At 38.2% G+C, this 72,089-nt stretch overlaps 1 protein-coding gene across 2 annotated transcripts; it reads right to left on the bottom strand.

Moving 5' to 3' along the window:
- Positions 1 to 31,289: 31,289 nt before the first annotated feature.
- On the bottom strand, positions 31,290 to 69,755 carry LOC149186280 (ATP-dependent RNA helicase-like protein DB10). Of its 2 annotated transcripts, none has more exons than XM_089410953.1 (7): positions 68,871 to 69,755; positions 35,063 to 35,284; positions 34,544 to 34,612; positions 33,477 to 33,746; positions 33,028 to 33,378; positions 32,577 to 32,854; positions 31,290 to 32,463 (listed from the first exon to the last, which is right to left on the bottom strand). In XM_089410953.1, exons 1-7 carry the CDS (start codon positions 69,306 to 69,308, stop codon positions 31,509 to 31,511), a joined length of 2,583 nt encoding a protein of 860 aa, XP_089267079.1. In that variant the 5' UTR covers positions 69,309 to 69,755; the 3' UTR covers positions 31,290 to 31,508. The 2 variants fall into 2 exon arrangements, with proteins under 2 accessions (XP_089267079.1, XP_089267080.1); XM_089410954.1 differs by lacking the exon at positions 68,871 to 69,755 and adding an exon at positions 68,617 to 68,671.
- Positions 69,756 to 72,089: the final 2,334 nt, after the last annotated feature.

Below are 72,089 nucleotides of genomic sequence, written 5' to 3'. Positions count from 1 at the left end.
TATAATGAATTTTCCTCTTCATCCACGAAAAGTAAACTCTCGTACAGTGGTCCTTGCAAATACTATGGGGATCATACAGATTAAAGTCCTTACTATCGAATTCAAATTTCACTATCTCCTCAACCTCGACATCTGCAACTTTCAAGTTCTTTATCTCATATAATCTGATCTGCAAAGAAGATTGCGCCATGATTATTTCTTATTTATGTTCATACGAATTAAAGTCCTTACTGCCAAATTTGAATTTCACTATCTCCTCAGCCTCGGTATCTGCAACTTTCAAGTTATTTATCTCATATAATCTGATCTGCAAAGGAATATTGGGTCATGTTTCTTTCTTCTTCCTGTGCAGTGTTGCTGAAAACCCTATAGCGAGGTCATATGATACTTCTTGCATGATTAGATTATCAGTGGCATACCTTGGTAAGACATGTGGAGGCTTCTCTCCGCCAAACACTTTGATGAAGGTGCCACCTGGTGAGGCATACCAATCTGAAATGTCTATTATCACCTCCATTTCTTTTCGGGACATGCAAGGTGGATCTTGTTCAAATATGAGCTTGTATAGTAGGATGATAAAATGGTCAGTTAGTCATTCCATTACCCCTCAATAACTGCATTTTGAAAGCAACTTGCAATAGATGTTCACAACAATCTCTCGTGGTGTTCATGTCCAATTCATACTAGGGAACTGTTGTTGCACACAGATTTCATCCACTAAGTATGTGGACATATAGAACCTTGCTCGCTCATCCTTAGGCGAATTCTAAACTTGTGCTAGATAGGCCTTCAATTTTTTATCCAACAGATCTGACCAGTTGAATGGCCTCCCATCATTCACCAACTGATCCAATAAGATTTCCCACCCTTCAAGAAAGGTTTATGTTCTCTTTTGACCATGGATTTTGCAAGTGAAGATAATAAAGAGCTGGAAAGCCTTCCTAAGGGACTTTTTCTCGTACACATCAGTGGGTGTCTGTCAAAACTTCGATGGTTGTTTCACCCAGCATTTGACAATGTCTCTTTTGTTCATGTAGTTGTGGGTGGCATATAAGAGTGATTCCATGCTCTTTACTGGCTTGAGAAATTGATACATCTATTGAAAGTCTTATGCCCTAAAGGTGGAATCTTCTTCCCATTGGAACTGCTCAATGTCATAGTATGTTCATCCATACGTGAGACAATCTAGTTGATGATGTTCGCACATGGGAAGAAGGCATACATGCAAGCAACCTTGTATAGCCCTGACTATCAGATGCTAAGATAAACCTGTCAGTCCTCTAAATCTACCTCAAATTCCTTTGCAAAAGTGTCTTTGATATGTTTCCATGTCAGTATTGTTCCCTTCTCTATAAACAGTTGAGTATCTACATACACTGGTAAATCAACTGATGTCTACTCAATTTCTTCTCCAGTACTGCTCTCGGTGGTTTCCTTTGATGTAGCTCGCTTAGATCCCATGGTAATAGTGATTGCTGGAGAGGTTCTCAACAATTGTTATGCTTGTGGGAAAGAGAAGGCACTCATGGCAAGCAAATGTCAATTTAAAGAAAAACAACTTACAAGGAAAGTTCAAGCAACAAATCAGGCACTAGATGGGAAGGATTGTGCAATTTTTCCTGATAGGCGGGATTAGCTGCTTGTGGGAACTGTGCACTGCACAGTCCCAACTGCCAAGGTGGAAGCCTACTCGTTGAAACTGTGCAATGCACAGTTCAAGCTGGACAAAGGCGTGGGAGAGGTTGTGCATTGCATAGTCTCAGTGGACAAGCTGGGAGGATGGCTCTTGGAACTGCACAGTGCACAGTTGGAGCAAACTTGAACTATGCACTGCATAATTCCAGAGGCCAAGCTTGTGGCTTGAGCTTCCAAATTGTGCAGTGCTAGCTATGCAAAGTGAGATCCAGCCAAGGTAAACCTATATCTACCCAAGGGAAGTGTGAAAAACAAGCAGATCTGAGAGATAGTGTGAATTTGAGTGCAGATTTGACTAAGTTTAGATGAATGTGTGTGAGTCAAGTGTAGCAATTGATCAAACAGAAGGAAAACAAAGTAGATGAGGAGAATCGTCGCAATAGTGACCATTGGTGCAAAAACAGGAAAACTTATGTGACACTTGGGAAAGGTAATCTATAACTTGAAATAAAACTTCTACAAGTTAAAGTGAGTTAAAATCCCAACAACCATGAAGAGAAACAAGTGAAACAACATTCACACAAGCCAATAGGCAAAAAGCGACAGAAAAAGCGGTAAAAGATGACAAAAGAAAAACTCACCCAGAAAAGTGACGGCGATCACACCGAAGGCTCCTTGATATCCTTGGGAATGCTAGAGCTCCAAGATAGAATGTACAAATGATATTTAGCCACGTCGATTAAATATATTTAGACAAATTAGGGTCTATGATGCGCATGCCTAAAATCAAGGAAAAAGCAGCACTTGGCAAAAATTTTTAAAAATTTTGCAAGTGCCTCCTTTGGGATACTAAAAATAGATCCATATTTCTAGGGATGTTTTTTTTCTTTTTCTTGGGAAACTTTCCATGCACACCGTCGAGAAAGACTACGCAGTTCCGGGGAACTGGGTAACTTTTCGGCTCAGTGCACTACACTGTTTCTAAGCTTAGTGAGGGTTGTGCAATTTTTGGGCTCAGTGCTTGGCTACTTCCTCATGATTGTGAATTTTCTAAGCTTGAGATTCACTAGTATTGAATATTGCGCAATTCCCATCATCAAGGTTGGTTTCCCTCAATAATTGTGTAGTTTCTGGGGGCAAGCCCAGAACTGTTGTGGGAACAAGTTAGGATATTAGCTTGTGAGTTAGAAAATCAACTAAAAAAGCAAACACAAGGCCAAAATAAAAATATGAGTCTCAATATAAGCAAAAATACCTAGGTAAGTGCAAGATGAGTTGTTGTGGTTAATAAGGAAGGCTCTAGAATCAAAGCATAGGAAACATTTTGGAGGGTGGTTGTAGACACTACAACATAACCGTGAAAGAATAGCCATCAAAGCCACATAATAACAAGTACAAAGGCTCATAGAGTACAATAGAAAAATAGCTCTTATTAACATATGCAAAATGCAATCAAGTCAAGGACTTCCATGTACCACCTAACCATAGATTGAGTTGAACCAAATCTTTCTTTCATACAATCACCCTTGTTACATATTCCATGCATGAATGTGGTATCTCATGGGATAAACCAAGACATAAACAACCAAGGTAATCCATAGGTTAAACCACATCCACCCTCAAACTACCGTGATATCGCCAAAACTGGTCAAGAGATCACAAAACAAAACCAAACTTGGATGCCTTAGAATTCCTTCACTATACCTTGAGGAATTTTCCTGTCTCCACCCACCTGTCGAGAGCTTCCAGGAGAAAACAATCTCCACGACAAACCCTTGGGAATTTTCCTAAGACCACCTCACTCAGTTCCAAAACCTTCTGGCAATCCAAAGCTCAACCGGAAATGAATCCCATCACACCATGGCTATCCAAGAAATGGAAAAGCAAGGCTTAAACCACTATCAAACCCAGAAAAACCCATGCCAATGACAGTAAATGAACCAAATGAATAAATGCATGTACCATGCATTCACACTTGGTCTAGGAAATCACAGATGCAACCTGTTACATGAAAAATCCTCCTGTTGAAGTTGTTGATTCAGCCTTCTCCTTGTTTTCCTTGCTTGTCATTTCCTTCCTTTTCTTCCTTGCTTACTTTCTCCTCTTGGTGCTCTCTCTCTCTTTCTCACTTGACCCAAGATAAAACTGACAAAATGTGAAATGGTTCTCTGATGCCTTTTTATTATTGATTTCTCTATTTCTTCATTTTTCCTCTAATTTCCCTAGCATGCAAATTTGTGTCTCATCACCTTCCTTTTCTCCTATTTTCTTTTATTTCATAAATAAAATGCCAATTAATGTCTCCTTTCCTTTGCCAATTTCCATAGCCATTATTAAACCAAAAGTGATGCCCACTATAGTGTTTTTCCCAACATTTAGCTTGGAATACGTGTCTCGTGACCTTAGCCTTATTTTTCCTTTATTAACCTTTATTACATGAACTTTTAACCTTGGGTTGTTACACCAAGTACCTTATTAAAGGCCCAAAACCTATTTAATCCCATTGTTTCAAAGATAACCTTTGTGACTTCTTTTTATTTAATTAAGAGAATGTTGTCAAATCCACTGAAATGCCTTTAGCTCTTTCTTTGATGGTGCCTAGCCTGTTTTTCACCATAGGACCAGATGTTGTGACCTCCAGGCACTAAACCTTTTGTTTGGCCTGTAGGGGCCTAATTCTCCTTATAACCTTTTATGATCCCTAGGTCTTCCACTACATTTATCCCCATGTTGGTGCTTAGGTCGTAGCTCTCTATCTCGGGGCTTTAAGCATTCCTCAAAATAAATCTTCTAGGCTCCCCTTAGCAGACTTAGTTGTCTTGTGGGGTCCTCCCATTCTAATGAGAGCCAATAGCAATGCACCCAAGCTTAGTCAGCTATGACGCTGCCATGTCTGCCCAATGCCCATTCTTCCTGTCTCTTCCTTATTACCTTGCTCTTAACCTTCTAGGCTCCAACCAGCGGGATGACATCAAGTTGACGTCGTGCTACATGGCACCTATAGAGTGGTGAAAAATGTTGCCTGGATTTGGCCCAATAAGCCACCCAAAAATGATGAATATGTAGGCCACATGTCCCTTTGTACCGACATCATCTTGATGTCACCTTGGCCATTCCAATGCCACCATATGCCTACTTCGAAGAGAGAGAAAATGGGTCCCAAGCCTTGTGTTTTGCGTTGATTTTCCTTTATAAAATTTTAAAGGTCTCGTCCAAATTTTTAACCCTGCACTCTTCCCTTGCTGCGTTGCTGCCACATTGCCCCGGCACTTCCATCCTGGGATTCCTCCTATGCATCCCTTTAACACCTTTCGAGATACTCATCCCGTGGAAGCCTCCACTGGGATGAGCTATAACGGGATCCACTATCGACCAATCGTTTTGCTTCTTATTGTTTTCATCATCTCGGACTTGGTCCCTGGGTGTTTTCACATGTGCGCTTCCACTAACCTCCGGGGAAGGTCCTCCTGAGATGATGTCATCCCAGGCATTCCATTTGTGCATTCCTTTGTTCTTTCCCATGATAAACTCTGTTGGGATTGCATGTAAACAAAAAGGGGTCCACCGCTAGCTAATGAAAACGCTCCTTGTTGCTACTCTGTCTAGCCACATCAGCCAAGTCCATTACTTAGCCGCTTTGCTAAAGGCTACGCCTCTTTGGAAAAATGCCAAACTAACGTGCTCCAAGGGGCCCTCCAACCATTTTAACACTATACCTTTGAATTTGGGCAATCTTAAAATTTGGCTGATGATAAATTGTGATCGAGGAGGCCATCTGCGAACTTCAATATATCGTTGAAAATATTTTTCTGAGCACAATCCAACTATGTCATTTCCAAGAGAGTCTGAGATAAACTCCAGAGACAGAAATGTCTTCAAAACATGGGACTCCCCAACCATCATAGTCATCTTATTATGGCTTATCCACTAAGCCTGCTACTATGATGATTCTCTATAAGAGACTACAGCAACCATGGGACTCCTCGTAAGCTTGACATCGGTGCTAGCTTGGTTGATATCAATTCCAACGCACAAGATGTCACCAGCCAATTAGACAATGCCACCTGCCCAACAATATATACAGAAAGAGAGATTATTTGTATCCCATAGATATATGTTTTTAAATTCCTCATATGAGGGAAACTAGTATTTAAAAATATAATAAATCAAAAATACATTTTAATATGTAAAATTTGGGCCATAAATAAAATATTCAAATGGCCATATTGATATTATATAAAGCAAATGAAAAAAAAAAATGGTATGATTAAACCATTTTATTAGAGCAATTTATTTTGTGCTAAGCAATGAGTTCAGACATGGTGTGTGTGTGTGCACGTGACATGGTGTGTGTGTGTGTGTCACCTATGTTAACCCTGAATTCATCAAGTCCCAAGAGATCAAATCTCTCAAGGTGCAAATATTTATGCAGTTTTACACTCTTAAAAAGGTTTACACATCAAAAGACATGATCCCTCTTTCCTTTAATAGATCAAAGGTTAACATAGATCTTTTTAGTTTATTTTCTATATATATATATATATATATAAAGTTGATATAAAAATATTTTACATTTTATTTTATTATATGATTCCTCTTTCCTTTAATATAAGGTTAACATAGATATTTTTAGTTTATTTTATATATATATATATATATATATATATAATTGATATAAAAATATTTTACGTTTTATATTTATTATATTTTATTAGAAAAATAATTACAATTTTTTCTATTGGTTTTTACAATATATTGAATATTGTTTCGAGATAAACATAAACAATAAAAGAAAATGTAAGAGAAATAATTCAAAGATAATATATAAACCTATTGCTAGATTAGACTTGTGAGGAGCTGAGCATGCAAAAAGAGGGAATACATATGAAATTGTATCCTGTAAAATAATCTTGAAATATAAATATAGATTATTATCTTGTTGTTTAATTAATGTAGAATTTTTTTAAATGATTTCAATGTGATGATATAATAGGTTTATAAAGAGAAATTTGAGAAGGTTCTCATAAAAGAAATAATAAAAGTTAAAATAAAAATAAAAGTTATGAATTATTAAAAGAAAAGAAAGAAAAATTATTTTTTAATTATATTATTTAAGTTTATCTTTATATAATTACTCAGATTTCAAGTATATGTACCTGTTGGATGTGTAACGAATACCTACCCTGCATATTTTTGATATACCCATAATGAACTAGAATAGTTTTTTTAAAGTACATGTAAAAACATGTTTTTTGAAAGAAACATATATTTTCATCTATTTCTAGTTTATCTCATTGGCTTTTATCGAAATCAAAGAGTGATTACTCATTGGGTATGTGCACTTGAAATTTGAGCAACACTTTAAGGAGATAAGCTGAAAAATACAATTTCAAAAGTTGTTTTCTTTCTCTTCTAAAAGTATTTACCATTATAGTTGACATCATCATCTTAAATTTTATTGATTCTTTTCAAATTGATTTTGGTAATATTTTTTTTATTTTGAAATCTTTTTTTACCTCAAAATTATCCTAATTAAAACTTTTGATCAAATGAATTTTAATACGAAAATAGTAATGACCTAAATTTAAGGAAGCAAATTAGCAACAACAAAAAATTGATGACACTAACCTAACTCCAACACTCAACCAAGAATGGAAAAACAATCTTCCATAATTCTAAACATGAAATTGGTGGTCAAGGAGGATTCACCATAGCCTTATGATTAATTCCATATTAGGACTCCATTTTTCCTCTTTTCAAATTTATACTTATATCTAGTTCTAGGTTGTTGGTTTATGTACATTGTTGGTTTATTTCAACAGTTTGTTTAGAAAAACATTGATAAATCATTTTGTAATTAAAATAAAATATTGTTTAATATTGTTTAAATTGTAATGAAGTGAGTAAGATATATTTTGATTTCTACTAAGTTTTGTGTTTTGTGTCCACTAGCCTCTTGATATGAAATTTTCTAATTTTGTTCAAATACAATTAATATTTCTTTGTATGTACCTAGTAACCAACAAATCGAATCGAAGTGAAACCTCAATTTCATGATACCTACTCTACTCACGATGTACTTTTTTCCTTCAATTAATATTAAAAAAAACACCTTTAAAAAATATACTTTAAAAATATACAACAAGATGGTGAATTAAAATCCATGTATGACATGCTTTCTATGTAAAACACAATTTAGAATTGATGGCCTTATTTAAATTCATCTTAAAATATAAATATTGTTGTTATCAAAGCATATCATGTTTGAATTGGCTTTTTATATGTTTCAATAAATTATTGAAAATTATGTTTTCAATGAATTTGATTGTAGAGCATTATTCCATAAGAGATGCTTTTATAGGAAAAATAAGATAAAATACATCTTCCACTTATTCTTTAAATTTTTACTTTATTATTATTAGAGATTTCCTTTAGTTTCTCTTCATCCGCGTTCCTTTAGATGCCAATATTTTATTGGAGGCCTATTTCTTAATTAGGTATTAGGTGAGAGGGGACGTTCATAAACTAATATATAAATTAAATAAATCTTTATATTTATTTTTAAGATTTGAAATTTGAAATCTGATTTGAAAATTAAAAAACTATATTTTGTATAATACCTAATATTTACTTCATCATATACTCAATAATATCCTCTTTTTCATGGTTTAGTTTTTATTGAAATTGAACGTTTTCCTGTTTTGGCTGATGTATTTGATTGTTTGAAATCCACCCTAATATAGTTATAATACAGAATGATGTTTTTTTGTAAAAATATTATTTTTTAATTATATTTTTTGATAATTTATTTTAATATATTATTGATTTAATTGTTAATTTATTTAATATTATATTTTAAATGAGTTATTTTTACATAAAGTTTAATCGTTATTTGTATAAATATTTTCTATGTATTACAATTATATTAATTATTTTTAAACTAATTTTATTTTTAAAAAATTAATATATTATTAATTTAATGGTTAGTTTTTTTTGAGTTATTTTTGTATTGTAATAGAAAATATTTATATTGGTTTAATCAATTTGGTGTTTCTTGTCTATCACGTTGGAAACCAGAGCAGAGGTAGTAAAATAGAGAGTTGAGTTTTTAAAATTAGATGAGAGACCATGAACAACAGAGACCAAAACTATTTGTTGCCCCACTTAAGGGGAGATCAACAACAAGAGACAAAATAACAACCTTGTTGAGTTGCAAATTCTATGTTAACAAGAATATTAAACTTGGCATGGAAGTAAACACAAATATAACTATAGCCCAGCTCCATTTGTTTCATTGTTTTCCATCCACGTCTCGATGCTAATATCTTGAGTTGTTATTTCCTGACATTCTTGTTTTAATGAAGAAAAGGGGAAGGAAGACCAAGAAGAATGATCAAACATAGAGACTATAGTGCAAGCTTTGTTGGCTTATCAATCTATGAATCAAATAATTAATCTGTGGATATGTGAGAGAACGATCGCAAAGATTCAAGGAAGGAGTTGTTCAATGAGATTCAGGGAGCTCTCGAGTCTCCAGCTTTGGACGATTTTGAGAGATGAGGATCCATATAGGAGCTTTGTAATCAAGGAAATAACAATATGAGAGTCACCTTTGAGGATTAGATAAGAGAAATTGAGGGTGGAGGAAATTCTCAACCCTATTTCAAGATCTTGACTTTCACTGCATTATTAGTATTGTGGCCAATTTAATCAAAATATAGATTAATAATGTCTCGTGTTTTTAAGTAAAAGACCCCTTCGTAGCCTACAAGACAAGGGTATCCCTTGGAGGCACTGTCGAAGTTTAGTTTCTTAAAATTAAGCGGGGAAAACCAATGTGAGGGAGAGGAGGGAGTCAATGAGGGAGGGGGAGATAGGAGTTTGGCAGGGGAAGAGGGCAGATTGAGAACAACGAGACTCAAGTGCCTCAGAGTCTTGGATTTTCCATCTTGAGGCCAACCAATTAGAGATAAGTATGGTTTATTTGAAATTACAAAGAAAGGTGTTCTAAAGACATAGGTTGGAGTCCTAAGAGTTGTGGAAGATACGTTGATTGTGTCCTTTCCAAATAAGGCAAAGGACAAAGCTAGGTGCAAGAATCCAAGCTCTATTGAGAATCAAATTGCAGAATGGGGAAAGAGGGCGATTACTAATCAAGTCCAGGGGGCAAGTCTCTAATCGAAAATGTTGTCTAAGGTTCCAGAGATCTTGGGTCAGAGGATAGGAGTGGAAAATATGTTCATGGTTTCCTTCATTGGCTTGGCATAAGAAACAGAGGGAGGGACCAACATAACCCCTGGAGAGAAGCTTTTCCCATGTTAATGTTTTTCTATAGAGGAGAAACCATAGAAAATAATTTAACTTGGGCCAAAGCTTCTAATGCTATATTTTATATCATACATGTTCATTTGAAGTGTGAGTATGATTGGCCACAAGGAAGTAAGCTTCTTTTACGATGAAAGAACCTTGTGGTTGATATCCCCAATGAAAATTTTATGGATCTTTATTCAAGTGGATTGTCGATGTAGAAAAGTTACCTTTAATTGTTCAAGAGCTTGTGTCGATAAGGGGATGTCTTAGGAGGAGGGAGATTACCATCTATTGACTTATTGGGGCATGACCCAGGTTTAGAGTTGATTTAGCCAAACAAATCCCGGTACTACTAGCCCTTTCGGCAACAGTCCATGGAGCGCGAACTGAGGTCTCACCCGAAGTAGTATGGGAGGGTGCTAGAACTAGGTTTCCGCACCCTAGAGATGTATGATGAGTTCAAGTGGTCCGCGGTTTGACCTTGCGCGCAAGTCGCTACGCGCACTTTCCCTTACCTTGCAGCCTGATATACTGCCTTTGCGCAACCCTACCGAGGGGCTGAACGTCACGCTCTGTGTTATTACCCAAGACCTCAATGGTATTCCAACGTTAGTTAATTAACTTTTCCTACTTGAGTGCTTTAAGTATACTTAACAATATAAACCATTCATATAGGTGCGCACAGTAAATAAACAATATATTTGCAAATCATATCAAACATGCATTAACCCAAGAACAGATACACAGAATTATGATAAAACTTCTCTTTATTAATTTCTTCCTCGGTTACAGACTTGACTCCGCCCTACACACTCAGCTGCAGGGGTCCATGCAATCAGCGGCAGACTACTAGGCCTCTACGCACTTAGCTGCAAAGCCTTCTCCTACTCTACGACCCAAAGACACACTTTACACTTGTGACTCAATCACTTAGACTTGTTACTCTTCTTTTTCCTTATCTATCTTTTACACTTAGAGCCTCGCTCTATTTATACAATCCCATGGTCTGCAAACCATGGGTAGGTCTATCCAGCCGACATTACATTACAAAACTAGGGCGGACAACCCTGTGACTCTATTATACTTTCGCGCCCCGCGCCCGCAATTCGTGGAGCTTTACAACAAAATTTGGTCAAAACTTGGGCTTTGAGCCCCAAAACATGCCTTGGGGGGATTCCATGCCCAACAGGCCCCCAACACAAACATCGTGACTCACCCTCGAGTCACTCTATCGGCGCGATGATCTTTGCGCAGAGTCCCTCCAACTGTTCTCGAATTGTGCAGAGGTCAGCAACGCACTGAGTTGCTGCTTGCTGGATCTGCTGCATACATTGTTCCGAGACCTCTGTGTCTAGAGTGCTTCTCTGCATCAATGTGTGCATCCCTTGTATGTGCGTGAGCTTGCCTTCGATGTCTGCCGTGATAGTGAAGGCCTCGTCGATCCAAGGCTGGACGTGCGCTTTTAGGACTGCTTCCTTATGTCGTGTCATGTCCACTTGCTCCTTTAGTGCTTTAGTCTGCTACATCCGTGCAAGCCTCTGGGTGAGGACCACCGTATGTGCAGTTCCTCAGACACTGTCATAGTGTTGTTGGAGTTCTCGTGCCTCTGTCTCTAAGCACCGGATGTTGCAGTCCTCCTGCAGAGTTGTGAGGACCTCAATGGATTCTTCCAACATGCTAGTGCAGTCTTGCACTGCACCTCCGATTTCCTCCAATCCCAGTGTGATAGTGCTATTGTGTTATTCTCTGACTTCCAGGGGAGTAGATGGTTGGGCCTTTAACTGCAGCTCGGCGATCTGAAGATTCAGCTCCAGCTAAACCTTTGTCATTTCCTCTCTAGCCTCGTGAACCCCTGTCGCTAACCTATGGATCCGCACCTCTATTGGCATATCTACTAGGATGGCCAGCTCCGGGACGCTTCGGCAAGCGTCATCTATCACCTGCACCAGCTGTTGATTTTGCAACACCAATTTCTTGCACTGCAATATTAGTTGTTCCATATTTATCTTCTTCTCACTGAGGACTTGGAGCGTGTGGCTCTCCCTAGCTCATAGCTCTGCAGTTATCCCATCCTGCAACACATATAATGTCTCGCGCGGGAGGGCAGCGAGATTAACACTGAGACCTTTCAGCACACTAACTGAAGGCCTGTCGGCCTCATTTGATGTCATTAGTGCCCCTTCCGGCAGCACTATTATGTTCGTCATCCGCACGCACAACATCTGCTCTATTGCTGTGGATCTGACTGCAAGGTTGGTCGAAAGGGTACCAACCTGAGGGAGGTGCGCCTGTAATTCCTGCAACTGCGCTTTGAGGGCCCCCAACACAATTTGGTTCTCCTGCATGAAATCTTGGAGAGCCTCATTTGTGACATCGCGCACTGTCTCATCGATGTCATGCAGATCACCCTCGGTTAAGGTGATTGGGTCAATGGACAACTTCGAGGCCTTGACCTTCTTTCGCGACCCTGCCCGCTCTGCTAGGTGTTGGCACTTCAACTGTGTGGACGCAGTTTGTGGGTCCACGCTTCCTTCTGTTGTTTTTGCTTCCTCTGCCTCGTGCCCCTACGAAGGCATTGTTTAGCCCTTGCCCGCCTTCACGGTTGTTTCCTGTGCTACTGCTACTACTACGGCCTTTTCCTCCTCATATGCTTTCTGTTCTACGTCCCGCGTTGACCGCACTTCTGCCGTTGTTGTTTCCTTCCTGCGTTTTTTGGCCAACTGTGCGATGTGCAACTTGGCATCTATTTCTTCTTCACTGCTGTCGACTTCTCGATTTCTACAATGTTTGGGGTGCGCCATTCTGGCGACCATGCCTCCAAGACATTGAAAATGGCATCGTCGGTGGCTACAAAGGGTAGCTTTGTCCACTTCTTTGTCAGGTCCTTGCGCGCCCTGATATATATGTTATGCACGTCTGCCTTCAATTCTGCAAAACTCTGCAGACTGTTGTATATCGTGGGTGACAACCGCAGCTTACGGTTGAGCCACATTCGGATGTTTCATCTACATGAGCACCCAGAAGATCTTGTTTTCGCGTATCCTTGTAGCATCCTTTGTGGCCCAGAGCGAAGCGTACTTCGCGGCCTCCAGTAAATCTCTGTCAATTATGGGGTATTGATTATCCTCCGGTAATTCCCCAGCAACGAGCACTATGGATAGCAATAGCCATGCATAGTGGAAGGTTTTGCCCTTTTGGGCTTCGCAGTAATTTTCTAAAAATTCTATGTTGAGGAATTCGTACCAATTAAACTGGACCCCCTCCGCGCACTGCTCAGCCAGTGCGACCACCGACGCAGGTACCTCGTCTGCGCAGCACTTGCACATAACTTTACTGGCGAGGATTTGGGTTGCTACGTGTACTGCTTTGTCCTTGATGCTAGAGATGGTGTAGCCCCTCCTCTTCTTTTCCAACTTGTACTTCTTCTTCATGGTCTCCACGATGGCCAAATCACTGCCCTTTCCTTCTGATATGGCCACGGGTCTTCTCCTTTGTATGGAAGCTGGGAGACACAATGAATCAAGTCTGTCGTGATGGGGATGGGCTCCTCCAGCCATAAGCACCCATCATGCACCAAGTAGAGAAGTTGCCTGATGACGAAAATGGTTATTGGGATGCGGTGGAAATGCAGCACCCAAAGTAGGTTCAGTAGCCCAGCCTTCTCCACTTCACACAGCCACTTCCGCGGCTCTAATGCTGTCACCACCACTGCGGTGTTCTGCTTCATGAGGTTTCCAGTCTCAAGGTGAGGGAACTTCTCGTGGTCAGCGAGGTCCCAATCTTTGAATTTCATGGTTGATACGCGGCCCAGGTGTGTGCCTTCAAACATAATGTCATCTGGGAGAAGCGGGGTCTGGAGCGAGCTCTTGGCCTCGTCCAGGTCCTTGGGTACCTTGGCCTTCCCTTTTTGTGGGGGGACATAGGTGGGTAGTTTTGTCGCAGAGTGCCTACGGTGAGTATCCACTTCTATGCCTTCATATTCTTCTTCTACGATGGTAAGATCCTACAAATCTTCTTCTTCTTCGTCTGTTTCAATAGTGAAAGCTTTCCCTTTCTCCTCCATCAACAGTTTGTTGCACAGCAGGTTCCGCGGGGACACGCGTATGGGAGCCATTTCTTGTTTGTCCTTCTTGGGTCTTGGCATGCGCATGATTTCGAGATTTCTGCCACAATCCTAGCACCTTCTAGAACATCCCCCATAGTTAGGGCCTGCGCTGCCTCCTCGGAAATCACTTCTGCTATCCCCATACCATCCTTAGTTGTTTTCATTATATCTATGCTACAATCTGTCACTCGCAAATTCAGGGGCTCAATCAATGCTCGGCTCACAACACTCAAGGTTCTGCTCAATCGCTCAATTCAAAAATGACCAAGTGTTGTTTGCTGGGTAGCCCTTTGTATTTTATAGCGCTTTTTGAATTCGAATTCAACCATTCCCCCTAATTCTGGTTCATTAATGCTTTCTTAGCGGCAGATTTTCCCAAATCTTGCCCATAAATCGCGTCTTAAATGCCTGTCGCCCGCTCCATTTGGCCTCAAGTCGAGCATCCCATCGTGAATAGTGACTTCAACGGTCACTTTCTGGCCAACCTACGTGGTAGCGCAGCCCCCCATGCACGGTCATGGACCTTGTGACTCTTTGCTTCTGCACGCATCTCCAATATCGCGCAGCTCTTGGGCAGAATAGTTTATAGTCCCGCACTCCCTTCCAACTGCCTGGAGTGCTAAGAATGTATTTCCGTTGGCTAGTTAGGTGGCTGCACCACCCATGTAGAGTTCCATCCTACCCTCCATCATGGTTCTTGGAGAATCCCCACCTTTTATTGTTATGGTCGGCATCGCACACTTCACCATTTGCAACGCGCTACCCTGGTCACTATGCTTAGCAATATGCGGTCCGAGCCAAGGCATCAGACTAATCAATTCACGGCGATAGTTCTCAAACTTGTCAGCATGATCATATGCACCTTGCCTTACCATCCTAGATTTTTCGGCGAGAATCTTCCTTGATCTCGTCCTCCAGCTTCTTGACTTCTGCATCCACCAACACATTTTTCTTTCTTAATTGTACCCTTTCTTCTTCAAGTTCTTGGAGTCTAAGGTTTCCCTGTTGGATTTCTTCCTCAAGTCCCATGCATTCTGTTTCTTGCGACTGTGTGATTCCTCCTTTCCGGGCTTTGCGAACCATCGTATCTACGGGTGCTGCTATGTGCAGACTAGGCTTTGCATGCTCCATAGGGATTACAGCTTCTGCTTCATACTTCAGCTTCGGAAGTGCTTGCGCAGTCAGGGTTTTGCACATGGTCCTATAATCCCATAGAACCGCTGGTACACACAGGTCCCAATCAGTTCGCTTCACATGGTGGACCATGTTCAGTGCTTCGTGTATTTTGTCAAAAGCTTCTGTGTGAATATGCTTCTGTATGCTTGGTCTTACCATACTTCCTAGTCATCGTTCGTGCCATTGCCTTGCCCGTTCCTACTTGCCGATCGTGTTTCCTACCATGTGGATAGTGTGCCTTCGTGCAAGTTGCGCACCATACGCCTGTACCCATTTGGACAGGTGGGTGTGCGGGCTGTTTCGTCCATCATACTTGGTTTTCATCCGCATCTGAGGCTTCCCAAATTGTAGGCGCATCATCCTTCTGCATTCACGTCAGTCCTCAAAATTCTACTGGTGCGTATCCCACCACCTTACGGGCGTAGCGCGCAAAACCCATTTCAGAGCATCAAACCGCTGTTGTTCCGGCACTTTTCTTTCAAATTTGTTCAGGAAATCATCCACCTCACTCAACTCGTCATACATAACCAGGTCTCTTACCTCTGTTGTCACGCATCACAGTGACCTTGTCATCATGTTACAGTTGAGCGTGGTTACCTCGTGTAACCGGTTCTACCATCATTCTATTTCCTCATCCGAATCTGAGGTGCAGGAGCTTTCACGCTCCCACAAGAGTTTGCCATCCATTGTTGGATTCACCCAGTCCTGCTCCCGCACGGTTATCTTGTAAATACAGTCTAGATCGTCGTTGTTATCGTAGTCACGCACCGGCTTTGTGTAGCGCAATCCTTCCGCAGGGTCTAAAGGTACCACTACGCGTAGTGACTTTTTCTCAAAAATCATCTTGCGCTTCTTTAGATTTATCACTCCATTCATGTCAGTGGCCCAATCTATTTCCAATAGTGCAGGATAGGGATTGCTATCATCAAGAATCTCTATCACTTCGAAATCTGCAAGCACACTCGCACCTTCGATATCTATCGTTATTCCCTGCAATCTCCCCATAGGTTGGACATTTTGCTGGTTTTCCATTCGCAATTGAATAGGAGACCATTGCAGCGCAGGCCTACCCATGCGCTCCCATGTCTGCTTTGGCAAGACGTTTGCGTCCAATCCTAGATCCAAAATCACTTGATCCATTTCATATTCCCCAATCTGCGCGGTCAATCTCATCTCTCTTCCTGTTCGCGTTGTGTGCTTCCCGAGCTTCTGGACTACGCGCAGTTCTCCTGGCGTGGTCCCAGCACATCTTGTTATGAGTTCTTGCAGCCCCTTGACAGCCTTGTTGTCATGCAGCAGCTTCATGCATGTCTCCAAAAAGGTAATGAGCATTGATGGGTCCATTTCCATCCCAGTTTGTCTTTACTACCTGAAGTGGAGGCCTCACCGAAGCTCTTCTTAGCTTCCATGAATGTCTCCTTAGCGCACTCCAAATCAAATTTTGGTTCCTTTGTGGGAGCCTTACGAACCTAGGCACTTTCTTCGGGTTGCTTTCCCTTGTCATCCCCTGTCTTAATGTTGCTTCGGAGCACGATATTTACATTCGGGTCTTCCTCGAGCGGCTCAGACCTCATCATTTGCAGGTTCTGAGACAGGGGAGGTTGTAGTGTTCCTTTATCGCGCAGCCTCGCTATCATCGTGGGACAGTGCTCTATCTCATGATCAAATTGGGTACAATATAAGCATGATGGTCTCGTCAGATTTGTACAATCGCGGGCATAATGCCCCGGTCCTCCGCAATTGTAACATATCAGTTGTCTACGACCTCTTCCTGGTCCCATTCCACCTCGACCTCATCTGCGCCCCTGAAATCCAGTGTGCGCCATCCCTGCATTTTGATCGAGGGCCCATGTTTCGGTCTGAACTCTATAGGTAGGAGTCCGATCCATCATCAATTCATAACTTCTATAGGTGCGCTCATCGTGGCCTACTGACCTGCAGAAATTACAGAACAACTGTTGGGAACTCTGCGTATACTTCTGTAATAGATGGAAGTTATTTGTAGCATGCTTCCCTCCTATCTGACAAATCACGCACCATAATGCAGGCATCGCGCTCGGTCATGTTTGTGCCTCTGGTCTCAATGGCATTGGTCCTCCTCCCGCCAGGTAGTTCGCGAAGATTGGACAATGGTCCTTGTCATGTCCCTAACCCTTGCACTTTATGCACCATACCTCCTCCCACGCTTCTGGGCGAGTTGTCTTGTCTTGTTTGAAACTTTGCATCTCAAGACACAAGTTTTTCAACTGCGCATGGATCTGTTGAACTCCCAGGTTAGGATCTTGTATCGGGGTCTCGTGTAGTCCCATTGCAATCTCCAAGGCCTCGGCCTGAGTGGATAGCTTCTGCTGTGACAGCGCATTCCTTAGATGCGGCGTTAGCGATGCTACAAACCATGTGTGGTGTTGCCCATCCATCAAGGTCATGTTGGCTTCACGAATCATACCCTTCAGTCTCTGATCTAGCTCCCAGGGCTGGAAGCATCGTGATTTCCTTAAATCTAATGATTGACTATGTCTCTGACTTTGGTCTGCTAATTCCTTGTTTAGTGCAACTTGGATATCCACGATCCCTATGTTCGGATTGTCATTGGAGTGCTTAATGTACCAAGTCAGTGTGTAATCTTGCAAAGAGTTGACCAGCATTGCTTTCTTTATATTATCATCCGTGACTCCCTGTTCTTCCCATACAACCCTTACCACGAACCAAAACTTATCTAGATCTTCATTCCCTACTCCTTTGAACACCGGAAATTTTATCGTGCTTGCCATATTAAACCATGGTGGTGGGGCAGAGGTGGTGTGGGCGAAGAGGAGGGTGAAGCTGGTGAAACTGGCAGTGGTGTAGGTGGAAGTGGTATGCGTGGAATTCGTTGATTTATCAAATTGATCGCACTTCTTGGGGAGACCTTCGCGATCTCTTCCTTGCTTTCTCATGGAGGTGAAATCAAGGGGCTAGTTTCTAGTTCTGCGCTACCTTCGTTTTTGTAGATCCTCCCACTTTGCGTAGCCCCAAACATCAATTTATTCGCATAACCCGCTTTTCACACAGTAGCATTTTAATCCAAGTGTTCAAAGATTTAACGTACTTACCTCGCGGTCCTTTGAGGAAGCGTCATTCTGCCTCGCTATAGCTGACTGAAGTATCTACCACGAACTTGGTGATAAATCCCCCTATAATTCGATCGAGCCAGTGATCCACAGTGTGCACGATCTTATCTTCCGATGCTTCCAGTCTGCGCACCAACTCTAGAGTCCACACAATAGGTTTGTCGAGCCTACACCTTCCTTGACTGTCTACTAGCTTTGCAATCCACTTGTACAACTCAGAGGGGAAGGATGCAAAAAAAAATTCGTGGATTTCCGTATATAAGTAGCAATCTAACCACTCTTCCTTCGATAATTGTGGATTTCTGTTTTCCTACGCGAACTCGTGAATATTCCTGTCCAACCACTCTTCAATTCCTCTCTTTGTCGGATTCCAATGATACGACATCAGACATCTCTTATGTAGATCCTGGTCTTGGCAACGGAACCATTTGTTGGCTTATTGGGGCCTAACCTAGGTTCAGAGTTGATTTAGCCAAACAAATCCCGGTACTACTGGCCCTTTCGGCAACAGTCCGTGGAGCGCGCACTGAGGTCTCACCCAAAGTAGTATGGGAGGGTGCCAAAACCATGTTTCTGCACCCTAGAGATGTCTGATGAGTTCAATTGGTCTGCGGCTTTACCCTACACACAAGTCGCTACGAGCACTTTCCCTTACCTCGCAACCTGATATACTGCCTTCGCATAACCCTATCGAGGGGTTGAACGTCGCGCTCTGCGTTATTACCCAAGACCTCAATGATATTCCAATGTTAGTTAATTAACTTTGCCTACTTGAGTGCTTTAAGTATACTTAACAATATAAACCATTCATACAGGTGCGCGCAGTAAATAAACAGTATATTTTCAAATCATATCAAACATACATTAACCCAAGAACAGATACACAAAATTATGATAAAACTTCTCTTTATTAATTTCTTCCTCGGTTACAGACTCGACTCTGCCCTGCGCACTCAGCTGCGGACTACTAGGCCTCTGCGCACTCAGCTGCAGAGCCTTCTCCTACTCTACGACCCAAAGACACACTTTACACTTGTGACTCAATCACTTAGACTTGTTACTCTTCTTTTTCCTTATCTATCTTTTACACTTAGAGCCTCGCTCTATTTATACAATCCCATGGTCCGCAGACCATGGGTAGGTCTATCCAACCGACATTACATTACAAAACTAGGGTGGACAACCCTGTGACTCTATTATACTTTCGCGCCCCCCGCGCACAATTCGCAGAGCTTTACAACAAAATTCGGTCAACACTTGAGCTTTGAGCCCTAAAACATGCCTTGGGGGGATTCCATGCCCAACACCATCAACGATAATTGGTCTCTAAGGAGACGTTTTCCCATGTTGGGTGTGGAGCCTAATTATCTTCCTAATTGTTCAGAAGTTTTTTGTTTCAGCTGCGTAGATCCTTATTCCTAATGGGGCAGAAACACCACTCATTTAATTGCCTTGTAAAATATTGTAATTATGTAGTCAATCTAGTTCATTCATTAGGCGGATGATATGACAGTAGAAGTTATGTTAATTTAGGGTTTTTTGCCCTAGAAGGCAACGCTTAGTTTATATGAGGGAATTGTATTCCAGCTATGTATGATTATTCTGAGCAAGAAAGAGTGAGGAGACTATGTGAATACTGTGTGAGAGCGAAGAAGAAATTACAACAGATATGTTGTAGGTTGTATCTCTTCATTTTGTTGGATAATATAAAAGGAAGGACTGGTTGTTTCTCCGTGGACGTAGCCCAAATTGGGTGAACCACATATATCTGTGTCACTCTTGTTTTATGTGTTTTTGTATTTGTGTTTCCGCAATATTTTATGTTTTTCATTGCTCCGGTAATTAATTTTCTAACATTCGAGCAATCATATACAAGAATTTTCCCTTGAGATTGCATAGCATAGTGTATATCTTCAAGATGTTCTTGGGTAGAATGTTTGGGAAATTGATGTCAAGAAAATTGTATGGCCATAAGTTTCATAATGAATTGTAATTGGATAGTGTATTAGGGTTTAATGATATATATGATGATGATCATTAACATTTACTCACATTGGCTTATGAATTTTAAGAAGGTAAAGGATCACTTGGGCTTCTTTAAGGTTTTATGATGATGATTAACATATATTCATATTGGTTATATTGAATTTTAAAAAAGTAAGAGATTATATGGATTTCATTGTATTAGAATAATAGTAAAAGAAACATTTCAAGATCATCATAGTTTTTTTAAGTTATAAGATCATAAAACTTGTTAGTGTAAAAAATCTTCTGAAAATAAGATTATATATAGCGATGATAACGACAATTAAAATCAATTGATATTAGTTTATTGAACTTTAAGGTAAGGTACTACTTGGATTTGTTTAATGTTTTATCTTTGTGTTTGAATCGCATTAAGAGAAACATTCCAAGATCATCATTATTTTGTTAAGTTATAAGGTCACAAAGGTTCGTACTGTGACATATCTTTTGAAAATGAGATCTAATTTGTGTACATATGCTAAAGAGTCTGAGAGAAAGTGTTTTTCATCTTCAACCATTTTGGGTCACAAAGATGACAAATTCTTTCATTTCAAGACACTTTGAGAATTTTCTAATATTAAATTGCTTATAAAATAAATATTTTATGATGTAAAATGTTAAATGCATTGTACAATGTAGTATGAGAGGTGTAATGTGTGCATTTAATATTCATGTAATGCTTGAGCAAATATAATATTTTAAAAAATGATGATGATAATGTCCACTCATGCTCATATTAATTTAGATGTATTGCAGCTATAAACTTAAATTACTTATTTTCATTTATCAAGTCATTTTTCTAGCAAAATAACCTGGTAGTGAAATTTGTGTTGCTTTTGATTTTTATTATTTAATAAGTTATGTAGGCTGTATTTATTATCGGGGAAAAAATAATACTTTCTTAGGTCAAACATTTTAGGAGAAAGTGTTTTCCATCCTTTAAACTATCTATCTCATGGATTTTACAATTTTTTTTGTGCTAAGATATTTTAAGTCTTGTCAAGCACCACATCTCACTAATACTTTCTTAGGTCAAATATTTTAGGAGAAAGTGTTTTCCATCCTTTACACTATCTATCTCATGGATTTTACAATTTTTTTTGTGCTAAGGTATTTTAGGTCTTGTCAAGCACCACATCTCACTGTAAATGTTACAAGAATTTATTCTTATCTTTGCAATATTTATGTTATTTCTAAAAAATGAAAAAGATTTCTTTATAATAACTTAATGATCTATTTTTAACAAATTCTTAGTATTTGTATCACTCCACGACTTTTTTTAAACTCAGTTATGATAATATTTTTAACATTGTTCACATATAGGAAGGCATCCTCTTCCATTATCCCTTGATGTTTAACAAGAATTGTGTCTCTCTAATCCAATATCATTGCTTATAAACTGAAATATTATATATACAAAGACCGAAATGTGAAAAAGAAAATTTAAGAAAAGAATACTAAGTGTGTATGTAGTTCAAAGAGAAAAAAAATCATTAATCAAAAAAACATTTAGAAAGGCTATTACAATATCACTGCTTCAATGAGTATAAAAAAATCAAATTAGGAAACTTAGATAATCAAATAAAAGTTAAAAAGTATCATTCCAAGTTCTTAAAACATTATAATATCATAATGTCCTATATCAAGCTCCTAAAAGCAATTTATTGTCTTAAGGATTCACGTACAACCATGGTCATAAGACGGCCAACAACTAAGCCTTGTCTTACTCTAGAATAAATTAGTGTAATATACGTTGTCTTTGAGCCACCCCTTGATCATTAACGCATTATCCCAAAGCTAGACCTATTTTACCTTTTCCCACACATTTTCAAGTCCTTAATACATGAGTTTAGAGGCGAGGATGGCATCAAATAGTTGGATCTAATTTTAGTTTTACATATTTGCCATTTTTACTTAGAAATTTCAAAGTTGAGGAGGCCAAATCCAAAGGAGCATCTGCCAAGGAAAAAGAAGAAAGCTCATTCATCCACTTGGGCCATAGACCTAGCATTCCATTGTGCTCACTCTTCTCCATCTCTACTAGGTCTTAGAACATAGACTTAAATTCATCATCGCATGATGGAGGAAATGATGATGCATTCACAATAAGTTGAGATAGCTCTATAGCTCTCCCAATGCATTATTCACTCGAGAGTAAACCTAAGGAATGCCACCTTAGTGTTTGAACCACTTGGAGAAATTAGCTCCAAACCTACCAATGATTTGAAGATCGAATTGGACTCCCCATTGTCATCATTCCTAATTCCCAATAATAACTTCAATGGAATTTCCAGAGGGCTCACGGTCATGTAGAGAACCATCGATCATTGACACTTCCAATATTTCTAGCATTAAGGGAGGAACCAATTTTCCCCTCCTATCATTCATGTATATAACTACACTAAAAAAGGAGGATGTAAACGGATTTGATTCAAATTTAGAATGGCCTACGCCACATGTGCTAAATTGGAAAAACCCTGAATGAATCAACCTTCCCCATCTAACACAAATTCTATTATCTCCACCTCTCCAAGTGCCACCCTCTTATCAAACATAAAAAGGCCCCTCTCATTATTGTATTGAAACCAAATTCATTAGTGCTAGTATTGCCTATCTCACCAGTGATTGCCTAGAATAGTCCATCCCCGTCTTGATACCTTTGCTTAACATTATCCTCAATCCCATATATGATCCTAGGGCAACATCCCCAGTTGGAGTCCCTTTCACCTTTGCCACAAATGATCTAGTCCCCATCTTTGTTGTAGATTTACCTTCCTCGCATATGGACTCCCTAAAGCATGCCAAAGAGGCATACATTTTCAATGACTACCTCCCTCCCTTTTTCACTACTTCACAATGATCATCAAGAGTAGTCGAAATGGGTCACTTAGTCTTTACCCTAGAATTTCTAGGCCAATTTCAATATATATGTCAATGAGCATGAAAAAACTAGCATAGAAGGGTAAGTTCTCTTAGTCCCTAACACCAGCGATGATCTCTCCACTCAACATCAACGTCTTTAGTTATCTACAAGATAGCAAGATTAGAACTAAAAGGCATAGAGTGCCCTCCCATGTTAGGACATTTTGAGACAACCCTTAGGAAGGATCTAATCAATTTGTTAGGCAACAAATATCAAAACAATTTTAAAATGGAGAGAAGTAATTATACACCTTGAGAATCAAACAGAATCATTGAAACATAAGCTTCTTTGAGAGAGTGAACCATTTATAATAGAACAAATCTAAAATATGAGATACCCTCTTGAAGAGGCTTATATTTCAGTGTTTTCTGTAGTTTTCAAGCTATTTTGTATTTGTTACTTGACACAATTATGCCCTATAGATCTCAAAATATTTTGGTTGCAAAGGTGAAGGGGCAAACCAAGAAACTGAACCATTAAGGGAATTTTGAGGTCTAAAATGGGCCTCCTAAGAAAAATGTACAACCAAAATAAACTTTATGAGAAGCAATAGGATTCAAGATGATGATGTCAACCATGGGGATGATTCACCATTTTTAAGGTAAAATAATAATAAAACTACTTTTTCAACTCATATTTTTAACTTATCTCCCTAAGGTTTTACTCAATTTTCGAGCATGAGTACTCGTTGGATGAAAAATTTAATTCATCATCCAAGGAGTACCCATGTTGCGTAGTTTTGATGGACCCTACTACATAAAAAATGAGAAATACATGAAAAAACATTATTGCAATCATGTTTTTCATGTATTTCTCTTTTTCGTGTAGTAAGGTCTGTTAAAAGTGTGCAACATGTGTACTCATTGGATGAGGAATCAAATTATACATACAAGTGTTTCCACTTGAAATTTGAGTAAACCCATAGGGAGATAAGTTGAAAATACGAGTTGAAAAATAGTTTGTTTCTTTGTTTGTTTCTTTGTTTGTTTTTTTTGTTTTTTGTTTCTTGTTTTTTCCTTTAAACTTTGATGATGTAATCTAATATTATTTTATTATTTACACTTTTTTCTTTTTCTTTTTTCTTTTTTTCTTTTTCTTTTTTTCTTTTTTTCTTTTTTTTTTCCTTTTAAACTTTGATGATATAATCTAATCTTATTTTATTATTTACACTATTATTTTATAATTTCCTTAGGAGGCCCATTTTAAGCCTCAAAAATCCCCTAATGCCATTATAATTTGTGCTTCTAGAGCTTGGTTTGAGTTTGAATCAAAGGAAGCAGATCATGGCATGAAGAAAAAACTAAAAGATTTGAAACTCTATTGAGGTTGACAAAGGACTACCTCCTTATCCAAAAGATCGTCAAACAAAAATGTAAAGTACCAAGAAAGTGAACCCATTATAATTTGTGATTCTAGAGCTTGGTTTGAGTTTGAATCAAAGGAAGCAGATCATGGCATGAAGAAAAAACTAAAAGATTTGAAACTCTAGGGAAGTTGACAAAGTACTACCTCCTTATCCACAAGATCGTCAAACAAAAATGTAAATTACCAAGAAAGTGAACCCATTATAATTTGTGCTTCTAGAGCTTGGTTTCAGTTTGAACCGAAGGAAGCAGATCATGGCATGAAGAAAAAACTAAAAGATTTGAAACTCTAGGGAGGTTGACAAAGCATTACCTCCTTATCCACAAGATCGTCAAACAAAAATGTAAAGTACTTACTCTATAGAGGGGTAACATGAACTTTTCCTATAGCTACATCACCCATGATGAACCAATCCAATGTACAAGTTTATTGATATGAGGTTTGGGGCCACAAAATATCTTATCAATGTCATTGCCTACAAATCCTTAACACCATTAATGAGCAATTCACCTAAGAGGGGACGTTTGTCTTAAGCTAAAATATCGAATACATTATGCACCCCCTCAAGAAACCCTAGTAGTCAAACTCAGACCACCTCCCCATCCTCCATTTTTCTCAACAAGTCACACAAAAATCATTCATATATATATATATATATTCCTTAGTTATATGTTGTTGCACTAACTCGATAGAGGTTTTCAAATATTATTGTTAGGTTCTATGGATTTACTAGCCAACTGGTCAAGTTGCAGTTGATTGACCTAACATTCAAAAAACCTGGAGTAGAAGAGGGAGAGTAGGCCATGAGGGTTGGCTTACTACGAACACCCTTGTTCCCATTCTTTGTTGAGGCTCAAGTCTTTTTGTTGTCATGTTGATCTTTTAAGATCATCAATGTCCCCACCTCCAAAAAGTGTGACTAGTCCAATGTGTCAAGAATATGCCAATAACAATTCATATGAGCATCTTGTATTTGAATGTCACTATTGCAAAATCTCTTGAATTACAATAGCTCTCAACCTAGAGAAAAAAAATTGCATACCCTAGGTTTGAACAATGTATCTAGTAGGAACTACACCCCATGTGTGCCAACCACTCTACAACATGGAGGTGGGCATGTTGTATAGATAACTTTATTTTATGGCACCATCTCATTCACAACATGGAGCATCACCATATTATAATGTGATCTCAACCTAGAGAAAAACAATTGCATCCCATAGATTTAAACGGTGTACATAATTGGAACTACACCCCATTTACGCCAACCACTCTACAACATAGAGGTGGGCATTGTTGTATAATAACTTTATTTTATGGCACCATATCGTTCACAACATGTAGCATCACCATAATATGTGATCACATCATCAATCTCAACAAACATTATTAATTATATTATGTTAATGTCAAAATGTCAACAATAACACTTGAACAACATTCATCTATGTCATCATAAGTTCAATTATAAACAACATTCAACTACATGATCACAAGTTCAACATCAACATTTATCTATATCATCATAAGTTCAATTATAAACAACATTTATCTACATGATCACAAGTTCAACATCAAATGAAATATATATATATATATATATATATATATAATACTTCTTGATTGCTAATGAAATATATATATATATATATATATATATATAATACTTCTTGATTGCTAATGAAATATATATATATATAATGAATATATATATATATATATTTCATTAGCAATCAAGAAATATACTATATATATATATATATATTCATTCTTGATTACTTTGAGACTTTGCACTTCATCCATATCAACTTAGCACACTTCACATAATGCATCAAATTTGATTGAATTATTTTTACCTAAATATTATATGGATATTTTTTGTCATTCATTATCCAGTAAGGTTTTCACCAATTCTTGCCAATTAAACGGAAAATACTTATAATAAAAGTTTTCATTGCATATTATTTTATATTCACACTAATAAATCATTGATTTTGTGTTTTATATAAATTTATGGAGTATTAATTATAAGTTTCAAAAAAAATACATGTGAAGCACTTTATATGGCTCAATTCATTCATCCCCTGGTTTGAAGAAGTTGGGTTGATCTTCTTGTTCTTTTGACCTTTGACCCATCCCAGATCTTGTCTTGCCTCGTTTCCTCACCCCTTCAATCAATGTTAGGTTATGAACCTCCACTCCTTCAATCAATGTTAGGTTATGAACCTCCACATCTCTAGTTACCGATGTTTGCACCATGGTTTACTCTTAGAAAAGTCAGCCCATAGTGTCTCAAAAGTAAGCAACTTGTCACAAGCATATACACCTTGAACAAGTAGTTCCCTAGATAGTGAGAATCTATTCATAGTTATCCAAACTAACTCGACATCATCAAGCGTGTCTCCCATAGCCATGCATTGATCTCTCAACTCAATGATCATCATCATACAACTCACCATAATAGTTGTTCATGTAAACGTCATAGCATGATTTGCCACCCATGCACGTGTCTCCCATAGCCATGCACTGATCTCTCAACTCAATGATCATCATCATACAACTCACCGTAATAATGGTTGTTAATGTAAACGTCATAGCATGATTTGTCATCATACAACTCACCGTAATAATGGTTGTTAATGTAAACGTCATAGCATGATTTGTCACCCATGCACATGTTGTGTGCCTAATCTACCATTCTTTGACTTTTGCAAACATCCATTATACCAAGAATTTAAAAAAAAAAAAAAAAAACCCATTTTTGAGTTCATATATGCACTTCATGTACACACTTTCCTTTAGATAAATTGTACATATGATTTACTTCCAGATAATTGTACATATGAACTCAAATTGTGTGAAGAGTTGGGAGCATGGATGTCTACAAAAGTGAATGGTTCATTAGGCCATATCATGTGCATTGGTGGCCAATCATGCTGTAATAGGCGTCGATGAGCTTATTTTTCAAAATCATCATGCAAGGGGCATTCAACTATGATATAAAGTGACTAAAGCATCAGACATTTTTCACCAACTCTTTCGATCAATGCTCTTTCATAAAATCAATGACGCATCTTTGCTTTATCTTCTTGTGACTGGCCAACAACATCACTAAGCTATGGAACCTTGGTATCCATAAAACTTTGACAAGTCTACTTCCTCCGAGAGCATCTACATTGTGCACAGTACAAAGTTGGATCTTCTTGTGATTGGCTAACAAAATGACATCACTAAGCTATGCAACTTTGGTATCCATAAAACTTTGACAAGTCTACTTCCTCCCGTGATTGGCTAACAAAATGACATCACTAAGCTATGCAACTTTGGTATCCATAAAACTTTGACAAGTCTACTTCCTCCGAGAGCGTCTACATTGTGCACAGTACAAAGTTGGAGGGTGCACTCCCAAAGATTATGACTAGTCATCATTGCTACTATAAACAAAATCCAAACAAAAGATCACCAATAGATAATGACATATCTACAACCTCTTACATGTATGGACCACCTTTCTTGACCACCTTTCTTGAGGACAAAAAAAATAACACTAATCATTTAAGCGAGGGCATCACACCCCATAACTCTTCACAACATCACCCATTGACGCTCATAAATCCCACCCCTGAAGCGCTCCAACAACTCCCTCTCCCAGGGGTGCAAAGCTATCCATAATGAACTGAGAAAGATTATAACAAGTTTTCATACTATGTAGATTTTGAAGTAAGCATATTATGCACTTTAAAAACAATAATCTAAACACTTTGGTAGCAGTTGAAAACTCGAAACTTTCAATCAAATAAACAGATCTAATTATAATAATTTATACAAGTATATTTTGAAACCATGGTAAACAAATAATGTACTTTAAAAATAATAATCTAAATACCAGGTATTAGTAAAAATAATAGTCTAAATACCAGGTATTACTTGAAAACTCGACCTTCAATCAAAACAACAAATCAAATTACAATAATTTACAAACACATTTTTTTAAAAAATACACAAAATTTGAACCCTCAATCACATCTATATTTTATTTTAAAAAATACAGTGCAATGGTTGAAAACAAAAACTCACCCACCATCATAGTTGTGCACCCTGTATCTCCTGTATAAAACATGAGAAAAGTACAATGAACATGGACACATAAAAAAGCCTACTTAGTTTTGAGTGTCAAAAGTTATCCTACTTTGATCACTTTACTACCCCTTCTTGCATGGACAAAAGTGTCAATTAAAGAACCATTACTACACCCTTCTTGCATGGATAAGAGTGACAATTAAAGGGCCAAGCATGAGTTGGAACATGCGTTGTTTAGTTGGTGCACGAATGCTCTTCTTGAGATATATGCCCTCTATCAAACACTGGAAAATTCCTTAAGCATGTACACCCTAGCTAATAATAGAAATGCAACCAATATTGAACAGACTCTGAACTGAACTAAAATTGAATTGAATATAGACAAGAAATTTGTTTATGCTAGCATCCGCATGTTGAGGCATGCATCCACCCTCCTAACTCCTCCCTGCAAAACAACACACCTTCCTATGCAACTAGTGACGCACCTACCTCATCTGCGCGCATATTGAATTATGGACACACTACACCCAGATATGGATCTGTTGTTAATGATGTGCCCCAAGGAGAAACAACCATCTAGCAACCAAGTAAAAAATTTCAACATTGATGGCCCCAAGGGATTAATAAGCAGGCATGTGAAAGCACTATATTTCTCCAAATTAAGAAACAAAAAATTAAAACTACATAAATAAACAAACCAAAGTTATTATTTGATGATTCGTTTATATGGTCAAATAATGAAAAACAATGATAGTCCCGGGGGGTTAATAAGTAGGCAAGTGAGGCAATATATTTCTCCAGAAAAAGAAACAAAAATAAATTAAAAACTAAATAAAATAAACCAAACTATTATTTGTCAATTGATGATAGATTTTTATGCTGAAATAATTAAAAAAATGGTTGTACACATTGCAAGGAACTTATGAAAAATTATATAACATATGAAATTATTTGGAAAATAGACCGAGGTAGAGAAGTGTAATCAGATACCCCCTAAGAGAAGGGGGCGCAGCAACTAGGGGATGTCCAACCAGAGATACAGAATGCACTCCGCACAAACCTGGCCGGGTTATTTCAGATTATGGAATTCGGTGTTTGACACATTTTATTGGATATCCTTGCTCCTGGGATTGGTGTAGGCTTGCAACTCCTCCAGGCTGTGTTCTCTGAGCATTGTGACAGAAAGTTACCCAATTTACCATGTAATACCAATGGAAGATGAAAACTTAGCCCAAATTTAAAAATGGGTTCTCATTCTGCGTTTGTTGTGATGTCATGTGACAAATGCATAAATGGAGAATCGACATTATGATTTCAATGTATTTCTTATATAATTTTGAGCACAACAAACAGGTTAAACCATGGATTGGGCAAAGGTTGTGTAACAGTGCAAATCCCAGGTAACTTTAGCAGTTCTAGTTACCTCTCATACCTAGCACGAAGCCAAAAACAATTCTACTCTATTTGCTACCAAAGGCGAGTTGTCTGCATAATGTTTCTGCTACCCAAGGGTTCATACATCTTCAGGACAATATATATATCAAGAAGACAACAGCTGCTACAAAATACCAAAACGCTTGAATTCAATTGAAACTTTTCCCTAATAAATGGGAATTGCTCCTACATGTCAGATGATAGTGCAATAGAAAATGAGTTTGATTACAACTGAGAACTTTCCCTGATAATGTGAATTGCTAATGTCACGTCCGAAAACCATCATTCATTTTTTATAAGATTTGTAATGTTCCGATGAAAGAAAAGGTAACTTGAACCAACAGAAGTTGCCCTATTTCTCACATGTAGTCTTTTTTCCATGCCAATAAACGTAGTTTAGAAGAGTAAACAAAGATACAAAGAAACCAGAATTGTTTCCAGGTATGTGCCTATGTTTTGAACGTGGTTGAAGAAGACTCAAAGCCCCATATATAAAAAGCTACAGATTCTCTACAGAATAGCTCCAAGGTAGATAATTCAATGTGTCTCCAATTCCCAACTATTACCACCAGAAGGAATTATTCCAAGATTAACCAAATTGCAATTTTATTCCATACACCACTCCACAAAGCTACAGCACAAAGAAAACGATATGAAACACTCGTCAAAAAAGCAAGTTAAAATTAATGTTAACAAATGAAACGGGTTAAAGTGATATTGGATAGGGCGATGTAAACATACATCTTTTTGACAATTTTACTAGGACGACAATGATATTTACACCCAGGAAGCAACTCAACACCAAAAGCCAAGCCAGCCTCAAACCTAAAGTCGTCATTGTTCTCATGATTGCTTTAAGACGTTTTATCTATTTACTTATCTATCTATCTACACAACCATGCAAACACTCTTCCCATATTGATGCAAGAGAAGACAAATTGGAGCATTCTTTATGACACAAGGCTGGTGCAAATTTCCAAAGCCATAAAGAAAACGTAGGCACTTAATGTATGCGGCGTTGTATTTTAACCCAGAATCTCACCAGCTCAAAATCATAAAAATCTATTTATTAACTCCATTTACACCTCAAGGCAGGCCAGAAACTTCAATAAACAAATGCCCTGCATGTCAAATAAAAAAACTAATATGAAAAAATTGAGTACAGATTTTGCAAACAAATTTAGCATCCCAAGTAAACTGACAAAATAAAGTCACTCTTAAAGCATATTTACATGACAATCCAACTTACATAAGTTGAACTAACTTTCAAGGTGAAAGACAATACCTAATGCACAGTCCTTGGAGGAGAGGCATCAGGGTATGCTAAATCATCATGGTATTCTGATCAAGACTGGTGAGAATGTCCAACTTGATATGGTGATCTCTTGCTAGTCGGAGAAACATCATCATAATCAGACACAAGTTTAGGGGGCGGACTACCCACTAGAGGTGAAGATGACCTTGGTATAGGACCATTCCTTGCAGGAAAACCATTTCTTTCTGCTGATGCAATATCCAATGATGAGTTTCTCCTTAAATCAGCAGGCAAACTTCCCTTGTGACTAGACAATCTGGCATTATACCTATCATAGTTTGGACTACGGCTCCGGCTCCAGCTCCTGCTGTAGCTTCTCCCTGGGCTCCTGCTATAACTCCTTCCTCTGCTCCTGCTGTAACTCCTCCTTGGACTCCTGCTTGGGCTCCTGCTGTAGCTACGGCTGTAACTGCGGCCTCTCTCCCTATCATCAAATTTTCCGAAACCACCTCGTACTCTCTCTGCATCATCAAAATATCTTCCACGTCCATCCCTCTCATGCCTATCTCGACCATCTCTATCGTACCTGCCATGGAAATTCTCAGATCTGCCATGTGCATCTCGGTCAAACCTACCACGCCCTCCATATCTATCATGCATTCTTTCCTGTGCATCACTCCTCCCCCCACCCATTCTCCATCCTCCACCCCTTACACCAAAAACTTCTCCACGGCCACCGAGATAGCCACGACCACCATCTCCTCTTCCACCTCTACCTCCATCTCTTCCACCTCGACCATGGCCCCCAGACTCCCATCTTCCACCACGTCCCTTTGCATAGCCAGAACAAGCAGCCAGATCCCGTAATTCTGGAGGGACTCTCTGGTTGGCACCTTCCAGCACATTGATAAGATCTTTGGCATATTTGGCATCCTGTTCTGAAAAGAATGTATATGCTAGGCCTGTAGCACCAGCTCGGCCAGTTCGGCCTATCCTGTGAACATAATCTTCGATCCCCGTAGGGAAATCAAAGTTAAGAACAACTCTGCAATGGCAATTTTAAAAGCAGCAGGTGAGAACCACCTAAAAAGAATAACAAAATCCCACAGTTATTTTAATGCACAAACAAAACAAAACAAAACTATCAAAATATCTTACCGAATGTCTTTAATATCAAGTCCCCTTGCTGCCACATCTGTTGCAACTAGAATAGGTGACCTCCCTGATTTGAACTGTGCTAAAACCCAGTCTCTCTCATGTTGGGTTTTATCACCATGGATAGCAGCAGCCCCAAATTGCCGAGCAAGACTACGAGCAAGTTGATCACACATCCTCTTTGTTGAACAGAAAACTAAAATTTTAGAACCAGGTTCCTGACTACGAAGAATTTGTTCCAGTCTTCTCTGTTTCTCAGATGCTACAACAATTTCCACATACTGCAGAAGGGTATAATTTTCAGACAATATATTATGAAATTCAACATACTGCAGGAATCTATAGTTTTCAGACGCAGTATAGATAATAAAATAGCTAAAAAATTACCTTCAACCCTCCTATAGTAATTAAAGAATCAGAAAATTGAGAAACCGAGATGGTAGAAAGATAAGACCTGTGTGATGGATTTATTTGCAGACAGTTCATCAACGTTTCCAATATTGACTTGAACAGGATCAATTAGCAAATCACCAGCAATCTTCCGCACTTCCTTAGGCCATGTGGCAGTATACATCAGAGTTTGCCTCTGGGTAGGCATTTCATTAACAATTTTACGTATCTGGGGCTCAAATCCCATATCAAGCATGCGATCAGCTTCATCGAGAATCAAGAGAGAAACTTGTTGTAGGTTAACCTTCCTCATTTCTAAGAAATCATTCAGCCTTCCTGGTGTGGCAACAATAATGTCTGCTCCCCTTTCTAAATCCCTTAATTGATGAACCTTTGGGGCACCACCATATATAGACTACAAAACACATTATAAATGTACATGAGACCAGCAACTTGCATATTGCGTTATTTTCAACCTTGCTGAAAAAATAAATATAGGAAAGCATCACATACAGTGCTTGTAATTCTTGATGACCTGCCAAATTTTACAGCTTCATCTTGTATCTGAGTCGCAAGCTCCCTTGTAGGTACCAAAACAAGTACAGTTGGACCCCTCTGTGAATTTTTCCTACAATGTTTCAAGTGAACAAATGCAGGCAACAGATATCCTAAGGTCTTTCCAGAGCCTGTTTTGGCAATTGCTACAATATCTCGGTTCTGCAGAACAATGGACCAAGATTGTGCCTGAATGGGAGTAGGCGATGAAAACCCTGCATTTTGAATCTGAAAGGGAAAAAAGGCATATCAACATTGTAAGTGTAGAAATACAACCACTTCTCCAGTAAGCTTTTAGCCTCTGGCAAAAAATGAAACATATTTTGTTTTACAAGTCTAGGATCCTGACTCTGCAATTTAGAATTAATTTCATTGAAACATCAACTACAAAAAAAAGTTTTCCCAGTGCATCAAGTGCTGCAGGGTTGCCTGTAGAAGCAACCTGAAGCAGAAATCTGGGACTTTTCAGGCCGAACGGCTGACCCAAAGAGTGGCAGCCCGACCCCATATGACTTGTAAGCCATCCTCAGACAGCAGACAGGCCACTTGGATTAGCCCACATAGGATAGCAATGTGATACGTTTCTGTTGTACAGCAGCACAGCGTACGACATGTGCTCCTATCTGGAGCAAATATCGCACCTGCGACAAGTTCAAAGGATAATTGAGATGTAAGTCTGAACTGCTCAAAAAGACAAATCCAAAGGCATTGTGATACTAATCACAGTAAACAACTGATTCTAGCTCTAATGAAAATAAATACATGGTAAAGTAAAAAAACTAATCTAAAAAAGCTCACATGCACATAATGCATGGTAACAGTACAGGACAACCTGTCTACAAAAGCCGGCATGCACAATAATGCATGATAACAGAAAGGAGCAACTAATTTATAAAATCTTATATCAATGCAAAACAGACCCAATCTATGCGCTACATAATAAATTGAATACATAAAGATCATAACATATTCAGTTTCTCAATATGCTACTGTAAAACTTCGCAAAGGATAGCATAATAACATACCTCTCTGAGAACTTCTGGAGGAAATCCAGCAGCCTCAAATGTCATAAAGGGAGCAGGCACATTTTCCCCCTGGTAACTATAACTAGTTAGAATATGAATAATAAATTTGACATTACCCTATAAAACTGAACCTTAATATCCTGACCATAAATTCTAGGAGAATCGTTTTAAGGTCTCAAATATCAAAAAACGGACTATTTAGTACCTTAAACCCTTTGTAAATCTGTACCAAAACCTATATTTAAATTTAATATCTTAAGCTAAAGTGATAAGAATATGCTTGGCAGATGCAATTAAATATCCAGAATAATATGACAGTTAATTAAAGAAATAGACCCTTCAAAGTATTAGACAATATATAGGGCTTAACAAAAAACTTAGCTGCAAACAATTTGCATCTACTTATACATTAGAGAGTAAATTGTAGTGCAGACTCTCAGATAAACAGTTAGTTGCAGAAAAGAGCATTTCCCATAAACACTGAGTATAATAAACTATTATGCAATACTCTGCACATACCGAAGCAGTTAATTCATGCTCCCTCCGATAAGCATCTATGTCTGCAGCAAGTGGAGGGTCAGAGAACCCATGCATTCTTTGGCGTTTGAAATCCTGCATAGGATAGTTGTGATCACCTGCCCCACGTTTAAACATGTTAGATTGTGCCCCAAGTCCAACTGAAGCATTAGCAGCATTGAGATGTCCTGTCAGAGCATGAGCTAAGTGCACCTCTCCCATCCCCTACAACACACAACAGCTCGAATACCATTAAATCCAATAAAAATCCAAGATACCATTACTATAAAATTAGCAAGTGCAACAAAAATAAATAAACTGCAGAAAAACAATAAAAATAAATACAAACAGAGACTATGTGGGACAGTGCTTTACCCTAGGGAGTTCAAGATCACATCATCACTAATTAAGAAATGAGAAAAAAACAACAGTAACTTCACATTATTATGCACCCAAATAACAAAGATGGGGCTTCTTCACTGCAATACAATTATACACCTGTGCTCATTAATCCACATCATATACACAGAGAACTGATTCCCAAACAAAATGATGATTGAGATAAATATGGTTATTAGATATCTGATAACTATCATATTGGTGGCAGGAAGCAGAAACCTTGGTCATAAAACTAGTAACGAAATGTTCAATGGAGATGCTACACTAAATCAAGAACACAGTTTGTAAGCATGAGAAGGATAAACATCAAGCTCCTTCCGTTCTTCAGTGCAAGTTCATTTAACCAAGTGGAGTATGTATATAAAAAGAAAACAGTACACTAAATTTTCCATCACATTATCATACTTGCCCAAACAAAGAAATGAAGGTAAGCATTGTTTAGTTGCATATCCTTGTGCCATACAAGTTATCAACCACAACCATATCTCTTTCACAGAAAATAGCAACTTAGAGGCCAACTCTCAGTGATTCATTCCTAAATTAATGCTTCTTCAATCATAAGTTAATCAATTGCAGGCACAGACAGTATGATGGACCTGAGCCGTGAACAAGGAAGCTCATATTTGATTTAAAACCAAAAAAAGCTTCCTTTATGTACAAGCAGCATGGACATATTCATGGCTGCTTATTACTACGTGCAAAGTTACCAGGCTCGACTCCAAGAATGACACTGTAAGGATGAAGAGTAAGAGTTGACTCAAATGTTAAGTTCACTTGTATCCACACACCGACTCTCTATTTCAGGTATTGATTGCTTTACTAAACTTACATATGGGTCATTCACCCATCTTATTGTATTTAGGTTGGCCCAGTCACCATTCTCCTCATTTGTAAATCATTCACTCAAGTTGTTTATGGATAAAAGGCCTAAGGGCAATCTTATCTGTAGCACTCCTCTCTTAAGTACTTGTGTTAGCACAGTGATACTCTTTCTTGTGTCGGATTTTTCTTTCAAGCACATGGCATGAGTTCATCTCTATTGTGATCATTATCTAAGTGTTGTTATACTAGAATAGGGTTTATTGAAGATTTCACAGTAGATCCAATATCTTATTATCTCAACATGGTATCAGAGCATCTAATAGAACATCAAAGGGCAAACTAGGGGAGGCAAGCACTGGGGGTTGTGTATGAACTTGAAAGACAAAAAGACTTGGAATTTGCTTGGGGGCTCAGCATTGCCACTAACAATGAAACAAAAATGTTCGTTGTCTTATGGGCCTTAACCTCCTCAAGGGAAAAAGAGTTCATGAGATCACTGTGATCGGTGATTCTATGGTGATTATCCAAACCCTTCTCCATCGAATTCTCCCCACAAACCTCATTCAAGCCAGAATATATCAGAGAGTCTTCTAGGTGGGGCGAGAATTTGATCAAATCGACTTCTTCCATGTTCTTCATATTCTGTTCGAGTGCAAAAGGGGTTGATAGCCACAACCACCACATGTCCCCTACAATGATGTGTCAAAGCATTAAGATGGGTGACCCTCCTTGTAAAATGCCTCTGCATGAGGGTGGCGAGAAGGGTGAAAAGTTGATCACAATATCTTCGCTTAATAGTAAATACTAAATACCTATTATGCAATTCCCAAATGACACTCTTTAAGAATGGTGTGATGTCAACATTGGACTTTGTGTGTGAGATCAACTAGCCTGGCTCTGGTTTAATAATGACCTTATCAAATGTTGGAACTTGGGATCTTTATGCATGCAAAGGAAGAGGCTGGAAGGTTCTCCAACTCAATTCTCATCTGCCCTAGGTGATATGCACTTCTTCAAACGCATAGTTATGGCACTCTAGCACACAGCCCCAAGAGGTGTTCCATCATCTCACCTTGAGGAGTTGAAATGTGAGTTATAAGTAGCAAAAGCTCGTAGCAATAACACCTAATCGACCATCCAATGGGCTAGGTGGAAGGAGGGTTTTGAGCGACAATCGATGGAGAATAACAGGGTTCAAGACAAATGTGCTATTGAGATTCGGAATCATATCCTCAGCCCAAGGGAGTAGGACATGGAATCCTAAAGGCTAGCACATGCCTATTATTGCCAGTGATTTAAAAAAAAAACAAATAGGGTAGACTTCTCTTACAACAACTCACATGCATTATATCAATCTCAAGATAAGGAACAATTTTTTCATCCATCTTTGTAACAATCCAAACCATAGTGTAATGCAAAGTTAAATGATGAACAAGTGGTGAGCTTCATGTTAAGCCATTTCAATGGTATTAATACTCTCTGATATCTCATATGCTACACCATGGATAACCATTCAGTATGATTTTGCCATAACAAAACCTCTTGTGGTATGCGGTATATTCCATGAAAAGCTCTAGAATTCCCATTTGCTAAACTCTCCTTTCATTATGACCTGCTATTGTAAAAGTAATCAACAAAGGCAATAAAGCAGGTGGTTTTGTGTAGGTTTGGAAGCAAAGGAATTCGTTAGGAGTAGTAATCAAGACTATAAAAATGGATAGCACTCATGGGCATGCAAAGTGTTCACTCTACAAGAATTTAGAACTTCAAAGGGGTTTAAGACAATATGATGATGCCCAAAAATGTTTATCCTTGTACTTGAGGAAGTGTAAGAACTGGAGGATACACTGGGAGCGCAAAAATGTAAGAGATTTGTGGGGGTTGCAGAGGCAAGTGGTTATTTCAAAGGCCCAAATTGAGAAGCTTAAAGAAAAACAAACACGAACAAAGGTAAGGGCATAATGAAATTGCTAGAGGCTAGAAGAGGCCATAGAAAAGATTTGACTGTTTCATGATAGGATTCTGAAGTTGGAACTGGGGCGAGGACCTGGATTTGAGGAACTGCGGAACCAACTTCCCATGTCTCATTTATTAGCCCATTTGTGTTAATTTTAGGAGAATATGTTCTTTGCTTAGAACAATTACTTCTAAGATCTATATTAGCCCAAATTTAATTCATTACATTTCCATTAGCAATCACATAGGACATCATCATATTAAGAGTAACTGATGAAAGAACATAGATGATAAGAGTAGAGAACAAGCCAAGACAATAGGACACAAGGATATGGCTCAAGCCAGGGAAAAACCCCAAGATGGGGAAAACCCTTGATCAATTCATCTTATTATCAAATATCAAATGTTCAGCAGAGTACGAGAGTACAGTTAGAGTCAAGCATAACTTGCCAATAAGATGATCAATACCTCCATCCAAATGACCAAGAAGCAGCCCAGACAAAAACTTCAATTCAGCCTTCAGACAATAGTAGACATACTCTGTCCTATACAGAGGTCAACAATAGACAAAGTGGCTCCAAGTCAGTCTCCTGAAGAAGCTTAATATTGAACCAACAAAAGCAGACTTCTTGCTGATGATCGTGAACCCAAAATAATTCAATTCTTGAGAAGATTGCAGGTCTCGTTAGGGCATACATCAGACATAACATATAGCAGCAAAGTTATGTGATTAACCCTCTAAAGAGTTCTCACTTCCTTGTAGAGATAGCGGCTTAGAATGGACTGATATTGCGCTTTACAATCTCCATCAAACATTGGTCCAAACACTGTAACATATGCAGCTGTCACATGACGATAAACATTGCTGAGACTGACCTTAAATGTCCATGAAAAGAGATCAGACTTACTTCAATAGCCTCAGCCACCCTTCCTATGGAACTCGCTGCTCAGAAACATTCTCAAAAGTCCATGAGATATGCCCAGATAATGCGGAAAATTCTTGAAAAGCAGTAATATTTGTAAAAATGTTTTATTAAAAGATAAATTACAGAGGATGATGATTACAAATGGGGTTCCTGGCTTATATACCGCCATGGACACCCTTTGGGGAAAGGGCATGATCTTATAATCGTGCCCTTTCGTCTAATTTAACTGAAAATTAAATAATAAACCTAATCTAACTAATTTTTACATAACATTGCCTTCCTCTCGAAAGAATGCTTTGTCCTCAAAGCATACGTAACAATGGATGTTGTTGACAAAATGCTTCATTCTCCCAAGAAGCTTCTTCTTCGGGTAAGTCCTTCCACTTGATCAAATATTCCTTGATAATATGATATCGAAGCTTTCTTTCTTAGTAGACAAAATACCTTCTGGTTCTAAAATGACTCTTCCCTCATCATCTAGGGATGGAAGTGTTGTTTGCGCTGTTTGATTGTTACCTAGTGCCCTTTTAAGGCAAGATACGTGGAAGATGTTGTGAACGCGACTTGTCTCTGGAAGGCTTAAACCATATGCAACTTGGCTAATCTTTTCGTTGATCTGATAAGGTCCATAAAACTTTGGTGCCAATTTGTTTTTTCCTTTCTGTTATAAGGATAATTGTTTGTATGGTTGGAGCTTAACAAATACCCATTCTCCCACTTCAAACTCTCTTTCGGTTCTGTTACAGTCTGCTTGTTGCTTCATACGATTCTTTGCATTATTCAGGTTTTCTTTTAATATTCAGACGATTTTTTGGGTTTCTTCTAGTTGATCTTTAACAGCAGGTAGATTTGCCTGGACAATAGCTAGATCTTTCCATTTCGGGGGTTCATACCCATATAGAGCTTGAAATGGCGTCATTTTTGCTGATGTATGATAAGTGGAATTATACCACCACTCAGCAAGATGTAACCATTGAGCCCACTTATTTTGTTTTTTTGTAGCGTAGCAACGTAGGTAGGCCTCCAAACATTTATTGACAACCTCTGTTTGGCCATCTGTTTGAGGGTGATAAGCGAAACTCATATTTAGGTAGGTTCCTATATGGCTGAACAATTCCTTCCAGAATTTACCTTTGAACTTGGCATCTCTATCACTCACAATGACTTTCGGAAAACCGTGTAACTTATATATATTTTTGCAAAATATTTCAGCGATTTCTTTTGCTAAGTATGACTTCTTTATTGCCATAAAGTGAGCATATTTGGTGAGTCTGTCAACTACTACGAAAATCTTGTCCTTGCCTTCAGATACTGGTAATCCTTCGATAAAGTCCATCAAGATTTCTTCCCATTTCTGATTTGGAATGTTTAAAGGGTGAAGTAATCCTGGTGTCGTAATATTTTCACTTTTATTCCTTTGACATGTGTCACATTCTGCTACATATTTCTGAATATCATGATTCATTCCCTTCCAAAAGAAGGATTGACGTGCATTGTAGTAAGTCTTAAAGAATCCTACATGTCCAGCTGATGGTGAGTCATGTAATTCCTTGAGTGTCTTAAACTTAAATTTGGAATTTGTATTTAGATAGATTCTTCCCTTATACCATAGGATATCATTCTTCCACTCAAATTTTGAGTTGTTGGGAAGGCTATTGATTATTGCCGTTATTTCTGGATCCTTGGCATACTCACTTCGAATTTCGTTAAGCCACTCAGGGACAACAACCGAAATTGCAAGTAGTGTTGGTTCTTCATCTTTCCTGGATAAGGCATCTGCTACTACATTGTCTTTACCTCTTTTATGTAGTATTTCCAAGTCAAAAGTGGCAATTTTTTCAATCCATTTTTGTTGTTCTTCAAAAAGTGTTTTTTGTTGAAGGAGATGCTGGAGACTGTTATGGTCTGTTCGAATAGAAAACTTACTTCCCAAAAGATATTGCCTCCACCTAGTTAGTGCGTGCATGATAGCGGGCATTTCTTTGTTGTATGTGGATTTGAGGCATTCTCTTTTGTTGAGCGTCCTACTTTCAAAAGCTATTGGATGTCCTTGTTGCATTAATACTGCACCTATACCAAATCCGGAAGCATCACACTCAATGATAAATGGTTTAGAAAAATTTGGTGTTGCTAATACGGGAGCATTAGACATAATTTCCTTTAATTTTTCAAAACACCTTCCTGCTTCCTCATCCCATAGAAACGAATTCTTCTTTAAAATATTTGTTAGAGGTGCAGTTATATGTGCATAGTTTTTAATAAATCTTCGGTAATATCCAGTCAAACCTAAGAACCCTCTTCGCTTGGATATATTAGCAGGTTTGGTCCATTCTTTTATAGCTTTGATTTTGTTAGGGTCCACCTTTACGCCTTCATGGGATATAATGTGTCCAAGGTATTCTACTTCTTCCTTTCCGAAGGTGCATTTGGATTTTTTTGCATAAAATTGGTGTTCTTTAAGTAGTGTAAGAACTTTGTCCAAATGTTGCAAGTGCTCCTTCCAAGTTTTACTGTAAATTAGAATATCGTCAAAAAATACTAATACAAACTTTCTAAGATGTGGGCGAAATAATTCGTTCATAGTTGCTTGAAACGTTGTTGGTGCATTGGTTAATCCAAACGGCATTACTTTAAATTCATAGTGACCTTCGTGTGTTCGGAATGTCGTTTTTGGTATGTCCTCTAATCTGATCCTAATTTGATAGTAGCCTGATCTTAAGTCCAATTTTGAGAAATACCTTGCGCCATGTAGCTCATCCAACATTCCGTAGATAAAGGGGATTGGGAACTTGTTTTTAATTGTTATTTTGTTTAATCCCCTATAGTCAATACATAGCTTGAATGACCCATCTTTCTTCCTTACCAACACCACTGGAGCAGCGTAAGGACTTTTACTTTTCGAGATGATTCCACACTTTAAGAGGTCTTGGATTAATCTCTCGATTTCTGTTTTCTGGTGATGTGGCTATCGGTATGGCTTGATGTTGACCGGGTTTGATCCTGCCTTGACTTCTATTGTATGCTCAATTTCCCTATTAGGCGGCATCTTCATAGGTAGGTCTTGAAATACTTTTTCATGTTTCCTAATTAGATCTTGTATCTCTAGTGACTCTTCATTGGTCATATTTGCAGATAACATTTCTAACTGATGACATTGTACTACATAAGCGGGTGCTCCCTTTCGAATCATCTTCATCATCTGCGATGATGATACAATTTGATTTTCTGGTGCTTGAAATTCGTGTAATTTGTACTTCTGACCTCCCCATTTGAATTTTATAAACTGTACTTGGTGGTTGGCGGCATAAGTACCTAAAGTTCGTAACCACTGGATACCTAAGACTACATCTACTCCTAATGGTACTGTGAAAAACGGAGACTCTAAACTGAAGTCTTGAATCTGCAATTTAACCTTATGGCATTTCCCCACCTTTTCAATCTTCTTACCGTCAGCTACCATCACCTTCATGTTTGGTAAGGGAAATGAAAAAATATTGAGCCTTTTTGCCATGGTTGCATCTAAAAAATTGTGTGTGCTACCAGAGTCGATGAGAACCACTACGTTGTTCTTCTTTATGTGTCCTTTTAACTTTAAGGTCTGAGGTTGTGATATACCTGTCATGGCTGATAATGACACTTGCGGAATACTTTCGTCATCTAATTCTGGTGAGAATTCTGGGGCATCTTCTGTTTCTTCTATGTCAGAATCTTCACTGTTTGAATCATTGGTTGCTTCACAATTATATAGGTTCTTTGGTTCTTTTCCTTTAGCACACCTATGCTTGGGGTCCCACTTCTCACCACAGCGCTTGCATTTACCCTCTTTTATCCTTTGCGTTTCCACATTAGATTTTTCATCTTCACGTCGATGTGGTGGAACATATCTTGTATTTTTTGCGTCCGCATACTGAGGTGTTCTTCGTCTTGAATATGTTTTTTCGAATTTTGACCAAAATATTTGTTCGAATTTCTTTTCGGCTGTTATTGCTTTTCGTCTTGCTCCTTCTATTGATGGAATGTCATGCATTTCAAGTTCTACTTGTAAATGGGTTTTGAGTCCCGAGATGTATGATTGAATTAGACGAGATTCTGATAACCCAGGTACTCTTGTTACTAAGGTCTCCCATTCTTGAGTGTTTTCGTCCACACTTCCTTTTTGTCGTAATTTGATGAGTTTTGAAAAGATCTCTTCTTCCTTTACACCTTGGAATCTTTTAAAGAATGCATCTTTAAATTTCCTCCAGCTAATGACGTGTGTTGTCTTTTTCCACCACATATACCAGTTATATGCTTCTCCCTCCATTTTCATGGATGCATGCCTGAGCTTTTCGTCATCGTCATTGATGTCATATATCTCAAAGTATCCTTCTGCTTTATTTATCGAGGCAACATTGTTTTTTTCGTTTCCATCGAATTTAGGCATCTCGACTTTTGCCATTCACTGGTATGTTGCTAATGGTTGAGCGAAAAAAGGGTGTTGATTGGTAAAGTTATCCCAGAGTTGCTTGTTTGTAAAGGCTGTGTTACTCGCTTCTTGGTGGGGTGTCGCTGATTTTTTTGGGGTTTCAACTTTTTCATGAGAGTCTGTTGACTTTGTTGAATCTGATGAAATGTGTTCTTGATTCTCTTCACTTTCTTTTAGTAGTTGTTCGGGTGTACAATTCGACCTTTTACATAGAATTTTCAGCATTGTTAAGGCATCTCTAATGTTTACTTCTGTTTGGACATGTTGATTTTCCATCTTTATTTCTATTATATTTGTCGTATCGTGAAGATTTTTTATTTCGTCAGCTTGCTCCCCAAGCTTGATCTGGAATTCATTTAATCTTTTACTGACCTCGTCGTGGTTGTTATTTATCTTATGCTCCAAATCCAACAATTTTTTTTGAAAATCCGCCATTGTCATTGTCGACATCGATCGGGTTTGCGAGGGCGTGTATTTATCTGCCAGCATAAATAATTTTTTTTTTTACTTCTCAAAAAATATTATGAAATTAATAATAATAATTTTTTTAATTAATTAATTAAAATATTATTTTAATTAATTAATATTATTCACATATATGTAATATTTTTTTTAATTATTATATAGTTTTAATTCTATATAATTAAATTAATTACATATAATGTGAAATCGTAATACTTATTTTTTAAAGTAATCAAATGAATGGACAATCACATCCCAACCGAATTGACTCTTCAACCCTTCTCGTCGGACAGAGATGCCGCGGATAATAAAACGTGAGCTTACAGCATATCACCGGAGATGGACTTTCAGTGTACGACTCACCGCAAATATAAAAAAACGCCGGAATTCGTTGGTTCAGTGCAGACAATTGACGGGATTTTTTTCTGAACCGTTTGCCACAGAGCCCACGCAGTCGGACAGTCGGTATGACGCAGCCTTCCAGTTGACTCAGCGTGTCACTCCAGGATAAATATGCACAGCACAATTTTGATGGAAACCACGGAATCGGGGGTTTAGAACAGGCGGTAGGCAATGGAAGTGGTGTGCGGGCTGTGCAAAGACTACAGGAAGGATGGCGACAGAGATAGCAGCGTGGAGGGAAAACGGAGGACGACGAGGGATGATACTCTTCTGTGCAGTGTCTTCCCAGAGAATCGAACAGGATTTGATACCAGATAATGCGGAAAATTCTTGAAAAGCAGTAATATTTGTAGAAATGTTTTATTAAAAGATACATTACAAAGGATGATGATTACTTATGGGGTTCATGGCTTATATACCGCCATAGACACCCTTTGGGGAAAGGGCATGATCTTATGATCGTGCCTTTTCGTCTAATTTAACTGAAAATTAAATAATAAACCTAATCTAACTAATTTTTATATAACACCACACTTGCTTCAACAGCTTCGTCCACCCTTCCTGTGGAACACGGTTCGTCAAACAAGTGAACACAGGCCTGCAGCCTAACTGGAGTAGCCTTCCAAGTGCAGTGGCTCATCTGAAGTGAGAAGGTTCCACACAAAACAGTCCCAATACATTCTCTAAACCGTCCAAAGCTTCCCTCAAGACCTGCGGCTATCCAAAAGCATCACGGCTTGCATGCAGAAGCAAACCCAGAGACAAACCACCCTTCGTCCTCCTCTTCTAAGTACTCGGCTGCCTCAGACATTTCTCCAAGCGTTGGATGGTTCAAATGAGGTAGGAGGACGTCTCTATTTATATAAGATGGAGAGGGTGAAGAGACATGTCGGTTGGGCTTGATGAGCTGACATAGAGGGGAGGCTGACCTTGATAATTTGCATGTGAGAAAACAAAAATTCAAAATCACACTTCTGCTTGTCCAAATGAGACGATCTTTATATCGATTTTGGTCCTCTCGAAAGAGGAAATTAATGCAATAATTGTCTTCATCAAATGAGTTGTCCAAAGTGGAATTTGGACCTAGTTGCCAATTTTAACAATTTGGAAAGGAACAATTAGAAGCAATGGAAGGAGATGCACTGTAACAAGTCATAAGACAAGCAAAACACAAATCTTCAATCAATTTCTCTTCCATGAATGACAATGAAGATGCACCACATGTTTCTTCTATTCTAAAGAAGATAGGTGCAATAAATAATGCTTCTGCAAGGGTGCAATGCCCATTAAAGGAAGACAAAACTACATTAGCAACGATAGTGTAGACAGAAATCCTATATACCCATTGCTCATGTGCCTCCTCACACTATTGTTGTTAGTACTATTGCTAAGGAAGAATGTTGCACCATAACTTTGCTATCACTGTTGCATATACAATCATTATGCACACAAATCAAGGAAAATCTACAAGAGGTAATACATTGGTGGACAAATCTAAATGTTGTTCATGGATCTCAAGGTCAACATGCTAAAAACCTTCAACTACTTGATTAAGAATCATTGCTTAGTCAATTCACCTACTTTTCAGTATGAATGGGTCAACTACTTGATTAAGAATCATTGCTTACTCAATTCACCTGCTTTTCGTCGATTCTCCCTTACTATGCTACCTGTTTCAATTTTTGTTATTTATTTGCATTCAAATACTGACTTGCAAATTACTTTTCTGTCTAACTATTTGATTCAACTTGGACATTTTGGGCTTCAATTACAATGGATTCCTACTTCTTGCTATCTCTTCATTTTTCCTTTCTCTTTGTCTTCATTGCTTCAACTTGCGCATTTGGGGTTTCACTTACTATTAATTACTACTACTTACTTTCTTTTCATTTTTACTTTATCTCTCTCTTTTGCTTGCTTCACTTGCATGCATGCTTAACTTAGACCACCTCTTGCCTCTTTACTCATTGTTCCTTGCTCTTATCACAAGATAAAATGTTGCACATATGTTTTCCCACATTAAGACAATATGGCAAGACCCCAAATCTATTAGTTAGCCTCCTACATTAGGATAATGTAAAGGGACCCCAATTCACTTATGTGAGTTAAATGTCATAACTCATATTTCCTTACACGCACTTTCTAATCCAAATTTCAATTGATTGAAGATTATTCTAATCTCAACACCCTTTTAAATTGTCTTTGAATTAGAAATGACACCTCCATTAATACTTTCTTAGCCATAATTAATCCTTCATGACTGCTTCATCACACACTTGAATCATTTGCTCCCCCCTAGCTTCTCATATATGCCTTGAACTACCACTTTCCTCACATCAAACCTTTTCCTAGATTGTTGTTAATAAAATGTTCCTTGAGCATGTGATCATGTTGATTTTCAAGAGATTTCCCTTTATTTTACCCCTTAATTTTTTTTTCTTTCTTTAACCACCTTCTTTATGCCTCTAAGCAAACCTACAATGCCTTCGAAATTCTTATCATCTAGCATGTATCAATCATAGTACCAAACTTATCTTTAGTTGCTTTGGGGCTAAAACCATTATACAACATCATAAAGGGTAATATGGTATTCTCTTATTCCCACTTACCATTACCAAACCACACATAAAACAAATCTAGCTCAAGGTTGTATGCCCTTAAGCCTCTACCCTAATCTACGTGGCAATCTTCTCCTAATGTTAGCCCCATAGTTTAGTTCTCTCTTCCTTCTTTTTCACAAGTGATAATCTCCTTATCTAGGTGGCCTCCATAGGTCCATATCCTACCTTTCTCTCACCTCTTCCTCCCTTCCCTACAGACATAGAGTGGCCACTATCCCTAGGGTCTCTTCTATTGCGTACCATTCAAATCCTTAACAATGTAGAGTGGCCATTATCCCTAGGGTCTCAAGGATCTAAGCCTCTGAGTCTTGGCCCTAATCTAAGTCAAATCTTCTCCTAATATTAGCCCCTAAAGTTTAGTGATCTCTTCCCTTCTCTTTTCCAAGTCTTAATCTCCATCGGTGGGTGTCCTCATCCAACCCTTCTCCCACCCCTTCCTTTCCTTGACAGTGTAGAGTCGCCACTATCCCTACAATCTCTTCCATTTGGTACCATTCAAACCCCCAAGTTGTTATGCCTCCTAAAGTGGTTCAACAAACAAAGAAGTCTATCTACTCCTAAAGTAGGTTAGATTCCTAACACTCTCCTATACATAAGATAGATCTCCCCAAAGGGTTGATTTATTTGCTTCGATGACACATAATGGTGCTAGTTAGGAGGTGAGTGTTTTATTTGAAGAACTAGTAATTTTGCTTTGGTTGTCTATGACCCAAAACATGATTTCCATATGCAGCCATTTTTCCTTCAAAAAAAAATCTCTAAGAACCTAAAATCTAAGATGCCTTCATACTTCTATGAATTTGTTGAACACTTGGAGTCATTTTACAAACATATTTCCCTTTATTATACGCCTTAACAATATTTTTTCTTTCTTTGACCACCTCCTTTATGCATTTAAGCAAACCTACAATGCCTTACAATTTTTTATCATCTAGCGTGTACCAATCATAATGCCAAACTTATCATTAGTAGCTTCAGGGCTAAAACCATTATATAACATGATAAACAATAATAGGGCATTCTCTTGTTCCCACTAACCTTTACCTGACCACATATACATAAAGCAAACCTAGCTCAAAGATGTATGCCCTCAATCCTTTTCCCTAATCTAAGTGGCAATCTTCTCCTAAAGTTAGTCCCGTAGTTTAGTTTATCTCTTCCTTCTCTTTCACAAGTTGTAATCTCCTTAGCTAGATGACCTCCTTAGGTCCTTATCCAACCTTTCTCTCACCTCCCTCCCTTCCCTACAAACATAAAGTGGCCACTATCCCTAGGGTCTCCTCTATTGTGTACCATTCAAATCCTTAAAAATGTGGCGTGGTCTCAAAGATCTAAGCGTTTGAGTCTTAATCTAAGTGGCAATCTTCTCCCACTGTTAGCCCCTAAAGTTAAGTGATCTCTTCCCTTCTCTTTTCCAAGTCCTAAACTCCTTCAGTGGGTGTCCTCATTATGTCCTTATCCAACCCTTCCCTCACCCCTTCCTCCCTTTCCTTGACAATGTAGAGTGGCCATTGTCCCTACAGTCTCTTCCATTGGGTACCATTCAAACCCCCACGTTGTTATGCTTCCTAAAGTGGTTCAATAAACAAAGAAGTCTATCTACTACAATGAGTAGGCTAGATTCCTAACATACTCTCTTGTACCTAACATAGATCTCCCCAAAGGGTTGATTTATTTACTTCAATGAAACATAATGGTGCTAGTTAGGTAGTGAATGTTTTCTTTGAAGAACTGGTAATATTGCTTTGGTTGTCTATGACCCAAAACATGTTTCCATATGCAACCATTTTTCCTTAAAAAAGTCTTCGAGAACCCAAAATATAATATGCCTTAATAGTTACGGGAATTTGTTGAACACTTGGAATCATTTTATAAACATATTTAGCCTTAGCTCCAACCCATCACAATCAATTTTATGCCATTATTGCATGGTAGATACTATTTTGAATATCATTAAAGATATTGTTGCATATAATAATATAACTCAAATGATTAAGGGACATTTCTTTTAAAAAACATTCCTTGTATTCAGCATTCTCTCTAAAACAATTATATAAAATTTAGTATATAAAAATCGCCAACATGTGCTGAAATCCCTTGCTCATTTGAATATTAAACGATAATGCAAGAAACAGTATGTTACACTTTTTCTAGACCTCCAACAATTTCCCCGTTATCCTTTCTTTGGATCGTGGTCAATTTATAGACAATAGATAAAAATTATGAATTGTATTAAAATAAGACAATTCCAATTTAGAATAAACTTCCCCTAACCCAGATGACCCACAATAACAATTGGGTGGCAGGCACAAGGAGGGCCATTATGGACCCCAAAGGAAAAATTGACACTTCCATAGCATGTGGACTTTGTATTTTGTCAAATAATCTAGCAAAAGCATATGCACTATATGCAAGGATTGAAAATAGCTAAAGGCTCATGTGCTTAATCATTGGTTATGGTGGGAGACTCTAAGACAATCATAAACCATAGGGTTTCTTAAACTCGATGTCGACTAACAATCCCTTAGCATCAATTATTGTTAGAAACAAACAAGAGTTGAACACCCTTCTCATACTATCACATCATGTGAGAGAACAATTGAGAAGCAAATCAGTGGGCAAATTTGTTAATTTTAGTTAACAAAGGTATGTTCTATGCTTGCAACGATTACTTCAATGTCCTTTAGATAGCCCAATGACAACTTCCAATTTAGTTTCCAATAGCAATCACATTAACCATTAATCACATTGACAGTAAATGTAGATAGAACATGAATAACAAAATTCAGAAGACAAGCCAAGGCAAGAGAACACCAAATTTGGCAAATGCCAATGAAAAACCCCAAGATGGGGAAAACCCTTTGATCAATTCTTCTTATTATTATATCAAATGTTCAATGAAGAGAGAGAAAGTACAATAAAGTCAAAATTGACTTGCCAAATGATGATCAAAGCAACCCTGTCAAATCTGAACTTTTTCTGCAATAGTCAACATCCCTAACCAAAAAGTCTAGGTTGGTCAAAGTAGCAGCAAACTGTCCTCCATGCAGCTCGGTCATACCCAATCAAACTCAACCTTCTAAGGTGGTCAAATTCAGCCCAAAACAGTCATGAAAGCAGCGATCGAACTTGGTCAAATTTCTGTAGTCAGCCCTACGGTCAACTTTGTGGTCAACCCTACGGTAAGCCTCAATCAATGTGCCTAGAATACCTCGGTTTCTATGCCAAACAATTTAGCTTGCTTAAACAGAAAATTTCCCACAAAAATCACAATCAAACTTGGTCAAATACCCCTTGGTTAATGCTGGTCAAACCCTGCAACAGTCCTGCAATTCAGCCCTGTAATTCGTCCTCTTTTCCAGCGACACGTGTGAGAAGAAGAGATGCCCAATGAGCTGTACAAACCAATCAAATGAGGAGAGAAGAATGTGCGAGATGAGATGATGCCAAATGGGGTTGGAGGTCTCTCATATTTATACAAGTCGTTGGGGATCAAGTGACATGTCCATTGGTCTTCACGAGCCTACAAGATGATGTGGCTGACCTTGACAATTTGCACATGTGTGGGCTTGACCTCAAAAACATACTTTCCCTTGTCCAAATTTGATGATCTTTAGATTGATTTTGGTCCTCTCGAAAAGAGGAATTCAATGCAATAATCATCTCCATCAAATGCGCTATTTAAAGTGGAATTTGGCCCTAGTTGCCAATTTTAACAAAATCAAACACCAACATTAAAAGAGGGGGTGTTTATGGTTAATGGCACCTTTAATCAACATTTCATACCTTAATTCATGTTCAGTACAAGGACACATATCAAACATTCAATCCTTAACATGTCTCGCAACCTAGAACTCCACAATAAGCGTCAAGATAGTAATAAGAGGGAACATAAGTCCCTCATTCACATATCTCAAGCCATGAATATGCAAACTTATGTATAAAATGTCAATCTTCTTCCCGTTCACATTGGAACAATGGATATGTTGCTTGGGATGAATCTATGTGAAGCCAAGACTCTTATTCTAAAAGGTCTAATAAGAACCCACACTAAATTATCTTGGTTTGTTATAGGTTTTGTTAGATTTTCCTTAAACCCAGCATCTAGTATCTAATTCCAAGCAATAAATTATTGAATAAACACATAACTAGATACCTGACAAAAATATTTAGAGGAAGCAATTAACGATCTGAATCACAGTTTTGCCCAACAAATCAATTCATCACTAATAAAACTTAAAACTTACTTAGGCTCTCATCCTAGGATAATGGCCCAGCTGAGAAAATACAAATGCAAAAATTACCCTGAATATGATCTAATAGATCTTCCCTACAGATCTAGATCTCCATCCTATTTGCACTCTCTTGGACCCACCACATGCTTACTAAGACACTGCTCTCAATCTTGTGTTATCGTTGTGTGCCTTCTCCTTTGTTCAGTCGTGCTTTTATAACTTTACATTGAGCCAAAACCCTAACCCTAATCTCAAAGTGTTTGACAGCCAACACTAGATCTTGCCTCACTTGAGATTGATGGTTGAGATTAAAACTTATTCACTAAATTAAATTGCTTTACTTTTCCTAAGTTTTATTGGCTCAATAAGGCAACATATTAATATGTGTTTCTTCCAAAGTTAAACTTAGGGTAAGTTACATTAGCAACTTGCTCACACTTAAGCAAGTGTTCTAAGGAGAATTATTATGGATGACTTATGCACACCTAAACACAAGGCCTATGCAAAAGTATCTTCTTGAGCTACAAACTTCAACATTGCCTCTTAACAAAGAGGGTTACTTCTGGAAGAACCTCCTCCACCAAGATCTGTCTCCAATCCCACCATGGCATCGTTGTTGTAGTTGCTCCCTCCGAACAACAAGACTTCCCTACCACTTGCTTCGAAATCTAATCTGAAGACTTGTACCTTCCAACCACGTTCCTAGGAGACTACTCTTGAGCATCCATCAATGTTAGCTCAAACCAATTGGTCCTCACAAATCTGGAAGAGGCCTCCTACCCATCTTCTAGATTAGAATGCTAAGTCCCCAATATCAACTCAATCTTCAAAGCCTCCTGCTCAATTTCTATCACTAACATCAATTTGAGATCGCTTGGATCTTCTTACAAGCTGGCCTTCAAGTTGTACAACTTACCCTTCCTAACACCAAGCTTGATTATTGTGTCTTAGGTAGCTCCCTCTAAATGCATGAATACTTCTCTTTTCTGGAACTTAAAATCATACCTTGCATCCTTCAGAGTTGAGATTGAGAGCAGTTCATCTTCAACCCTAGGACATATAACACTTCTGCGACCTCCAAAGATAGTCCTGATTCTAGCTGGAATAACATTGTTCCAACCCCTTTCACTGCAAGTATGGCACTCATACCAACTCTCACTTGCATGTTTGAAAAATACTAAGGAACACTTGCTTCATTCTCGTCATATGGTAAGATGCTCCACTATCTATGAACCATGCATCATTGTCCACAAACTGGGCACTGCTAACACTAGTGCTAGAAAAGACAAGCAACCACTAATGAGAACTCTTCAAATTTTGCTGCAAAATCTTTAATCTTAATTGGCTTGCATAATGTCTCATTTTCTAATATGCAAATCACTTAATTTTGCTCATGCCCTTCTTCCCCATCCTGAGAGGATCCTCCCTGTCCTTTGTTCATCTTGGTAACTTCCTTGCCCTTTCTTGCATGACCTAAAAGAGCAACATTCTCCTTGTTGTATTGTTGAATACAGTTCTAGGATTAGGAACTGCGCCAAAGCATCTAAGTGAGGGATTTATTTTAAATGGATGACCAATGATTCAAACCATTTACACTTATACAATCCAGAAGCTTTAGAGATTTTTCAAAGTGTTGATCTTCAAATCTAACAGCACATAATTCTTCAATTGATTGTGTCAGAAGAAAGGAAAAGATATTTGATAATTAAACATTCGTCCTGAAAACTTAATTTATCAAATATAGTAGAGGCGTGTACAAAAATTTCTACAACCAACACATATATTCAAGAGATGACAAAAGGCAACAATTTAATGATGCAGAGGTACTAATTTAAACAACTTGTTCAATTAGTTATTCTCAGTAATGATTATAACTTTGCAATGGGTTTTCAGGGAAGTCAATCCTTAACTTAGCCTTACCCTAACTCCTATGTTACCTTGAACATATGATGAAAAACATAAATGATTATACTGGGAAAACTCACATGAACACAAATGCTGCTAAAATTGAAGTCATAAGCCTTTGATTATCTTTGAAATTTCCAAAAAAGTACAATAACGTTTCTTGGTTCTCTCAAAGGATCAACCCTTCTTACTTCGAATTACAATGTATATATAGAGTGTAATTTAAATATATCTAACTTAATACAATCTTTTACCAAAAATAAAGTTTTATCCAAAATAATTTGGATATTTCCAATCAATGCAACTCAAAATAGGATTTCTAGCACTGATTATGTGGAAACAGCACACTATTCGAGGATGTTGCTTGTAACTGTTGCCTTGAAATCTGACTGTTGTTTCTATTGATTCTGCTCCTATCTTTTCTGTAATGCCACTTGAAAATCTGCTTTCAGTTTTGATGCAAGAGCATCATGGTTCCAAAAATGTGTACATTTAGTAGAATCTAAGTGGTCTTGTGTTTTCAAAAGAGTGGTTTTCTTAAGTATTTAATTAATGTAATTTTAAATATTTTGAGTGATTTAAGTGAGACATTTAGAATAGGAGTTAATTAAATATTGTGAGGATATTTGTAAATGTTCTCGAATGTAGGAGAACATCAATGATGATTTGTAATTAATATGGATTGAAATATTGTAAATCTTAGAAAGTAGTTCATGATTTATGGAGGATCCTTAGGATTAGTTGAAAGTTGAGATCCTCAAGGGATAAAGAAGATATTTTAGGAACTAATTGAGGACTTAGAGGATTCTTAGGATTTAGTTGAGAAGATTGAGGATTTGAACCAGAATTGGAAACAGAATCATTTTATATAAATGTAAGCTAAAAAGGCAGAGAAAGAGTTAGTCAAGTCGAGTTAGTGAGAGAGAGAGAGTTAGATAGACAGGAAGGTTGGATTGTGAGCCTACGGGCATTGAAATGAGAAAGGGCCATTGATACAGACCATGTAAAGGCAAATCATGCCAAAGCTAGATTGTAAACAGTATTTTATTTGTATCTGTACATTTGTTTAATGAAAGAGGAAATTGAATTCATTGTGACTGTGTGTCGTTCCTTTTATGTGTTGAGTGATCCGTAATTGGGAATTTATGGTTTCTATGTGATAAACCATGATGAATGAATTCAGGTTGAATTTCTGAAAGTCTTACTGAGTGACAAAAGACTTACCGTCTGGGTAGAATCCGTGTGATTACAGTCGGATTTAATAGATGTATGTACAGGTCAAGTAAAGAACGAATTACGAAATCTAAAAGAAGGGAAATAATACAGAGAGTATTCTGTATTCCAATTCGAAGTGGTGTTAAGGAATACAGAGGAAGATAGTGGTCAGACTGTATGAATCTGATTAAAGAAATCAACGCAAAGCTCAAAGGTATAATCTGGCCGATAATCTGAGTGCCAAAGGAAAGCAGAAATTGTGTTATAATCTGCTGGAACAACAGATGGGAAGATCTGTGTGTGTGGAGTTGGAATGGTGATTTGGTGAGGAATTGGAGCCAAAGTGAAGTGCGTAACTATGGAGGTTCGGAGTCTACAGGTGTCTTGATCGGGATTGAAGCGTCATACTCAATCACAGCCGTCGATCACATTTTCAACCGCTTACGTCACAGTCAACTGTGGGGGTTAAGTTGTTTTTAATGCGTGTATTAGTTGAAGGGTCACAGACCGTTGGATCACTGCTGATGCTAACCGTTAGATTAATATCGCATCGCATCGTTCATGAGTGAATGAACCCTGGCCGGGAGAAATTGCAATATGCGATGATCGAGTGAACCATCAACCGTCAAATTAATGACGAGATCAATGGTGGAGAATTAATCCGATAAGTTTTGTGCAAAAAGGGAAAGTTAACGTGGAAAGTCAACATGGGAGGATTGATGTTCAATTGTTGTTCAATTGTTGAGCAGACTCGAGGAGTGATGGATGCAGTTTTAAATCTATTTGAGGTCCGATCGTATGCATTCAGGTGGGACCGACGTTAGTTGATGGATTGTGTGTTATTCCGTTGTTTGGTGATTGGTCAGGTTTTGTTTAAAACCTAACAATGTAAAAGCTTCTGATTTGTATAGGTGGGCCATAACCCACTGGTTTACGTAAGGTGATTGTGGAAACCAGGGATATTGCCTTTAGGTGGTTTTTCTTACGTCATTTTGGTATCAAAGCAGGGAAAGGTTTCCTGCGAGTAGAAAGAAGACTTTGCGTGCCAAAGGAACAAGTAAATTTGTTTTGAAGAAACTCAGAGCAAGAATGAAACAGTGAAAGAAAACTCAGTGAAGGAGTAATTGTTGCTGACAGTTAAGCTTCACCAAGATAAAGCTGGGAGATTGAAAGAAAGAATCAAATTCTAAATCTGACTAACAGTACCTGAATGTTGAAAATTTGCACAGTGAAAGCATGAAGATCTGCTAAAACAGATTTGCAGGAGTGGTGAGATCCTGAAGACAGGTGATGGTATGCAAGTTTGTCTAATGATTAGCAGAAATCGAATGAGTGAGAATTTAGAGCAGGATTACAGTAGTTAAACTGTAAGAGGGACTTTTGCAAGTTCTTGAAGTAGCAGAGTTTGAAGATACAGCTGAAGGCTGAATAAAAGAACAGTCCATTCAAAGTGCAGGTGAATGGTAGAACAAGATCATGCAGAGATCTTGAAGGTGAGATGATATGTTTTTATTTTAATTTGATTTGAATATTGGAGAGTTTGTGGTCTTTATATTGATGCACAGGTAGCCGCATAAAAAGGTAAAAAAACTTGCAGCAACCTAGAGCAAGGAATGCTCAATTGGTTCCAGAGGAAAGAACCAAAGAAATGCTAACAGACTGAGCTCAGAGGAGAGAAGCTTAGTGAGGCATATGTAGTAAGAAGGAGACTTGTTACTGCAGGGGTTTTGTTGCAACTCACAAAGGCAATTCCACAGAGGATGTGGGTAGAATTGCTAAGGGATGAAGGAAGTTGGTAAGAGTTTCTAAGTGAACGAAGAGGCGGTCAGAACCTAAATGTTCCAGCTAAAGATTGGAAGAAAAGGATAGTTGTGTTCTTAAAGTGCAGATGAGTTGAAGCCTAGAAGGAGCAGAGGAAAATGCTCAAGGAGGTTCCAAAGACAGAGAACCAAGTACTTGCCAAAAGACCAAGTCCAGAGGAGAGCTTGGTGAGGTAAGGGGCAGCAGGGAAAACTTGTTGTTGCAGAGGTTTGCGCAACTCATAGTGAAGTGAGTGAGGAACTCATAGAGATGGAAAGGATGATGACTAGTGACAGTCATAGCAGAGGTTCTGAAAGAGATCACAGCAAAGGACAAAAGAAGAAAGATGTCAAGGCAAATGGCATGAGAATGAGTGATGAAAAATATGATAGAGAAATGGCTGAGATGGCAGTTCAGCTTGAAGTATTAATGGAGATGTTGCAAAGAAATGAGAAGGACCAAAAATATGGTTATGTCATGAGGAAGAAAGTGAAGTGGCAGAGGCTACAAGAGAAGAGAGAACAACATGTGAATATGCAGTTAATAAAGGAGTTGAGGGAACTTGAACAAATTATAGATGTCAAATTGGAGACAGAGAAGCTCGAAAGAGTTGAGCTACAGCAAAAGGAAAATGTTGGAGAAGGTGTTGAAGTTTTGGTATGTGAACCAGAACGTGGACCATTACTTTTTGAAAGTGATGAAGAGACAGAGGAGTTGAATCATATGAATGATTCAGAGCAGCAAGAAGACTTGATGACTGAAGCATCAAATGAGACCATAAGGTCTTGTGTTTTTAAAACTGATAATTTGTGTATGGTTGCAGGTTTGGAAGAAGATACGCAGTCTTTTAAAGTTGTCAAAAACATAGAAGAATACCTTCCAGAAGATGAAAGTTTTGAAGCAAAGTATGACAATGAGACTGGAGAAGAAACAGTTCACTACAGTGAACAAGTGCAGAGAGGCATCATTAAAACAGATGGTGTGGAAAAGACACTCGCTGATAGTCTCAAGGATTCTTTGAGTTTGAATCAACGTACTAATGTGCTAACAGAGAAGTTAAAGGAAAGATCAAAGCAATGTACTGAAAGGTTGCCAGAAGAAGAAGAGGTACAAAGGCCTTATATTTTTTATTTTGATAATTGTCTTATGATTACAGATTGTGTTGCAGAAACTGGAACATATTTGGCACAGGTGGACAGCCAAATGAAGAAGAAGAGAAAGAACACCTACTGAAAGATGTTAAGGAAGATTTAACAGAGGAAAAAGGACCATCTGATGATTTGTCAATAGCAAATGAAAAAATGGGAGATTGTGTAAAATTTCCAAATTTCACTCCAAGTAATTTCATTGAGTTATATAGAGAGTTAGACCTTCAAAGAAGAAAGTTGGAAAAGCAGAGGATAAACGTTCAGAATAAATTACTGAAGAAGGAAGACAAAGAAATTGTCATGAATGACAATCAGGAAGAGGAAGTTATCAGTGGCAATGAACGAAAGCAAAAAATTGTCTTGAAGGGTAATATGGCAGCAGCGGAAAAGGTGCAAGGCAATAGTGAACAAGAGGGTAAGGATGTAAGGGCGACAGCAAGAATGAAAGTTCAGCAATTAAGAGTTGAAGGCAATCAGTAGACAGAGGATATACTAGACAAAGAAATTGAGTTGGTAAGAAGGTTAATGATGAAAGTGTCTCAGAAGAAGACAACCGCAAGAAAGGAAAGAAGCAGCAGTAAGAGGAAGACAGCAGAAGAATGTGAGAGCATAGCAAGTGGAAAATTTCAGCATAAGGTATGGAGACCTGGAGAACAGCTGACAAGCAAAGACAGATTACAAAATAAAGTCTGGGATCCAGGAGGAATCAATCATCCAAACTTATGACCAGGAGGACAAAGATTAGAAGCACATGATCTGGAGATGATGATTATTTTCTACTTTGGGAGTCTGATGCAGGAGCATCATGGTTTTGAAAATGTGTACATTTAGTGGAATCTAGGTGGTCTTGTGTTTTCAAAAGAGTGGTTTTCCTAAGTATTTAATTAATGTAATTTTAAATATTGAGTGATTTAAGTGAGACATTTAGAATAGGAGTTAATTAAATATTGTGAGGATATTTGTAAATGTTCTTGAATGTAGGAGAACATGAGTGATGATGAGTAATTAATATGGATTGAGATATTGTAAATCTTAGAAAGTAGTCCATGATTTATGGAGGATCCTTAGGATTAGTTGAGAGTTGAGATCCTCAAGGGATAAAAAAGATATTTTAGGAACTAATTGAGGACTTAAAGGATTCTTAGGATTTAGTTGAGAAGATTGAGGATCTGAACCAGAATTGGAAACAGAATCCTTTTGTATAAATGTAAGCTAAAAAGGCAGAGAAAGAGTTAGTCAAGTTGAGCTAGTTAGAGAGAGAGAGTTAGATAAACAGGAAGGTTGGATTGTGAGCCTACGGCCATTGAAATGAGAAAGGGCCATTGATACAGACCATGTAAAGGCAAATCATGCCAAAGCTAGATTGTAAACAGGATTTTATTTGTATTTGTACATTTGTTTAATGAATGAGGAAATCGAATTCATTGTGACTGTGTGTCATTCCTTTTATGTGTTGAGTGATCCGTAATTGGGAATTTATGGTTTCTGTGTGATAAACCATGATGAATGAATTCAAGTTGAATTTCTGAAAGTCTTTCTGAGTGACAAAAGACTTACCATCTGGGTAGAATCCATGTGATTCCAGTCGGATTTAATAGATGTATGTACAGGTCAAGTAAAGAACGAATTACGAAATCTGGAAGAAAGGAAATAATACAGAGAGTATTCTGTATTCTAGTTCGAAGTGGTGTTAAGGAATACTAAGGAAGATAGTGGTCGCATTGTATGAATCCGATTAAAGAAATCAACGCAAAGCTCAGAGGTATAATCTGGCCGATAATCTAAGTGCCAAAGGAAAGCAGAAATTGTGTTATAATCTGCTTGAACAACAGATGGGAAGATCTGCGTGTGTGTTGGAATGGTGAGTTGGTGAGGAATTGGAGCCAAAGTGAAGTGCGTAACTACAGAAGTTCGGAGTCTACAGGTGTCTAGATTGGGATTGAAGCGTCGTACTCAATCACAATCGTCGATCGCATTTTCAACCGCTTACGTCACAGTCAACTGCAGGGGTTAAGTTGTTTTTAATGTGTGTATAACCAAAGTGAAACAAGCCAAAGTGAAGTGCATAACTGCGGAAGTTCGGAGTCTACAGGTGTCTAGATTGGGATTGAAGCGTCGTACTCAATCACAATCGTCGATCGCATTTTCAACCGCTTAGTCACAGTCAACTGCAGGGTTAAGTTGTTTTTAATGTGTGTATTAGTTGAAGGGTCGCAGACCATTGGATCATTGTTGATGCTGACCATTAGATTAATATCGCATCGCATCGTTCATGAGTGAATGAACCCTGGCCGGGAGAAATTGCAATATGCAATGTGCAATGATCGGGTGAACCATCAACCATCGGATTAATGACGAGATCAACGATGGAGAATTAATCTGATAAGTTTTGTGCAAAAAGGGAAAGTCAACGTGGGAGGATTGTTGTTCAATTGCTGAGCGGACCCGAGGAGTTATGGACGCAATTTTAAATCTATTTGAGGTCCGATGGTATGCATTCAGGTGGGACCGACATTAGTTGACAGATTGTGTGTTATTCCGTTGTTTGGTGATTGGTCGAGTTTTGTTTAAAACCTAACAATGTAAAAGCTTCTGATTTGTATAGGTGGGCCATAACCCACAGGTTTATGTAAGGTGATTGTGGAAACCAGGGAAATTGCCTTTAGGCAGTTTTTCCTGCGTCAAGTTTACTCCAAAATTTCGAGGAACTTATCCCATTTCTCATCATTTGGCCATGAAAACTTGATTATCTTCCGGTAAGCTTCATCCACCTCAGTGTATTTTTCAAAAGTTGGCTTAGTGATAAAAAGATGATGAACCTCATGTGAAAAAAATAAATCATTTTCTAAACCTTCAAGAAAAGCTTTGCCACTGATAATTCCTTTTACCTTAGCAAACTTTAAGTTATCTTTGGCTATGTCATGTAACTTGTACTCATAATTTTCCTGTGGGATCAATTGGCAACGAGAATCTCTTAAGGATGGTAGTCCTTTTTGCTGGAGAATAGAAAACTTTCTATGGAACTTTTTTGTTTGAGTTTCTAAGTTTTGACATTTGTTTTCCAGCTATAACATCAAATTCCTTTTTGTTAACACCTTTCTAACTTCTAGGACTACATCTGTCCTGTCTTCAAGCTCATCTTTAGTTTTTGAATTTAACACTTTGATGATCCTTGTTGCCTCTCCAGGTTTGTGATCCAGTTCTTCTTTGATCTCTGTTATGGCTACTTTAGCTTTGTGCACCAATTGTCCCTGTTCAAAAATTATCTCAATAGATGTCCACAACTCTGAAATGGCTGAATTGATATCAATCCAGATTTTCTCCTTGGCTTTTGATAATGTCTGTGCACTAGTTGATTCATTTATATATTTTTCAAGTTTTTTAGTAAGCTTGAAATTCTTTTGTACTTCTGAGATGTATGCAGCGTCTGCGTTAAGTTTATCGTCTTCCATTCTTTGTAGTAATGCCTTTAGTTTCTCGATTTCAACATTCCTTAATGGCAAATCTCCCATAGCTTTTGACAATTGTTTAGTGCCTTCTTGAATGGTTGATTTTGTCTATATTGTAGAAACTCTTGCACTAAGTTGTTATTCCTTCTCTTTCAGAGTTTTTCCATATCTGCTTCCATCTTTTGAATCTGAATATTCTACTCTTCCCAGTTCTTGAGCTTGAGGATGTTTTTGTTGTTGCTAATTTCAATTGTCTTCTTAATGCTTGAATATCTGCATTTCTACTCTTAATAATTTCTTCAACAGCATCAATATCACTAGGATCATTTAAATACCAAATCTTCTAAACCCTTTATCTTTGTATCTTTAGCTAATGAGGACACCTTTTCTAGTTTAAGCTGAGAATGAATATTATTTAGAGAAGCTTGAAACTTTAAAGTCGCCATGGCAGAACTTGTTAGAAAAGAATATATCATCTCTTCAGCTTGTTTGTGTAGATCAATTTGATCTATGGGACGAATTTGCTTTGTATCAAAAGAAAATACTGAAGTTTTGTAATCCTTTGCACTTTTAGAAACTGGAACCTTTGGCTCAAGAAATGCCAATTGGAATTGTCCTTTGTCAAGATCTAATGCAGACAGCAATCTGGTTTGTGTAATGGAAGATTATTTCCAAAACTCAGAATAGGTGGCAGTTTTTAGTACTTCATTCTTCTTCTCCATTTCCCTGAATCTAGCGAAAATACTTTGTTGACCTGAAGAAGGGGAAGCAGGTGAATCAGGAATTGTTTCTTCAGTTTGTTGCTGTGAAAATACAGGCTCACTTGATAACACGATTGTAGTAGATACCTCTGGATTTCTGACTTCTGATGATTCTTCATCTGTATTCATCGTCTTTCTTCTTTTGAAAACTTTAAATCATGTTGATATAGAACCTGAACCAGCAGAAGACATACTTTCACTCAGTCTCTTTTAACTCTTTTTCTTTCAATCTCGAAGTCCCAAAGGCTATTTGACTGGTAATCTGCTCTTCAACCTCTTGCAAAGTATTCTCCTCCCATACTTCCTGATTTGCATACTATTCAATTTCTGGTTTTGATATGTGAGTATAAGGTGTTGACTTCTATTCAATTCTAATTGATGAAATTACTCCCAAAGGGTCATAAGGTCAGCTAAAACTTAACTTAAATTTCATCTATCTCAATAAACTCTCAACCTCCATATTTGTTGCTCTAGTGTTTACTATAAGTGGACCAACTTGAACTTCTAATCTGAATTGGGCTTTCTGCTTCCTAGATACAAAATGAATTTCATCCATATTCATTCTGTCTTATGAACTCTAGAGAAAAAATCCTTGTGGGTACAAAAACAAGCAATTCACAACCATATACTCTGATTTCTGTAAAATTCTAATAACGGTACCAATCTCCCACCTTTGACTGTTCACTGAGATGTAAAATTATTTTAATTTTTGTAGATATCCTTGGAACTGCATCACTGCTAAGGAGACACAATGACAAACGTAAAAATTGATCTACAAAATCACTAAAATAATACTCTTGAATTTTTTCTGACCAATGAAGTCTGTGACCTTCCCTGTGAATCAAGCTTTTTAAGTGGTATTTTGAATCTTTCAGACTGGTGATATTAAAATAGATAAACCAATATTGATTGATGCTTGAAAGATCCCTCTACACTAAATTTTAGAAATTGTTCATGGATGATATCTAAGATAAACTGGCTAAAATTGAAAAGAACAAAGGGTTTTTTACCATATGAGAATATTGACAGAAAACCTAAAATGACTTCATCAACCCACTGATCACTTTGGTAGCCTAAGAGACAACAAACCATAGAAATAACATGTCTGGACATTTCTGGAAAGATTGTTGAAGAATATGGTGGATTGGTTCGAGGCAATTCAGAACCTTCAGGCAAAAATGACTCAAAAATATTAGCTCACTAGTGAAAAGTGAGCATATGGTAAATTTCCATTAGGGAATCAATTGAAAATGGGTAAAGGGAATTTTGAGGATTTATCTACAAGGCCTAGCAAATGAATTTTGGGGTTATGAACAACAGAATCTCATTATTTTGGGCTACTATGGCTCTTTGAATTGGCAGGTAACGATTTTCACACTAGGTGATGAATTCAGGGAAATGATGAGTTTGAGGGAAAGTGAATTGGGGTAACATGGATTCCCAGAGGCTAAATTCATCATTGGCATCTTCAAACTTCTGAAATGCCCAATTATGTAGCTCATACAGGTCGAATTCGCACTTGGTTTCTATGATTTTGAACTGGGTGTCTACTAGGGTGAATTCATCTAAATTAGGCACAGGAGGTAGCATTGTGCTTTCAACAGAAACCTTGGATTTACCCTTTTGACTAGCCATTCTAAAAGTAAAACAAAACAGAGAATTTTTAAAATACCCAGTGAACTGTCGACTGATATTAGTGGTTGTTTGCTGAAATTTGCTTGTTTGTTGTCGCTTGGCAATTCTTCAAACCCTGTCGACATGTAGAAATGATAGGAGATGGTGAGTAATTCAGTTTATCAAAGTGATTTGGATAGTCGTTGTCAGAATTAAGGCTTGTCACGTCCATAAATGAATATTGAGATATTGGCAAGAGTGGTTTAACATTAAACAGACAAACCATTAATTTATCGAGAGGATATACTGAGGATTTGTTTCGCAGGAATGCTGGCAAAAGGACAAAATGGTGGGAGTGATAGCGGAGGCGATTTGCCGGGGGGAGTGGCCGAAAGTGGTTTGTGAGCGGGGGTCCATCAATTTCTTAATTTGCGTTGATATCAACGGGAAGATCAAGGATCGTTTAAACTTGCACGAATGATAACAATCGGTGGCATTTATTAAAAATAACTATAATCAACCAAAGTTTATTTGCATCAGGGATTTAATTAAATCAACATATATAAGACTATGCCTAATTTATTACAAAGTGCACAAATTTATCTATTTTTCATCATTTTCTTTCTTTTATTTGAGGAATATACAATTTAAAAATGAATTGCATGAGTTAAAAAATAGTTACAACACTCCTCATCCCTTTCACCCTTTACCTACTACCATGAAGAGCCTCTTCACAAGTCTCCTCATGGGTGAAGTCATCCCACAACCTATCGTACGTTTGGAGAATCTCTTGTGCCACAACTCCTTTAATGAAGGCACCACACTGCTCTTTGAACTCATTCAAAGTTGTCCTTACCAGTTTTACGCAGTGTTGCAAGAAACGTCCCCCCCCCCCCCGATCCGTACGAATCCGTGGGGGATCCGCCCTCCAAAACGCGTTTCGGAAAAAACGAAACGCGGATCGGGCTGAAAAATGTGGTTCCTGCCATTTCGGAACACCTTATGGCCCGATCCGCGTTTCGGTTTTTTCCGATCCGCGTTTCGATTTTTTGGATCCGTGTTTCGGTTTTTTGGAAACGCGTTTCATTTTTTCCAAAGCATGTTTCGTACGGAGATAATTGAGCAACTATATGCTTAGCACTGGTCCATTTGGGAGCATGCATGCAATTAGTGATTCCAGTATGATGATGACCGAGTTGAGATGCCACGCCTATCTGGTCCCTTGGTTCCTAGGTTCCATGGTTCAACACCAACAGCAGGGGATTTGTCTTCATTAGTTTCAGTGCCACAACTTCCACAGGCACCATCTTCTTCATTGCCACCACATGGAGGCCCACCGCCACGTTCTCTTCGTGGTGGAAGGAGGAGAGATTAGTAGATATATTCACAATTTACTACTTTTGTCATAGATTAATCATTAGACTTGTAGGCTTGTGAATTTGAACCTTTTTGTCTTGGCGATGACCAAGTGACCTATTTTGTAAACATTATTATTTGAATTTTGGACATGACAAATGTTGACAGTTGCTCACTTGCTAGATAAATCATAATATGCTCTATGTTTTATGTTTTATAATATGCTTAAATGTTTTATGTTTTATAATATGCTTAAAAATTTGATGTATGTTTGTAATTGCTAGAATATAGATGGTTGATGCTCAAATAATTAATCATTGATGTACATACTAGTAACTACAATGGAATCATGGATGCCATATCTATCTTGATTTATGCAAAAATATGCATGTTTTCATGTTTTCTACAACTAATTTGGTATTTGGGATGTTTATTTTGAATATAAATGCAAAAAAATATAATATATATATAGCAGACGCTTCGCTTCCTAGATTTTTGGAAAATGACGCTTCCACGTCCCCGCTTCCAAAAAATGTCCCCGTTTTGTCCCCGCTTCGTGCAACATTGGTTTTACGTCAAATAATTTCTCCCCTATTATGACAAGCTCATCTCGTACTTGAGATATTCTGGTGAGATAAGAAGAGACGGTTTTGTTCTTGGACATCCTGGTGCCACTAAGTTTCTCTCTCAACACCATCTTTGGGTTTTGGTTGTAACTTTGGTATAGCTTGGTCGACGCCTCCCACATTTCTCTGGTTGTTTTCTTCCCAAATGTATGAGGATTCAGGAATAATATGGTACTTCACTTTGTCTAGGATAATCCTCCTTGCTTGCACGTCGTCCTAATTATGGGCAGCCAAAAGTGTTGCATCAATAGGAGGGACCTAAGTTTATGATACAAACTCCCAAATCTAAGACCAATGCAATCCTCTCCTTCTAAATATTGTAGTTGGACAAACCATCCAGGCGATATTCAAACCCGAGACCGGTCACCATCTTGTCCAATTGATCAAACCCTAACAAAAACAATTTGATGAAGAAGCGTGTACCTCCTCACGCAATCTACAACTACTCAAACTCCCACAAACTTTCTCCTTTGTTGTTGGCCCTATCACCTACTCGCCACTTGCTTGTTAACCACACCCGCAACCTTAGTAGCACACAGTGGTTGTTGCTGCCACACATCTTCCTAGAGACTTGCTTTTGGATCAATGCGCAATCCTACTAACACGACCACTGCATGCACAATCTCCACATGTGCATCAACTATTGATCACTCTTGTTCTTAAGCTCAACTCTTACAACCAGCCTCAATGACACATCCTTGTGCCTATGTTGACCTAGTTGCATTGGAACCCACATATTTGCCTCTGTTGTGGCCGATACCCTTGTCTTCCTTAATTGTTGTCTCTCTACGCGCAAACACACTTTGCAATCAGTCTTTGCTCCTTATCCTACATGATGGCTTCCCTTGCCCGACCTGATAGTTTCTTGTCGACTTTCTCTTGTCCTCGCGGCACCTTGGGCAATGTTATGACTTACTGGCTCATCAAGCCTTGGCCAACTCAAGCTCCTAAACCTTTGCGTGGTTATATTTTCTCCTATCTCTGCGGCGGGTTGACCACTTGCTTTCGCTGTCACCCAACACCTGCTCACGATCTATGGTGGGTCTAGCTAGGCCCAACTACACTTTACCACCATTGCAATAGTTCACCTTGCCAATAGTTGTGGTTAGATTGGCCCTGACTTACACCGTGTTTCCTTTCTTTGTCGTTGAGCGGCCCTTACACCTACTAAGTCCCAATCGTCCTTGCAGCCGACAGTGTCTCTACTATTGATGTTGAACTAATTATTGTTTCGAGCCAGGCATTGTCGCGCCAACTGCATCCTCCAATCCTACTCGGGCCTGTTGTTGTGTCAAGCGGTCAACTGGACTTAGCAACTGCCGGCGAACAAGTGGGTTGTCGAGCCTACTAGCCACAGCGCCCACTTTCATTTTTTAGACAAAAAACGATGTTTCCTTCAAAATTCAACCTATTTAAAAATATTACTTTCAATCATTCAGTCAATTTACTTCAGTCATTAAAAATTTTCAATTCATACAATTGCGATTAAACCTAGGTTCGGCAATTAGGTACGAATCAAACACTCTCTATTCTGAGATCAATTTAGAGTTTCAGCTTTGATACCATGTTAGATTTTCCTTAAATCCAATGCCCAATATTTAATTCCAAGCAATAAATTACTGATTAAACACAAAGCTAGATCTCCAACCTCTCTACACTCTTCGAGACCCGGCACATGCTCACTGAGATGCTATTCTCAACCTTGTGTTGTTGTTGTGTCTTCTCTTCTCCTCAACCATGCTTTTATAACTTTACATTGAGCCAAAACCCTAACCCTAATCTCAAATTGATTGGCAGTTCACATTAGATCTTGCCTCACTTGAGATCGATGACTAAAATTAAAACTTATTCACTTTTCCTAAGTTTTATTAGCTAAATAAGCCAACATATTAATATGTGTTTTTTCCTAAGTTAAACTTAAGCTAAGCTACATTAGCAATTTGCTTACACTCGAGCGAATGTTTTAAGAAGAATCTCGTGGGCAACTTCTGCACGCCTAGACACAAGGCTTGCATAGAGGTACCTGCCCGAGCTACAAACTTCAACTGGTTTGTTGTAAGTTCTCAAGGGAGCCCCCTCCTTAGAGTCTTATCCACAAAAAAGGACATTTGTGCACTCAAGTCATCTCGTGTTTTATTGGAGAACTAAGACTTACTTTGGTTTCTACTTTTCATATTTCCCATTTATTTAATTTGCTTTTTGGGAAGCATCATCTGCTTTGCAAGAGAATTTTTACAGTCTCATTCAGGGAACTCATTCTGGGTGCATTCAAGATTTCAAGGGCTCATTCTGGCATAATAATGTATCCAAAATTAGTAGGATATATAGCTCAAGTGTGAATTCCCAATGGATCTTCCAAAGCTCCAAGAAATTTGTAGAGTCCCCGAAAGTCATGAGGAACATATCCACTGCAACAAAGCCTTACTTTTTTGTCACTTCAAAAATTCCAGGGAGAGAACAACAGGTCACTTACTAGATAGCAAACATTATGGAGTCTCTAGTGGAAATCAAGCAGCAGTTGGCGCTATTGGAAGCACAATACAATCTTTTAATAAACCTGACCCTCAAACAGAGGCAGATCAATCCGTCTCTAATCAAGGACTCAGTTAATTCAACTTGGGTGGAGCCAAGGAAATGGTGTACCAGCTCGCCGAAGACATGCAAGTCATGAAGGAAGATAATCAATCCGCCTCTAATCAAGGACTTCCAGTTAATTCAACTTGGGTGGAGACAAGGAAATGGTGCACCAGCTCATCGAAGACATGCAAGTCATGAAGGAAGATACTGATCCTCGAGTACAGATCTAGAAGAAATAGCTAGCCATTATACCTTTTGCTATTTATCATGTTTATTAAGGTTGTTAGAATATAAAGCATCGAGAATTATTGGGTAGTTTTATTTAAAGACAAAGCCAGACTGTTTAGAATCTGGTTTGAAAACTTGTGAAACAGTACCGTGATGTAATCTTAATGCAACTGAGGCTGCAGTTTTTATTTCCCCGTTGCAATTAATAAGAAAAATGTTTCAATTATAAATGCTTGCAAACACTACGATGACATAATTAAAGTTATCTCAAAATCAATAGAAGTGAGGTGCATTCTGCAACACAGATGGAAGTGAGGATAGGACAACTCTTCATTCCTCTGTATATGGGTAACTGTGCATTGAATCTAGACTCCGGAAGGTGCATTGACTATCTGCACCATAATAGGCCCATCTAAACACGGTTCGATATGCGCTTAGAGGCTGCGAACCTTAGAAATGCACATCATGAGCTCACACAAACGGGCTCCCTATCAAATAATTGAACTTTAGAAATGCACCCTAGTAATTTAAAAACTACATGAAAAAGGATGAATATCAGACATGGGTTTGGATGCGTCTGTGCCTACTACCTAGTAATTAAAAGGCTGCATGAAAAACATTGTATATGCTGAGCTTTGTGCGCGAGATCCTTAACAAAGCCTAAAATATACCACAAACAAAAAGCTTTAGTTTCGTTTCAAGCATGTATCATAAATAAATAATGTCAAGAAAACTGCAGGAGAAAATATCCCAATAAGGCAGTGGAATCCATAGGGACAGATAAAATAACTAAAATTTAAAGAGAAAATGGGAGTAAGCGCAGAAGAACGATGAAAGAACACACCTGAGGGCTCGCCGCCATGGGAATAGGAGCGAGCATGGGCTGACATGGAATTACAGGAGCAAGCTTGGGCTGACCTGAAATTACAGGGGAAACCTTAGGCTGACCTGGAATTACTCCATTATTGTTAGCATTCGCAAAATCCGATCTGGCGGTCTGTTGGGCTCCGGCAGAAGCAGATTGATGGGGATGAGCATGAGAATGCAGTGCAGGGTTGGAGGGTGTGGAGGGAGCCAAATTGGCTGGCGGAGGGCCAGGAGGAAGTGGAGGGGGAAGTGGAGGGGGCTGGGGTTGTGGGGGAACTGGCCTTTCGTACTGTGTCACGTTCGTGTCAGGGTTCCAGTAATAAATATAACCTGTATTTCCATCCACCAGGACTCTCCATGGCTCTGGGAGCGTTGGATCGTGAGGTGCGTAGCGCGGTGCCGCTGCTGCTGCCATCGTAGCAAATTCGATAACCCCTTCCACGAAAATTTGGGAGACCTTGCTGAGCTATTTCTGGTTGTAATGACCCTGTGGCGTGCGATCGGAATCGTCTAGGGCTCCCGGATGGAAACCCACAGTTACAAACCTGTGGCCTGCGATCGGGAATCGTCTAGGGCTCCCGGATGGAAACCCACAGAAGGCAATAAATAAAAATCTAGGAAATCAACAGGAATGGGGTTCAAATCCTTGAGGTTGTGGAATTGATAATAAAAAAAAGATGGCACAAATTGGATAAATGATAAAGATGGGCGGCGATTCTAAGGGAATGTGATGAATGCTGAGAATGGCGGTGGCATGCAAACACTATCTCAATGGGTCAATCAAGTTCGAACCCGCTACCTCCCCCACTCCCTAACATTATTTGCGAACTTAGATATTCCATGGTAATGGAAGAGCCTAGTGACACGCTGGTCTCCCATGCCAGCGGGATTTTTATGTTACTTTTTATGGTATTAGATAACATGTATTTTTCATTAAAATATATATAGAGGGAAAAAAATATAAAATATAAAAGAATTGCAGTAAGATTGGCACGTTTTAGTAAATTGAACGAATTAAAACTACAGTGCCAAAAAGAATGGGATGGACGTGTAAAATGAGGTGTAAGGATGTTTTTATATGGGTGTATTAATTTCAATTTTAAATTTTTTATTTGAGATAATATTAGCAATTGTATTAAGAGATACAAAGAACGTTCATAGATATAATAGGGAAATATGAAAGGCAATAATCAAATCAAATATCTAGATGATGAAATACAATTAAAACTAGCAATTGCACCAAATGTTGCAATGGAAACGCCGTAAGGCAATAGCATATAACATTAATTAATGTTTCTCTGACAATTTTTGAAAGGCAGAAAAATATCTAGAAAAGGCAAGGACCATGCTACAGTAAAAACTTACATCTTGCTACCTTAGAGTAGGACCAAGCTCTAATCCTTGAACTCTATTGGAAAATTTCAGTGAGCACAGAGTTTCTCCCATGTCATTTTCATGGGGACTAATTTGTACAAATAAAGTCTTTGTGCATCCTCCTGAGTGAACATGCATCAAATTGGTGTTAGATGTTGTGCAAAGACTCTGAGACAAGACAATATCATACCATCTCTATATGAGCTCATTCCTTCTACCATCAGCTGCCAAAACATGGCTCCTCCACCTACTCTTCCCATGCTAGCAGAAGAATATATACAGTGAAAACTTACATCTTGCTACCTCCGAGTAGGACCAAGCTCTAATCCTTGAACTCTATTGGAAAATTTCAGTGAGCACAAAGTTTTTCCCATGTCATTTTCATGGGGACTAATTTGTACAAATAAAGTCTTTGTGCATCCTCCTGAGTGAACATGCATCATATTGGTGTTAGATGTTGTGGAAGGACTCTGAGACAAGACAATATCATACCATCTTTATACATTCCTTCTGCCATTAGCTGCCAAAACATGGCTCCTCCACCTGCTCTTTCCATGCTAGAAGAAGCATATATTTGTTTATAAACCATATCAAATAAATTGTCTCTCTAGTCAATGCCGAATCTTGGGTCTTTAGAGGATTTCTCAAAATCTACAAACAGAACTAGTTTCTTCAATATTCTACTTCCATCTTCTAGATGGTTCTTTATCCAACCTAACCGAATAGTTAATAAATAAGGGCAAACTTCTCTTTGTATTCAGACTGATGCCCTTCCAAACGAACTTTATTTATGTACAGACATATGCAGTGAATAATTAGGAATATGTTAATAAACCCCAATTATTCTCCAGAGCGATAAGAAAATAAGGGCAAACTCATTTCAAAAATTCTTAATGCTACCGTTCCATCTTCACTTAGATTGTGGTGGAAATAGGAAGCTTTCCCGAAGGATTACAGGAAGAAAATGAGACAACATTAAGAAATTCAGTTGAATTTGGAGGAGATGAATGTGATGGCAAGGCAAATCTATTAAACTTTAATAATCAAATATGTTGAATAAATCTGCCACCATTGGAAGAGGAACATTTAATCCCATGAAGCCACTGATGCGTTGGGCTGAAGGTCCCTCACCAATTTGAAGAATATACGGCTCTCTAATGATATTTCTCAAAGGAAAACAAGAAAACAATGTTCTGACACCATAGGGCGTTTATTATTAGCTCCATATTTGCTAAAATTTGCATTTTCTGTCTTACAAACATTCTAAAGCTAAGTTGTCTTCTTGCATAGACGCAGACGAACAATGATGAGGAGAATTAGGGATTTAAAAATATAAATTTGCATGCCTGCTAGTTCCTAAAGAATATCCCAATAACTCTAGCACATATAAAGAGCAAATTCTTTCTAGGAAAAGAAAAGGCAAATCTGTTAAACTTAAATGATCAAACATGTTGCATAAATCTGCCACCAACGACGTTGAAACAGTACATTTACATTAGTCTCACGAAGAAGCATGAACATGCCAAGTTCCAACACTAAAATATTTTTTAAAACATATATATGGAAATGTGTTCATCTCTTCATTGGATGCATTGTGCATTTGATATTCATAAGTTCTCTTCCTGGGCGCACTTACTCTTTCTTGGCACACACTTGTGTTTGATTCTTGGTGACATGCTTGGTTTTTCAACACATGGATATTTGCTTGTTGGCACTCTCAGTCTGCTGCTGAGATTTGAAAAGTGGAATGACAAAAACCAAAAGTGGAATTGCGTGGGGGTGGTTCCCTAGTGGTGAGCTTCACCAATTCAAATATGCACCT

The sequence above is a fragment of the Pinus tabuliformis genome, chromosome 3_1 (genome assembly GCF_031772625.1).
Source record: "Pinus tabuliformis cultivar Carrire ecotype Pingquan chromosome 3_1, CPIR1, whole genome shotgun sequence".
NCBI classification, from domain to species: Eukaryota; Viridiplantae; Streptophyta; class Pinopsida; order Pinales; family Pinaceae; genus Pinus; species Pinus tabuliformis.
This window is presented reverse-complemented; position numbering and strand designations above follow the sequence as displayed.

Coding starts and splice junctions, on each gene's coding strand:
- LOC149186280 (XM_089410953.1), bottom strand. CDS start 69,308: ATGGCAGCAGCAGCGGCACCGCGCTACGCACCTCACGATCCAACGCTC. Junction 34,613..35,062: donor AGCATGAATTAACTGCTTCG/GTATGTGCAGAG, acceptor TATAGTTACCAG/GGGGAAAATGTGCCTGCTCC. Junction 32,855..33,027: donor CAAATAAATCCATCACACAG/GTCTTATCTTTC, acceptor ACCCTTCTGCAG/TATGTGGAAATTGTTGTAGC.